General features: G+C 46.4%; 1 protein-coding gene across 2 annotated transcripts; it reads right to left on the bottom strand.

The window, feature by feature from the left end:
• Nucleotides 1-20,211: 20,211 nt before the first annotated feature.
• Kcnk1 (potassium channel, subfamily K, member 1) lies at nt 20,212-57,242 on the bottom strand. 2 transcript variants are annotated; one of them, XM_006530716.3, is made up of 4 exons: nt 55,083-57,242; nt 25,490-25,885; nt 21,205-21,405; nt 20,212-20,546 (listed from the first exon to the last, which is right to left on the bottom strand). In XM_006530716.3, exons 1-4 carry the CDS (start codon nt 55,435-55,437, stop codon nt 20,512-20,514), a joined length of 987 nt encoding a protein of 328 aa, XP_006530779.1. In that variant the 5' UTR covers nt 55,438-57,242; the 3' UTR covers nt 20,212-20,511. The 2 variants fall into 2 exon arrangements, with proteins under 2 accessions (XP_006530779.1, NP_032456.2); NM_008430.2 differs by having other exon boundaries at nt 20,212-21,405; nt 55,083-55,795.
• Nucleotides 57,243-72,089: the final 14,847 nt, after the last annotated feature.

Below are 72,089 nucleotides of genomic sequence, written 5' to 3'. Positions count from 1 at the left end.
GCAGAATTTGGTGCCAGTAATGGGTTATTCCTGTGACAGGTTTGACCATGCTGGTTTTTGGAGGAATGTGGGAGACTTTGGGACTTAAAACTAGGAAACTGGTTGAATGTTGTGAGTTGGGCTTAATGGGCCATCCTAGAAGGAACATGCTAGACAATGCGCTGAGAGAACCGTGGGCTATGGAGGCCTGGCTCCAGAGGTTTCAAAGAGGAGCAATACTAGCAACTGGGCTAGAGACCATTTTGGTAATTTTGGTAAAGAATGTGGCAGCCTTTTGCACTTGAGGCTAAATAGAAGAGTTTCAGACTAATTTCATTGACAGAAGAAAACTCAAAACAGCCTAATATTGACTCGTAGGTGTAGTTTAATTCTCCAAGTCTACAACGAAAAAGAGAAAGCAGGGGAAAAGAAATACAAAATGTACAGTTTGAGGAGAATAAGACCACCAGAGAAATTAATGTTGGAGCCAAGGCTTGTGTTGAAGGACATGAGAGGCCTGGTTCATAATGAAATAAAAAAGTTGGTGCTCTCAAAGCAAGGCTCCACCCAGAGAAGCTTATAACTTGTAAAAAGAAAAGGCCTTGGGAATTATCTGTTCCTATAGAGCAACAAGAAATCATTACATGGCTTATGCAAATGTAATTCAAGGATGGGACCGGACTCCATCCCAAGCAGGCAGCTGAACATGGCAGCACTGGCCATATGTTGTGCCTTAGACTCGTAAAGAAGTATCTGCCTCCATGATTAAGGAGAACGGTTGAGGTCAGTCATGTGGCAGGGAAGTGACTTCACAGAGGCCTGGAAGTCATTGCATGGAGTCGTGAAAGTGAAGCCTGGAATGCCCTGGAGACCCCAGGATACTGAAGCTTGAAGATGCCAGAGCCATGGGATACCTTCCAAGAAGAGATGGAGACAGGCAGTGTGGCCAGCCCAATAGAGAGATGTGTGTGGCAGTCAGCAAAGCTGAAGGGGAAAAGCCATCTAAGACTACAGAATTTGGAGTTGGCCTGTGGGGTTTCTCCTTACTGCTTCTTTTCTCACTATCCCCTCTCTGTTCCTCCTGGGAAAAGTAATGTGTATTGTGTGTCATTGAGTGTTGGAAGTATATAATTTGCCTTGTGATTTTCATAGGAGGCTATAATTAAGTGATAGCAGGGACTTTCAATGCTTAAATAGTGTTGAGATTGAAGGACTACGGGGACTTCTGAAGTTTAGCTTAAATGCATTTTGATTATAAAATGGCCAGGAGCCTTTTGGGGGTCAAGGAGTGGAATATGGTAGTTTTAATGAGAATACCACAGGCTCATATATTTGACTGCTTGGTCTTAGTCTAATGGAGTTATATGGGAAGGATTAGAAGGTATTGTCAGAGGAGGTGTGTCACAGGAGGTATGCTTTGAGGTTTCAAAACCCTCACCATTTCTAGTTAGCTCTGTGTCTATGACTCTATCTCCCTGTCTCTCTCTGACTTTCTCTCTGTGTCTCGGTCTCTTTGTCTCCCTTTCTCTCTTTATCTTTCTCTTGGTGTCTGTCTATGTCTCTCTCTCTCTCTATTACTCACTCTCTCTCTCTCTGACTGTCTGTCTGTCTGTCTGTCTTTTACTCTCTGCCCCCTACTTTCAGATGAAGATGTAAGTTCTGAGCTACCACTCATGCCTGCCTGCTTGCTAGTGTGCTTCCTGCTAGTATAGCTATGGACTCCTGCTAGTATAGCCTTATGGAGTTGTAAGCTGCAGATAAACTCTTTCATCTATAAGTTGCCTTGGTCGTGATGTCTTATCACAGTAATAGAAAGAGTAACGAAGACACTAGTGTTCTCAATTCCGACCTTCTGATCCCTGAAGGTGATGTCTCATTTTCTGTTTTTCTAAATAATATCCAGCTATGAAGCCAACCCCGAGTCTTACAAATGTCACACTACTTCTAGGGGCTCCCCAGTATGAGAATTGTTCTATATCTCAGCTAATGAAAGCTATATTTAATTTACCTAAAGTGTGTGTGTGTGCATGTGCATGCGCATGTATGTGTTACATGTGTATGAATACATATATCTATGTATGCATGTAAGGGCTAGAAGTTGGCATGGGTGTCTTCCTCAATTTGTTTCCACCATATTTTTTGAGATGGGTCTCTCACTGAGCCTGACCAGAGAACACAGGTTCCGCTCACTCACTAGGAAGCCTCTGGGATCAGTCTGCCTCTCTGTCCACAACAATGGGTTTGCAGACGTGCGATGGCATGCCTGGCTTTTATGTGGGTTCTGGGGATGGCTCTCCGGTCTTCATCCTTGAGCATCAAGCACCTCACTCCCTGAGATGTCTCAACCCTCCAAAGTTTCTCTTTTAATAAAAAGGAGAATAATAGAAAAATAAGGAAGAGAGATTGGGAAGGTCAAAACACCAGGTGAGGAGGGCACAGGAGGCAGCAGAGGTCACAACAGCTTGTATCGCTTGACACAAACACGTCACTGGTGCTTCAGAAAGGGCAAGTATGGGTCATCCACCATCCCTTGGCACTTAAAAATAACAATGGCATGGTTTTGCAATTGCTGTTCCTTCAGTGAGGTCAGCACCATTTATTCTGTAGTCAGGAAAACCAAGACCTTGTTAATAACTTCATAATACACTCTTTTTCTTTGTTCTTTGTAAAAAGCCTCTAAACCCATTCCTGCAAGCACATGGGTTTAATTACACTATAATAGAGGCACCTGAGGCTGTGAAATGAAGCATTGCCTTCCAAGCAGGTAATTCTTTGTGGTGCACACACCTGTGACCCCAGCACTTGGGAAGACTGGATATTGAGTCCAACAGTAGCCTGAGTTGAGAAGTGGCTTGGAAGCCAGTCTCGACTCTATGAGACCCAGCGGCTCCTGCTGAAACATGTCAGATCCATCAGTAGTGTTGGGTTCAGCTACAAGGAACTGATACTTCCTTCTATTTCTTCTGAGACTGGATCTCACTCTGAAACCCAGGCTAGCTTGAACTCTCCATCCTTCTGCCTCAGTCCCCCAAGTGCTGGGATGGTAGACATGACCCGCCATGCCTGGATACTTCATTCTACTTTATAAACAAACAAACAAACAAACAAACAAACAACAGCAAAAACAGAGCCCGAGACTGGGTAGATAGCTCAGTGTGCAAATTGTCTGGCATGAGGACCTGAGTTCACTCCTCAGAATCCACACTAAAAAGGCCGCACAGGTTGGCTCTTAGCTTCCCTGTGTTAATGTATATGGTAAGACTGTATTGTTGGAAGACATCACACACTGTGGCTGCAGGACCTCCTCTCTGCTGGGCAGCTGTCATAGCACTAGCAGTGCTCTGAATGTTACTGGGAAAGAAAATACATCCAGAGTCTTACCAAGCCCTGGACTCTGCACTCTACAATACTGACCTGCCAGGCAAGCTGTGCCCACTGGTGCTGCAGTGAGCGTAGGTGTTAAAGGGTAACTAACTACTTTCGGATTGGATTTAAGACCCCCAGAGAAGGGAATTCCATGCCTAGTACTATAGCCCTGGTCATAGCTAGGCTAATGGTAGAGCATGCCCACTGTTATTTTGCTGAGTGGCTATTGTGTCAAACAGCCTTGTGAATATTTATATTTATATCCACATTCTGGACCGCGGTCAGCCTGGCCACAGAGACTTCTTTCCACAGTGGGCAGCAAAAAAGGCTGAGATGCAGATGTGGTCCAAGCACAAAGAATAAGAGACTGCGGGCTAAGCTCTAAGTGGGGTGTATTAGTCAGGGCTCTAGAGTCACAGAACTTATGGATAGTGTCTCTATAGTAACGGAAGTTGTTATGATGACTTACAGGCTGTAATCCAACTCCCCAACAATGATCAGCTGGGAATGGGAAGTCCGAGGATCTAGTAGTTGCTCGGTCCCACGAGGCTAGTTGTTTCAGCTGGTCTTCTGTAGAAGTCGATTCCAACAGAGGTGCTGGCAAGTAAGTGCAAGCAGGCAAGGAAGAGCGAGTCTTCCTTCTTCAAAGTCCTTGTGTAGGTCTCCAGCAGAAGCTGTGGCCCAGATTAAAGTTATGTTCTACCATCCCTGGAACCAGGACTTGTTTTGTCCCAAGCTGACCTTGAACTCAGAGATCTCCTTACCTTCAAATTCATAGCACTATGCCTCAAGGTCTCCATGCCAAGATCCAGGTCAGAAACTTGTGTGTTCCAGCTTCAAGATCTGGATCGCAGGTGAGCCTTCCAATTCTGGATTGTAGTTCATTCCAGATATAGTCAAGTTGACAACCAGGAATAGCCATTACATGGAGTATCTTCATCAATGTCCCCCATGACCACCTAAGCTCCTGGGAAGCCACAGAAAGAAAATCAGAAAATAGCAGGAGGGAAGAAAGGAATGTGTGAAATAGTGTTGTCTGTACACCACACACTGTTGTCTTCATGAACTTATGGTAGCTGGGGTTAGCAAAACAAGATCAGCCCTGCCAAAATTCTGGCATAGATGGGGAAGGCTCTCTCTGGGCTCCCCACTCCTTACAGAGGAGCTGGTGACGGTTGGTAGGTATTGGGGAAGAAGAATTATCTATTTTTGAATGTTTAGCAACTAGAAGATTTCCCCTGCTCCAGTGGGTGACCCCAAACCCATACATATACAGATAGCACTGATTGCATGTAGTGAGTTATAAAAATAAAAAGTATGAGGATTTTGGAGGGGATCTTTTGGGGGGAATGGAGATAGATATAATCATGTTTCATTGCATACATGTGATTCCAAAAAAAGTGTATATTTAAAGATAGGTGTGGTCCAGTCAGATGACTTAGTGGGTGAAGGCAATTGTGCCCAAAACTGGTGGCCCAAGTTTGATTCTCAGAACCCACAGGTTGTTCTCTGATCTGTACACACACACACACACACACACACACAGAGCAGAATCTGCTAAACAGAGCCTGTCGCAGCTGTCACATCTTTGCCAATCCTTGAGCGATGCTTTCGATCACTGTGACTGCCTTCATTTTCCACCCTGGCTTGACAGCAGGTTTAAATGTCAGAGGCAAGCAACAGATTGCAAGGCTGAATCACAACAGCGAGGGAATGAGAAAAAATATTAGCAGCTACAACCCCAAATCCCTACACCTCTGTCATGCCTCCTCTAACTGAACAGAGCAAAGCAGGTGTGGAGTTTTGCTAGGAAGACATCCTGAGAGCTGGAAACCCTGAGGCGGGAGACCAGGGAGGAGACCAGGGAGTGATGGAGATGAGCCCCACCTGTGTCCTGCAGCCATTGCACTTTCTCCAGGTTGCTCACACAGGCTAAGGACCACCGTGTATCGAAGATTCCCAAGTTGTGTGCATTTCTAGTGTGATGCGTTCACATTTTACATGATTTAAGAAGGATTCAGAACAGGTTGTCTTCATAAGGTGGGAATCCAGGGTGTACACTTGGCTTGGTACAGCTACGACTGGAATGTCTGCGTGTGCTGTTCGTTGCAAACAGTCCTCTGCTGTAGGGAGAAGGCTTGACAAAGGGATCAAGGAGTAATAAGTATGGCCTGTCTCCACAGGGCATTGCCAACCATTGTTTAATGAATTTAGAAACAGACATTTGTGGTGAGCTGGTTGGGTTCTCATGTGTCCTGAAGGAGGGTGACTCATGTCAACTCACACACATGCTACTACCACACTAACAGGTATGGGAATGGTAGTCGATGTCTGGCTTATAAAGCAGGCTGGGTTCTACTCTCTTTGCCTCTGCAGGCATAGCAAAAGCTGAGTGACCCCCATCACCCCATACCCAGAGCCTCACCCACATCACACCCATACCCACAGCCCCACCCCCATCACACCCATAACCACAGCCTCACACCCATACCCACAGCCTCACCTCCATCACACCCATACTCACAGCCTCACCCCAGCTCCCCTAGCATCAGCTCAGATACAGTCCTTTAGCAGGAGACTCCGTGACATCTGTGGTCCCCTCTGCCCCGACTGACACCTTTCCACCCCATGGAAAGCACTGTGGGGCTCTAGCTAACAGGCTTCTCACCTGAGGAAGATGGGGAGATTTATGTGGATGCTGGTGGCCTTGCATGTCCTCCCCCCACTCCCTTTCCTCCATTCTGTTGAGGAATCTGTCTGGGTACAGGCTCCTATGAAACCTCCCTCCTCAGACTCCTATAAAAAGGGACACACACATACCCCAACTCTGCCATGTGGTCCTAATTCCTCTTCAGAACCCTGTCTATACTGTTTGTCTGTGACTCTGGACATGAACTCTCCTCAGAGCCCCATTCATGTCTGTCTGTCTATCTGTCTGTCTGTCTGCACATCCATGGCTTCAATTGCCCTTTTTTTTTTTTAACATTTATTTATTTTATTTATGTCAGTTCACTGTAACTATCTTCAAACACACCAGAAACCCAAATCAGGGTTTCTGATTCCATTACAAATGGTTGTGAGCCAGCATGTGGTTGCTGGGAATTGAACTCAGGACCCCTAGAAGAGTTGTCATTGTTCTAACTGCTGAGCCATCTCTCCAGCCCCCTCAATCGCCCTTCTAGTAGACCCCTTTCAATAATCCATCCCAGTGTCTCTCTTGAGCCCACATCTAAGATCTTTCAACCTGCACAATGAATGGTCCCATTTCATAGAGTCTGGAAACATGGCCCTGCAACTCACCCCTCATGCACGCTCTGTGAGACCAATAAATTTGCACAGAACTACTGCCCCTGTCTGTCCTTGGTGTCCTATCTTTGGTAAACACACATCTGGGTGCATCTTCCAGGGAAAGTTAATGTACCAGTGATGGAGGCTGGACTGAGAGGCCAGGAGGAGGTAATGGGAGGGCAAGAGGACTGTCATTTTGCTTTTTTTTTTTCCTGGATTTAGGACAGCACCGTGGTCCCTCTAGCACCACACAGCAATTACTTTCGTAAATTGCCATTCATTATAAAGCACCTTTGGATGAGAGTGCTGTTAAAACGTGTTAAAATGCTGAATTTAACATCACGTAATTAATAGTTCAAACGCCTGGATGTCTAACAAAAGAGGAGAGAGAAAGCTAAGTTTCTCTGGGCTATGGAAATGAAGCTAATCTTTGTAGCCAGTGAATGAAAGAGGAAAGGGCGTGAGGTCCCAGGAGGTTAGAGAATAAGTCTTGTGTTTGGAATTTAACAAGTGGGATGACAGTACAGTGCACTGACATGTTAGATAGCTTCAGAGTGGGCAAGGTGTCGACTGCAGACTGACTTACATAATTATGTGGCAATTAAGAGAAGGCAAAATCCAGACAAGGTGGTATACACATAACTGAGCACCCCAGAGGCCGAGACAGGTAAATTCAAGGCCAGCCTGGGCTACACAGTGAGATCCTGCCTCAAATTCAGCCTCCCTCCTCCCTCTCTCTCTCTCTCTCTCTCTCTCTCTCTCTCTCACACACACACACACACACACACACAGGCAGAGAGAGAGAGAGAGAGAGAGAACACAAGACTAAATGTTAAAAAAAACTTACCGAAAATGGAGGGTTTGTTGCTTGTTGCAATAGTTAGTTGTAATTGTGTCAACTTGACACAGTAAACTGAGAAGGGGTCGTCAGTGAAGAGTTGTCTAGATCAGGTTGACCTATAAGTACATCCGTGGTGCTGGGGTGTTGCCTTGATTATATTGAGGTGAGAAGCCCCGCCCATTATGGGAGGCACCATTCCCTAGGCAGGGGGACATGAGAGTGGAGAAAATGAGCTGAGTTGAAATCTGCATGCATCCATTGCTCCTGTCTGACCCTGAATGTCACGTGACCAGTTCTCTCCTGCACCTCCCCAGTGTCTTCCTCACTGTGATGACTATCACCTGGACCCGTGAACTGAAATTCACTTTCTTTCTTAAATTGCTTTTGTCAGGATATTTTATCACAGTGATATGAGAAGAAACTCAAGACATTTATCTGTCTAGAAGACAGGCTCCTCATACATGTCTGTGTTACAAACAGCAAGGCTGGCGTTGCCAGTTGATGCACACTTCCATTATATACACGTATTAAGTCACCTTAAATCTGTAAACCGAGAAAATGGCAGGAGACGCATTTCCATTATTTTTCCTCTGATAATAAATGAAGTCAGCGCCCTGTCTCTAAAGCCTGATCCTCCAAGACTTAGAACCCAGCTGAAGCACTGAGGATGGTAAGTTTCTCCTTGAGGTTGTTGGCTGATACAGTTCCTGTGCCCTGTAAGGTGTATTTACATATGTCACTATTGCCTAAACGTTACCATCTTAAAGCAGTAGCCTTCCCAGAAAGGAAGTCTAGATTGGAACTGTTGCCCACAGTGGGGTTCATCAAATATTTGCACAGATGGCCAAGGGTGCACACAGCCAGACCTCTGTCACTGTAGCCTAAGATTCCGCTCAGTTGAAACCTTTGGCTTTCCTTGCCTCACCTAGGCTTTATCTGTGAGTCAATGGTACACGTAGGATAGGACCATCTCACGTTCTGATCACATAAACAACAAAATGGTGGCACACTCAAGGTTCTCTCAAGGTCACGGATGCCCCTGCTACTGAAGTCTGTTTCTGTGTTTAGAAACACATCAGTTTCAGTCTTTAAATGTTTGTTTGGCTTGTTCTTTTGTTTGTTTTTAAGGGTTTTGTGTTTCGTGTGTGTGTGTGTGTGTGTGTGTGTGTGTGTGTATGTATGTGTTGGGGTGGGGGTATGTGCACATGAGCCCAGGAGGTGCCCACAGAGCCCAGAAGAGGGTGTCTGGTCTCCTGAAGCTGGAGTTGCCTGCAGCTGTGAGCTGCCCAGTTGTTCTTGGGAAACACACTTGGGTTCTCTGGAAGAGCAGGAAATGTTGTGAACTGCTGAGCCATCTCTCCAACCTCTTGAGTGTTTGTAGAAGGTGAATTGAGCCTACTCTACTGTCCCAGGTTTTCAAGCCAGAGAAATATTTCTTTCACTCCAAGGACACAACTAAGTATTTACCTTTCCTTTTCAGGAAACAGCCTGGAAGTGCTCTGTTTGCAACAGAGTCCACTGAGGACTTTTAAATATGGAAACCATCCATATTATCTTAAAATCTCCCTATTTGGGTGAGGGTGTAGGGGTTGTGGCTAAGATCTTCAAGGGCAGGAGAGGTTTCATCTTCCTAAGCTTCCTGGTGATTCTAATGAGCACTCATTTGGGAGTGTGGAGCTTTGAAGAGCCCCTTTCCAACCCTTCAAAAATGGCTGTCAGTCTGTGTGGTCAAAGTGTTTCATCTCCGTGGAGTCCTTCTTATGCATTTATCGTCTTCAAGTGTCTTCCATTTTCAACAGTCAAGATCTGGGGAAATGGCTTAGCCAGTAGTATGCCTGTCTCACAAGCATGAGGAGCCACAGAATGCATGTAAAAATGCTGAGCATGGTTGTGTGTGCTCATAATTCCTAAATTATGCAGGTAGAGACAGGTGGGATGCCTGGGACTTACCAATTAGCCAGCTCAGACTACTTAGCAAACTCTGAGTCAGGAGAGACTCAGTCTCAACAAACAAGGTGAGTGGCTTCTGAGAATAACATAGGCTATCCTCTGGCCTCCACAGGCATGCAATCGAATATATGTATGCACTTGCACACACACACACACACACACACACACACACACACACACACAAGACACACACAGAGACACAGACACACACAGACACACACACCCCTCTACCCCTGGAAAGTCTACCTTCTTCCAGCAACGCCTATCTGACCACAGGCAGATGGCTCTCCCATCTCCTTCTTTCCCAGCTCAGCCCCCACCTCCTAGCTGCACACTTCTTAATTACACTCTGTCCTGGCTTCATAGCGGCACTGCCAGTTCACTCCTGTTCAGTCCTTTTGAGACTTCTCCTCCTTGGTCTTTGGGACACTATGGCTTTTTATGAACACTGCCTCTCGAGAGAGGATGTGTCTAATTCTGTAGAGAATTGATGCACCTTCTCAGAGGCAAAGGGGAGGGGAGAGGGGGAGAGCTTTTTGAGGGAGGTCTGGGAAGGGGGGCAAAATTTGGGATATAAATTAATAAATTAATAAAAATAAATTATTTAAAAGAATTACACTTCTTTTCCCAGTTCACTCTTATGTGTGTGTGTATGTCTGTGTGTGCTTGTGTGCCCATGTGTACATGCATGTAAGATGCACGTGTGTGCATATGTATATATGTATGTGTGTGTGCTTTAAGTGTCTTTGCTTTTTATTTTTAAGATTTTCAAGTACATTTAAAAGCAGAGAGTAGAGTATAATTGAAACAGGAGTTAGTTGCCCTAGGCAGTAAGGGCTAAGCCCATGGTGGGTCATGAGCTGTTCAGCACACAAGACCCTCGTCCTGGATGGAGTAGTAACACTTCATCCCCCTAGCCACCTGCTGGGTCAAGGGAGCTTGTATAAGGTGTATTATTCTTCCCTGACTTGACCCATGATGTGATCAAAGACGACAGATCTCAATAAAGACTACCCCAATCTCTACTTGCTTCCCTCCATACAGTACACAAAACTCCCTGGGGCCGCTGATCAGATAACAGCGCCATCTGGGTTCCGCATGGGAGTGTGTCTGTTTGCTCTCCTCTTATTTTCAATGAAGAACTTTCTTTCAGAATAGATTTAGCCACGTGACCACCTATTACTACATAGAAAAAGTAGGACAGGGGCTGAAGGGATAGCATGGAGATTAAGAGAGCTTGCTGCTCTTGCAGAGGACCCGAGTTCAGTTCCCAGCACCCATGTTGGGAGGTTCACAATCACCTGTATTTCTAGCTGCAGATCTGACATCCTGCCTCTGACATTTGGGGCCACCTGCATTTGTGTTCACATGCCCACACATAGACACACACAGACATACACACAATTAAATATAAAATAAAACTTTTTATAAAAAATAAGGAAAAAAAGAAAATTTATTTTTACTTTTTTTTCCAGAATTCAAGCAGTAGAATTTTCTGAAGATTAAAGATGAGCATCAAAAATTGTCAATAATTTTAAGAGCACAGGACTAAGTATGGCTGACATTTATTGGTCCCCGTGGTTGTCTGGATTAATGGACTCACCAATCTGCTCTGGCTTGTGGCAATGTCTTCATGCCGGCAGAAGGGTCATTTTGACATGACTTGAGTCTTGGACAGTCTCCTTTACAAGAATCTGACAAAGTGTTCCAGGATCATAATTTCCTGCTCCATACTGAGGACCAGGCTGTTCCCCCAAACTGCTGTGGAAACAGAGAGGGCAAATGAGCTTAGATCCAACGCTCCCAGTGCTGAGGATGTTCGTTAACCACACCTACCTTCTAGCACTTGCAGAAATCTCATTCTGGCAGCATCATAACGACCCCTTGGTGAGTCTCATGAAGACAGCGCCATGGCATCAACACATTCATGTCAGTGCATACATGCCAGTGCTCTCCTATTTTAAATATCCCTCTTTCCCACCGAGTGTATCCCACTGACAACATAGGTTTCGTGTGTTAAAGTCACTTGGGCCCATGAGGACCTGTTACTACTCGACTGCAGCTGGAGGAGTTGCAATGATTCACAGATACAATTTTGGTTATTAGGGACCCTTAAATTTTCAGATGCATGTGTGTGTGAGAGTTTGCTTGTGCACGTAGAAGCCACCAGACGGCCAGATAGCCATGATTGTCATTCCTTATGGGGCTTCTGTCTTGTTCTTTACAGACAGGGCCTCTCACTAGCCTGGAACTCACAAACAGGCTGGGCTGTCTGGCCATTGAGCCCTAAGGATCCTTCTATCTTTTCCCCTCAGAGAGCTGGGGTTATTACAAGGACACACTGCCATGCCCACCTACCTTCCTCCCTCCCTCCCTCCCTCCCTCCCTCCCTCCCTCCCTCCCTCCCTTCTCTTCTTCTTCTTCTTCTTCTTCTTCTTCTTCTTCTTCTTCTTCTTCTTCTTCTTCTTCTTCTTCTTCTTCTTTTCTCTCTCTCTCTCTCTCTCTCTCTCTCTCTCTCTCTCTCTTTTTCTCTCTTTTAAACTTGGGTCCTGGGGAATTGAACTGAAGTCCTCAGGCTTGCAAGGCCAGCACTTTATGGCCTGGCCATCCACTCAGCCTGGAGTTACTTTTCTTAATTTTAATTCTGGTTTTTCTTCCTTTTCATTATTTTTTTTTAATTTTTATTATTCTTATGTGTGTTGGTGTTTTGTTTTGCTTTGCTTTGCTTTGCTTTGCTTTGCTTTGCTTTGCTTTGCTTTGCTTTGCTTTGCTATGTTAGTTTTTTGGGGGTTTTTGCCTGCATGTATTTGTCTGAGTGTGTCAGATCTCTTGGAACTGGAGTTACAGACAGTTGTGAGCTGCCACATGTGTGCTGGGAATTGAAGAGGAGCCAGTACTCTTAACTGCTGAGCTATCTCTCCAACCCATTTTCAGCTTTCCTAGTTGAATTTCTTAGTGGGAGGCTCTTGGCTTTCCTATTTGGGGATCATGTTAGCATACCACACAACTGGCTTTCTGGGTCTGCTAAACAGGAATCTTTAGGGAGGTGGGTTCTGGATCCTAACATCCAGTTTAGATCAGAGTGTCCCAATGAGTTGATCATGAAAGGGTTACATGAGATACACATGCCCTTGGACTTCTAGTGGCTGGTGACAAAGTGAGTCATGGATCCTGCTGCCTTTCTCCATGAATGATCCCAGCCTTATTTCAGGCATCTCACTGACAGGGTCTTTTTCATATAGTCACAAGCTGAAAAGATTGGGAGGGATTGTCCTCTTTGACTGTGATGGTTAATCTTGATTAACAGATTGATAGAGATTAACAGATTAATAGACTTTCCATGGAGCAGACCTCTAGGCATGCCTGTAAGGCAGTTTCTACAGTGAGTAGGTTGACGAGGGAAAACCCACCCTATATGGGGATGACACTGTTCTATGGGCCAGCGACTAATCGCCAATATCTTTGCTTCTTGACTTCAGAGGTCATGTGACCAAGCCACCTCATGCTCCCACCACCATGCCTTCCTCCCATAATGGATTGTAACCTTTCAAAAATGTGAGCCTAAATCAACCCTTCCTTCTCACATGACATTAATTATGTATTTTTCACAACAATGAGAAGAGCAACGGATGATGCAAGATGTTCCAGTGGAACTTGGGGACCGAAGCCTGCATTGTCAACATCTCTGGCTGTCCTTGTCTGATAACTCTACACATTCAGGATAGCTGCATCCATTCCAGGGCCCCAATACAGGTGACTATAGAGTCATTGGCTCTCATGACTGACATCCACAACCACTTCCAGAGGTTCTGTCTACAGTCATGTTTTGGCGATAAGCTTTGAATTACACTAGATGCTCTGCAAACCCAGCATGTCCAGAGCAGAAAACAGGGTTCTCTTGTCTGCACCAACATATCGTTTACTGCTGCCTCTCTAGACCGTGTGGAATCTACTAGATCTCTAGATTTGATAGACAGGCGGCGAGGACTTCATTTCCTTTGACTTAAACATTTCTCAGGGCCATCTAATAGAATTTTACATCCCAAATGCACAGCAAGCACTAATTTCCATTTGAAACCATTTTTGAGCTTGTTGCTGTTCTCAAGAGACACCCGTGCTTTGCCTTTGGGAACCAGACTATCTAAAGAAGCCTTGGGAAATGGGAATTTCTCAGGAACCATATATAAGCTGGGAGAGGGAAAAGCCTGAAGCCTGGTGCCAGCCAGAAGAGGAACTTGTCTCCCGGAAGAAATGTCACACAGCTCTGACAACTTGTGAGACAGACAGGAGCTGACAGTGGTAGGCTGGTGATGGGCAGGACTATGCCTTGACCTGGACTGCTTATCAATAAACACCTCTGGCCCTTTATTTAATCATAAACCTCAGGGTTGACTGTGGTAGCTCACACCTTTAATTCCAGCACATGAAAGGCAGAAAGAGAAGAGGAGCTTTGAGTTTGAGGCCAACCTGGTCTATAGAGCAAGTTCCAGGACAGCCAGGGCTACACAAAGAAACCTTGTCTGAAAGAGAGAAAGAGAGAGAGAGAGAGAGAGAGAGAGAGAGAGAGAGAGAGAGAGAGAGAGGAATGGACCCTCAAGGGGACTTGGGAGTCACCGGATCACTTTATTTCCCTATTCAGTGTAGCCACAATGCATGATCCACTTCCTCTACTTTCCAGTCACTTTTTCTTTAATTGCTGTCGGAGGAAAGATAGAGAGCCTAGTTTGCTGGGACTGCCAGTTCCCAGGCTAAGAGCCTAACAACTCCAGGAACAAGCTCTGCCATTTGGTGGCCATGTGACTTTAGCCATTCCACTGTGTTACTTAAAGGCATTTGACTTGCACCGACTTGCTCTGCTATTCTGATAATTTGGTTTTCATCTGAAAAATTGAGGCCGAGCAATTTGTTTCACAGGTCTGTCTGTGAAGATACGATTAGAAATCACCTAGTAAAAATGCCAGGCAGAGGGAAAGCGCTTGCCAATTCTCAATGCTCTCCCTTGACGATGACCTCAGGAAGCAGACACCTGTCACAGATGAGAGAATGAAGACTCAAACAGGGGAAATAGCACCCCCAACCCCACAAGGGAATGCCCCTGCCTCATGCAGAATGTAAAAGGGTGAAGTAAGATTCATAAAATAGCTAAATTGGTTCAGACATGCATTATAATAGCTCCTTTAAAGGAAAGATTCATTTATCTCTATGCATATGAATATTTTTCTGCATGTATGTCTTAGCCACAAGCATGCCTGATGCCCATGGGCCCCAGAAGTAGGTGTCAGACCCTCTAGAACCAGAGTTGCAGATAGTTATGGGTGTGGGGAAATGAACCTGGCTTGTCTGGAAGAGTGGTCGGTTCTCTTAACGGTGGTCAATCTCTATAGCCCCAGTTAAAACCTTTGAAATCAAGCTATTTGGCCTGGACTGCCACTCAGTAGGGTACTTTCAGAGCATACACAAAGCCCTAGGTATGATCCCAGGACCAGATAACCCAGACTTGATGCTACATGCTTGTAACCCCAACACCTGGACAGTGGAAGAAGGAGAATAAACTGCCAAGACCATCCTCTGTTACATAGCAAGTAGAAGGCCAGTCTAGGGCTACATAAGACCCTAGTATAGTAAAATAACCTATGATAACCAAATAATAAAGCTGGTAATGGAGTACAATGACTTCTGTCTCTGTGTTTGCTGGTATATCTCACTTATCTGGAATAACATCTGCTGTCTTGTGGGAACACATATTTGTTGGTAAAATAATAATTTACTTCCTCTCCTCACCGCCAGTATTTTATTCACCATGGACCTAATATTGAGAAAGTTTTGCTTTCCAGACACCTTCCTGTCTTTAGTGTATGCGGAGCTTAGTCTCATCGGATACAAGAACTATTTCGGGCACGTTTAGACATGGTTCTTTCCCAGTGTAGTTACAGGATCACATAATAGCAAATGCAGAAATCCATCTGGATTAAAACAGGAAATCTCATGAGAGATGCTGTAAGGCCTGTATGGGAAGGAACAGGCAGGGGGAAGCTGGGTTTGGATAGTATTTCTTCAAATAGCATCTCTGAATTGACAAGAGAAGGACCTAGAATTGAATGTCAGGTTGCTTCATAGCAGGTGGGAACACAGAAAGGAGGGAGGGCAAGAAAATTAGAAATAGCAGGGACGGAGCTGCAGCTGACAGAGAACAGATATGTTGGCGCAGGCTGGCACATGACAGAACTAGGCCATCAGGACACCAGCTAAAGGCAGGCAGGACAGATGGCATCAACCTGGTGCCAATGGAGGTGAATGAAAGCTGACGGGGCAGTAAAAGGGGAAGAGACAGAGACAGACAGACAGAGACTGTATATGCGTGTGTGTGACAGAGTCACAGAGAGAATGTGTATCTGTGTGTGTATGTGTGTGTGTGTATGTGTTTATATGTGTGTGTATCTATATGTGTAAGTACACATGGAGACCAAAAATCAATATCTTTTCTTATCATTCTCCACTTGTTTTTTTTTGTTTTTGTTTTTTTGAGACAGGGTTTCTCACTGAACATGGATTTCATTGTTTTGCTAGATAAGTGGAACAGAAAGCCTCTGAGATCTTCTAGTCTCCACTTCCCTAACTTTCAGAATATGGGTTCTGCAACTCCATCTTTAGTATGCTTTGGGAATTCAAACTCAGATCCATAGGCTTGCACGGAAAGTAGGCATGGCCCAGAGGCAGGAATTTAACATTTGATAGGCGACTGCACTGTCAGACCTGTTCACACAACGATGACAAGATAAAAGAAAATGTAAACAGGTGCATAATTCTCTAAACTAAGGCCTGCCTGGTGGAAGAGCAGCTCTGTGAAGTTTCATTGGTTACATTTGTTACATTAGTTACATTCATTAGTTACATTTATGTATTCATTCAGGAGGGAAACTCACAGTGTCTGGATCAAAGAGAATCACTGCCCAGGGCACTTGATTCAGCTGCCCAAGTCCCCAGGTCATGTGCATGTAAGAAAGTAGGATGGCTCCTATTGGTTGTCATCTAGACCTGGTCAAGTCTCATCTGTAGACAGGCCTCTGAGCATGCCTGGGAAGGGGTTTCTAGATTATGTTTATTAAGGTAGGCAGCCCCACCCTAACTTCGGGTAGCTTTATGCCATGGGCTGGGGGTGCTGGGCTGAATAAAAAGAAGAGAGAGAGAGAGAGAGAGAGAGAGAGAGAGAGAGAGAGAGAGAGAGAGAGATCACTAAGTACCAGCATTTGTCTCTGCTTCCTGACTGAAGGTGCCATGTGCCTCCCTGTCCTGTGAACACGCTCTTCCTGCCATCACGGGGCCATGCCCTGGAAACGTGAGCCTGAGCAGACCCTTCCTTAAATTGCACATGTTGGGTGTTTTATCACAGCACTGAGATAAGTAACTAACAGAGGCTCACCCAGGGGAGGAGCCTACATGGGAGACCCTGAGCTTATTCAGGAACTGGTTCCTTCCACACTCTTTCCTGTTGGTATTGAGGGAGGCAAAGGTGGCAGAGGTGTCTATTTTGGAAAGTAAAGAGAAAGTCTACCTTCTGGGATCCTGGCCATTCTGTCTTGCTTTAGTCCAGGATGTCAGGATCCTTCTAAGACATGATTACGCAGAAATATTAAGATATGGAACTGTGGAGGGGATTCTAGGCAAGAAAGGGCTGGCATGTTTTAATCATTGACGCTGTACTGATTCTCTCTGCTCACACCTGTCTTGAAATACCTCAGTCCCTGTTGTATTTGCACCATCTGGACTCCCCACACATTTTTGCTTGCTACCCTCCAGGTTATCTGCTCGTTCCCATCAGGGGCCTGTGTACCTGCAAAGACCCCTCCTGGAACCCCGAGGACCTAAGGTGCACCAGTGAACTCCTTTTCTTCTTCTCTCTTCCGAATCCTTAAGACTATCTAAGGGATGCTCTGATGATTTTGCCCTTCCAGAGAGCGGAGGTGGGTGGTGCCTGTTCCATTCCGTGGAAATGAACCAAAACCCTGAAGCGGTAGATGGACCCTCTGATACCACCCAGAACCAGGTCTAGAACTGTTGGAAGGAATGTGTGCAGACTGGAGACTGGATTTGGCTCTGCATAGAAGCAAGGATCTCCCCCTCAGGAGTGCCCTCCCAGAGGCAAGCAGGACAATGAAGAAAATCAGAGACACCAGGGTGCTTCAGCTGCAGCAATATTAAGTAATTATGAATACTATTCTCCAAGGTTCCTCTTCAAACTATCATTTTAGGGACACGGGACTGAGGAACAGTGTGAAAATTTAATGAAGCCAGTGAGACGGTCATCAAAGAATCAGTGGGCTGTGTGATTATGCACAGTTCCAGCTCTCCCGCATGTGACTCCATCTCTTCTTGATGGGTCAAAAGGCACTCGAGTGCTGGGGAGATGTCTCAGTGGTGAGGTGCCTGCTGTGCGAGCATGAGAACCTGAGTTTGGCTCTGTAAAGGCTGGGTGGGGGAAGCACACTTCTAGAATGTCAGCACTAGGGGATGGAGACTGCCAGAGCCATGAGATTTACTGGCAACAAGCCTGGGTGAATTAATGTGGTCCAGATCCGGTGAAAGATTCTGACTCCAAAAACACAGTGGAAAGCAACTGAAGATGATGCCCAAAGCTAACTGGTCTCCACTTGCACGTGTGTAAGTGTGTGCCTGCACTCATACATGCATATGCCACATGCACACATTCACACACAACACTACACATACATTCACACATACACACGCCACACACATAGAGACCACACACAAATACATACACACATACACATTCCACATATATACATATACACACAACAGAGACCACACACACATATACACACCACATACATACATACACACATACATATCATATAACCACAGAGACCACACACACACATATACCACATACATACATACATACATACCACATACATACATACATACATACATACATACATACATACCACACAGGCACATACACATATATACACGTACACCCCCCACACAGACACATATGTGTATCTGTGTCCTCTTCTCCCTCCCCCTCCTCCTCTTCCTCCTTGTCCCAGCAGAACTGATGCAAATGTTATTTTCATTGCACAGCAAGAGCTATGAAAAATAAATTCCCATTTTAGGCTAGTTTGTTATTTCCTGGACAGATGAGGTCATAAAACGCAGCATTTAAATACTGACAACACACAAGAAAACATTGTTTTATCTCTGTGGGGAAAAGTACTATCTCTCATAGTAGCTAATTTAACAATAATCTTCACTCTGGTCAGGCTTTCCCCTACAAACATGAAGCTCGGGTTCTCCTGTAGACCACAGAGGCAACTACTATCATTTGTGTTCCCAACAATACCATCAGTATGGGACATGGCCTCGAGGGTGCCTGAGGTACGCAGATAACTTTGGAAATGGTGCATCTGTGTACACTTATCAGAGGGCATGTGCATGGGTGTGGTGTGCTTGTGTTGGTGCATGAATGCGTGTTTGTGTGTGCACATGTGCGCACATGCACCTGGAGTCCAGGGGACAGCTTCAGATGTCAGTCCTTAGGCAACAACACCCCTGTTATTTTGAAACAGGGTCTCTCACTGGCCAGGACTTTGCCTAGCAAGCTAAGCCACTGACCAGCAGGCCCGAGACCCGTTGCTTTTAAGCTTCGATAGCCCTGGGGTTACAAATGTGCAGGGATACCTGGATATTTCTTTTAATACAGGTTCTGGGGCTTGATCTTAGGTCCTAATGCTTGGTGGCAAACACTTGACCGACTGTGCTATCTCTCCAGCCCAGAAATGGATATATGTGACAAATAACCTTGGCCAGTTAAATGCTGTAGAATAAAACAAACAAACAAACAGACAGACAGACAGACAGACAATGCCCTACAGGATGTTATAAGAAAATATCCATAGTTGTGGTTAGGTCTGTAATTAGCCATCCTTCTACAAAATTAGCCTCTGGAACCAATACTAACCACCTGGGAATACATTAGAATAACATGGGTGTAAGGTTTGGAAGACTGTAATGTGAGAATCCAGGCCATAGTTCCTCATAGTAGCCTTTCTCACAGATATGCTGTCTGTGAGTCCTTAACTAACAGACTCCGGGGTTCCATTGTCTCTCGCCTGCAGAGGAAGTTAAACCTAAGGGACTATTAGTGGATAGACAACCCACTCTCTACCCATTCCTGCCTGAGAATCAGGCAGCCTGGCTGCAGGCTTATGTCATGGGCCCTCCCCAGATCCCAGAAAAGCTATAAGACAGGAGCCCACTTCTCCCACTGGAGCCTTGGTTTCCTCTCTTCAGGGGCCCAGCCACGCTGTCTCTGGCTGGGGCCTAAATTTTCTTCAGAACCCCCATTTTGCTGTTGTCTGTCTGTCTGTGTCATAAATAACTCTTGGTAATAAACTCCACACCCTCAAAAACCATCCCTGTGACTCTCTTCTATGAAGGGTCAGGCATATAATGTGACAGCCATTGTGTTAAATAATTCTTCCACCCACAAGGTACCTAGATCCTGGGGATACAAAGGGACTTTCCTGAGCCCCACACTCAGAATGTAGCGTGGGTGACAGAGCCACAGGTGTCCCCTCTGCTGGGTATTAGATGGTCTTTACCTGGTCTCATTAAATGTCCTGACATGCCAGAAACACCAGTGATTTGTTACTGTGTAGTATCTATCCTGACATCCCAGATGCACTGTTATTGTATAGTATCTCTCAAGTGGGGCATACACGGACAATGTACATAGAGAAAAACATCAGTTGTAATAAACCACAAAATTGCCATCTGCCATGATTTTATTGATTTCAGATTCTAAATGTAGAATTCTCAGATTAACCTGACATAATCTGTTCAGGGGAGAGGGGGACTGCCATTGTGCTTTAGTGTGAGGTGGGTAGAAATGGTGGTATGCCCTCCAGACCTGTGAAGTGGGTAGAAGTGGTGGTATGCCTTCCAGTCCAAATAGATTCACCTTCTCACCAACTCTCTTCCTCACTTGTTGTCTGGTCCTACACCGTTGCAAGAGGGTAGAAATGTATACAGGAACAGAATATCGTACCGATTTTCTCTTGAGTTTGTTAGGCCTCCCAGCTTGTGGTAGCAATTCTGGGTTCTTTAGTATAAAGAGAAATCAAGAAGAAAAAAAAAATATCTCTTATCTTGGCTTAAGAAGTACAGGGATATCTGTTAGCCTACACATATGTACAGAATATAAACATATTTATATGTTTTATGTACACAGTGGATGGTGGCCTATTCATTATAAATAGAGTTAATTTAGACTCTACAAAAATAATCATTTTGGATAGGCACATGCAAGCCAGGACACTTAAACCTACTTATAAAATACATCTCTATAGATTTTTGTTTTGTTTCGTTTATAAATATAAATGTTGCTGCTTAGCTGTCGGCAAAATGATTGGAATGCAAACCCAGAGTCCCCAGTTACATATAAAATCTGCCTCCGCCTACTGCAGTACACTGTTTCAAGTATTCGTCCCCAGTGTATGGCACCAGGTGATCACATCTCCTATGAGTTACAGGTGCATACCTCATTTGCCCAGGGATTAAAACCCACCCCAAGAATCCAAAGTTCCATTTTTTTTTTAAAATGTTGTTAACAGTAGATATTTCTTAAAATAACATCATCTTAGCTTTGACTTTCTTTTAAAAATGGATGCAGTCAAGGCTCTGCCTCTTGTCCGCCCACACTCAGTGGTCTGCAGAGCCATCCTCATAGGGTGGGGACTGGGAGGCCACAAAAGGCTCACTTTGCTTCTGCTCCTCCTTCAGGCCAGCCACCTGCTCAGTGACGGAGGAGAAGGACAGCTGGTCGTGCTCCATGATGTGAACCAGGTCTTCGTCCTTGTCTTTCTTCACGTAGAACATCTTCCTGAACTTCTTCAGCTCGTGGAGTTCACAGAAGGTCTCCAGGACAACCAGCATGGCGATGAGTCCGAGGAGCAGGTAACCTGTGAAGCAGAAGACAGGCAGCATCTTAGTCTGACCTAGTTACCATGAAATCAAGACGGAACAACTTCTCCCCGTCCCACGCCACACACAAGGCTTCTCCGGCAGGTAGCTGATTTCTAGGGAGGTTTGAAGTCCACACAGCTCACGGAGGAATGCAGAGAGAAAGAACGAGAAAAGGCTTAGCCGCCGATGACTTTGGATTAGTCACAATCACAGGCTTCAGACGTGGTGTGAGTGAGCTTCACACAAGGGGGAGGGTGCACCCATGCAAATGAGTGCAGAGGCCAAAGGACACTGGATGTCCTGTCTGTTGCTCTTCACTTTATTTCCCTGAGACAATGTCTCTCACTGAACCTGGCATTAGGCTGGCAGCCAGCAAGCCCTAGGATCATCCTGCCCGCACCCCAGCCCTGCTTTTTATGTGGGTGCTTGAAATTCAAGCTCAGGTCCTCATGCCTGCTGTGCTCACACCTACCCGCCAAGCAGTCTCTCCAAGCCTGGCTTTAGTTGTCTTTAGGTGTTAAACACTCTTTATTTGATATCATGCATAAACCGCATCAAAACGCCATTCGGTACTAAAAGGCAGCAACCTTTGACACAGGGAATTCTAATCAAATCTTAAATCGGCATCGTCAAGAGCAGACAGCTATTTCCTGGTGTTTAACCACCGCCTGTACAGGTCTGTGACACAGACGGAAACACAGCTCCGTCTTCTGCTTGATTCCGAGTCCATGAAAGACTGACTGTTCCTGTGTTTAAACACACTCATGTGCCCAGCTACATACATCTAAGTATAAAAACGTTCTATTGCTTTTTGCAGTGACTCCTCAAATTCGTAGAAAGTTGAATGTCACTAAGGGAGAGAGAAGAGTGAAAATTTTACACAACTGGAGTAGTTATTTTCAAAAGGATGATACCCACAGAACTACCAGGCGCTTGTATCTAAATCTGGACTGTCCAACAGAAACACCGTTACCATTCATGATCTGAATTCTGATATATGAATTGAATTATGGTTCACCTTAAAAACCATGAGACATTGTTTTGTAATAAATAAGGCAGGTGTTTTTACTCATCAGGATGAGCTATAAGATTTGCTCTTTCTCCCTTTTTCTTAATTCCAGTGAATATTATTCTGTTCCAGGGTTGTACTTCTTGGTGTTCTCTAAATACTCAGCATAGCCTCTCCCCAGGCCATGCCTTTGCTCTTGTTAGTGCCTGTGTAAGACAATCCAGAGGCCTGATCTGTCTTCTACCCAAACAGACCTGGAGATCTGGTCCATTCTATGCTTACCTGCCCTTTCTGCACTGGGCACACATCTGAACAAGAATCTTCTTGCCTTTTCCAACATCAGCCATTTTTAATTTGCTCCCCGCTGCTCAACACTGCTAATGCCTCAGCCTGAAACCGGGCATCCTGTTCTCTCCTGGCTTCACTCTTAGAGGAAGAAAGCAGTCGATTGTTGCTAATGTGACTTTCCTTAGATCAAATGGCTTGTGATAGTCACCCAGTGTGACCCTTTCCTCGCCGACTTCTAGAATCAGAGTCACAAAACGTCTTTCCTGTTTTGTGAGCACCTTTCCAAGCACTCAATAGTATTGTCATAACTTCTGCTTCCTGAGCCTACTCGTTTCATGTTCAGGAGTAAGTCGTAAAAGATCTCCAGAAAATGCAGACAAGGAAAGTTAAAGTTTGCCTTGTTGGGGCTTGGGGGGTCCTGGATATGTCAGGCACAGTTTACGCATTGCCAGCTTTGACTGTTGGCTTTGGCAGTAAGCTGGTGCCATGGGGACTTTTTTGTGCTTGGCAGTAGCACTGGTAGCAGTCGCACTAGACGAATCTACTCCCTCCATGGTTATTATTTAAGCAGACTCTGGAACTCTGACAGAAGAGCCCATGGGGTTTCAGGTAAGCTGTGGGATTTGATCCCACCTACATCTTCGGAACATTCATTCCTTAGATAATCAAGTCCTGAACACTCCAAGCATAAAATCTCTCCTGGTGGGCTGCCTGAAAAACAAGGTCCACACTGTAACAAGGAGTGCAGGTTAAGGAAGAATTTGGTGTTCTGTGGAGAGCTGAGAGAGCTCCCGTGCCAGGAGGAAGAGGGTAATTTACCCAGAGAGAAGTGTAAGCAGAAGGCACAACCACAGGGATACTCTACTTCCCTAGCTCACGGAGAAATTAGAAAGCAAAATGGAAGTTAAACAATTGACCTGCTAGCTTTTAGAAAGTTAAGATGATGTCTATATTGTCATCAAAGCCACACACAATTTTTTTTGTCAATGCCACCCAAGGAGGATGGGAACTCAGATACCAGTGATTGTGTGGATGTGTGTTCCATCTGGGGACCTCGGAGTTGTGATCTGTGAGTCACACACACACACAAAAATATATTCACTTAGGGCACATATTTTTATTTCTTAGAAAGATCTCAAATATAAGAAGTATAATACAGAAAGATCTCCACACCGAGGTGATTTGCCATGCTACCAAATTATAGGCAACATAGACAGTCAACAGGTAAGGAGGGTGGGCTGTGGGGTGGTCCCAGAGTCACACACAGACTAAAATATAGAGTATGAAGCCCTCGTTGCAGGACTCTGGCAAATATTTACTGGGCTTGGACTGGAGCCAGAAGCCATCGAAAGCACTGGGGTTCTGTGAGTGGTGGCTTTGTTCCTGGGGAGCCTACCGTTTCATGGAAATATTCAAAGACACACACAGTTCAACCAACCACTTTGTGGGTTTAAAACCACAAGACCAAGACGGGATAAGGGCGTGCCCGCTGCTCAAGAATCCATGACTTCCTAGAAGCTATGACTGAGCCAGGTCACAGAAAGAAAGAATCGAGAGAAGGCAGAAATGGAAACTGTGTCGCAACCGCTTTGCTACATGTCCTGAACACATAGGAGGGCCCACTCAGAAAATAAGCCATTTCTTCCAAATGGATGAGTGACATTTTTTCCCAGCTTGTATGTTGTCTGTTGTGTGTGTGTGTTCACAGGCATGTCTCCATGGAGGCGTGTTTGCTTGTGAATGTGCATGTAGATGCCAGAGGTTGACATTCTACGTTTTCCCTGGCTCTCCAGTTTATTTTTGAGTGTCTCGCTGACCCCAGAGCTTGCATTTTCAGCTAGCTTGACCCATCAGCGACCCTGGGATCCTCCTGAATCTGTCCCATTCTGGCATGGCGCCACACCTGGCTTGTTATGTGGATGCTAAAGGTCTGGACTTGGGATTTCATACTCGTATCTGCAGGCACTTTAATCTAAAAGACATTGTCTACATCATTTTCCATACTAAATCCTAAAAACAATGGATGTCCGGTAACTTCGAAACAAAATAACATAAAAATGAGGTCAGCGACCACTTTGAGAAATCTGGAAAACTAAAGAACATGTTGTTAGTGACCAGGGTGGGGGAGGGGGAGTATGGTGGGGTGGGTCTTATTTTCTTCTGTGTGAAATATTTAACAGTGTAAACTAAGTTAGTTTAGTAGAAGTTGGCTACCACACCTGTGACACAGTTAGAGACACTGACCAGGGAGGGAGACGGCAGGCAGTAAGGAACCTCACAAGTGTGAGGCCCTGAGTTGGATTCTCCAACTCCTTGGGGAATCTGTTGTCCTGGCCTGTGCTGTAATCCCAGAGATGGTGAGATGGCCGTTGGGGACAGGTCAGCCAGTCATCCTCCAGCACGGCCATCAAGCTCAGTCAGCTTGATGAAATACCAAGCCAAAGAGAGACCCTGAAGAAGGCACCAGAGAAAGGACCAGGGAGGTTGTCCTCCAACAAACAAGGACAACTACACACCCCCATGAAAATACACACAAGAAACTCAGTGGGGACATGTGTGCACCCCTTATGAAAACACACAGGAGTCACAGAGCATTGGAAACATAACTAAGCAAAAAGAGTTGTGGAGGGAATGGTGAAGAGAGACAGCTATGGGAAGTCAGGGACGAAAAGAAAATACTCCAAAGAGAACGCAAGCAGTTGGCTTGACTGTCAATCCCAGACAAAGTGGAACGTGGGGGAACAGAAGAGACGCGCAACCTGCCGCCCGCCATGGGTACTCACACGTGATTCCGATCTTGTACAGCTCTCGGAACTTCTGGTTGTAGCCTTCCCCTGGAACATAGTCCCCCAGGCCGATGGTGCTCAGGGAGATGAAACAGAAGTAAAAAGACTCGAGGAAGTTCCAGTCATCCTCCAGCACAGAGAACACGGCGGCTGGGATGAAGAAGAAGCAGGAAACGGTGACAAATCCCAGCAGAACGGCATGGACAATGGCCACCACCTGCTTGGAGAAGCCCCAGCGTATGTGGAAGTAGAGGACTGGTCTGCGGGTGACATGCACGGTGACACGCTGGACCACGGCCGTCAGGAAGAGGAGGGTGAACGGGATGCCGATGACAGAGTAGATGATGCAGAAGGCTTTGCCCCCATCTGACAGGGGCACCGTGTGGCCATAGCCTGTAAGGAGGAAAAGGCCCGTGAGTGCACCAGAAGCAGAACACAAGTTAGGAAACAGCATGCATGTGGGCTGCAAGGAAGAGAGAGCAGGAAATGTTCGGTGTGAGCCTTCGCAGGCTCTGGCCTCTGATGGGCTGCAACATTCAGCACAGGTGACAGTCATTTGTGAGGCAAGATATGTGAATCATAAGAAAGTTAAGGGGAGGGACCCAGCAAACGAGAAAGGCTTCGTTCAGACTGTTCCCGACCACCCCAAGGATTGGACAAGTGTGCTCCAGCAAATAGAAAACCAGTTATGTACAACAGCCGAAGAAAGATCCACCCTTTCAAATAACTCTTCTCTCGCTGTCGGTAGGAAGGAGCCCTGAACCCTAAGCTCTTAAAACACACATGGCCTGCTCCTATCCTGTGGAGGGTATTTTATGGTTTTTATTTTCACCTCACATGTGCCTATGTGTCTGTGTGAACCTCTGTGTACATGAGTGCAGGTCCCCGCAGAGATGAGGGCCACCTGAGGTGAGTGTTGAGAATCAAACTCCAGTACTCAATGCTCTGTGCCATCTCTTGGGCCCCCATTCCTATTTTTTAATGAATTTACAGTTTCATGACTGCTAGGAGACACCCCCAAGATCCCCTCTGGTGACATTTGAAGTGTCCCCCCCTTCCCTTCTTCATGTCAGACCAGCAGCTCCTCTCATACACAGGTCTCTAGTTTAAGACACATTACAGGGCTGAGAAGGAAGAGCTGAGTGCCAAAGGACAGCAGCCTCATCACCTCAGACCACCCAGGATCACTCATCAAGGTTGATCCCTCTATCCATGCTCCTCCCAGGATCCTCGCCAACCTCTATGTATAAGATACACTACACTCCCATTTGAACCAGATGACTCATGGACTGTCCCAGTAGGACTGACAATAAAGGTGTGTGAGGGGAAGCCGATTGATAAGAGTAAGGGGGTGGGGTGGGGTGGAGCAGACACCGTAAAGGCACAGAAAGCAAAATCCCAGGGAGTCAAGGGCTGGGTAATTCTTTCAGAGTCTCTTAGCCCAGGCTCTAGCTTCAGAACACAGCCAGAACTCCACACATTTCCCTCTTGCCATTTCCAGACACAGAAAACCTGGCACTCTGCCCTACCAGTAAACCACAGCAATTACTTTAGGACTAGTGATTGTTACTTTAGGACTAGTGATTGTTACTTTAGGACTAGTGATTGTTACTTTAGGACTAGTTACTGTTATTTAGGACCAGTGATTGTTACTTTAGGGACTAGTGATTGTTACTTTAGGATTAGAGATTGTTACTTTAGGACTAGTGATTGTTAGTTACTTTAGGACTAGTGATTGTTACTTTAGGACTAGTGATTGTTACTTTAGGATTAGAGATTGTTACTTTAGGATTAGTGACTGTTATTTAGGACTAGTCTCTGTTATTTAGGATTAGTGATTGTTACTTTAGGACTAGTGATTGTTACTTTAGGACTAGTCTCTGTTATTTAGGACTAGTGATTGTTACTTTAGGACTAGTCTCTGTTATTTAGGACTAGTGATTGTTACTTTAGGACTAGTGACTGTTACTTTAGGACTAGTGATTGTTACTTTAGGACTAGTCTCTGTTATTTAGGACTAGTGATTGTTACTTTAGGACTAGTGACTTACTTTAGGACTAGTGATTGTTACTTTAGGACTAGTGATTGTTACTTTAGGATTAGAGATTGTTACTTTAGGACTAGTGACTGTTATTTAGGACTAGTCTCTGTTATTTAGGACTAGTGATTGATTGTTACTTTAGGACTAGTGACTGTTACTTTAGGACTAGTGATTGTTACTTTAGGACTAGTGATTGTTACTTTAGGACTAGTGATTGTTACTTTAGGACTAGTGACTGTTATTTAGGACTAGTCTCTGTTATTTAGGATTAGTGATTGTTACTTTAGGACTAGGGATTGTTGCTCATAACCTGTGTCTGTTTTTCTTTCCTCAAAATCATTATTAAAAAAAAAACATATTGGGGGGTGGTAGCAAATGCCAGCAAGAGAGAACTCAGCCAGGTAGGAGGCTCTCTGGACCATGTCTGAAATCCCATGAGGGCTTCCTTCGGAAATGGCAAGTGTGTGTGATCAAGTCCATTCAAGAGAACTAGTTAGGTGCATTTAAAAAATAAAATAAAATTAGGTTCTGAAAAAAAATGACATGTTAGTGTAATTGAAAAAGGTTTCAAAATGTAGTCTTAGGAATGTATCTTGCTTTAAAAGAACAGTTCCAAATTCCTTGGTTGTAGATTCAAATTCTGTTTCATTCTCAAGTATCTGATATTTAAACAAAAAACAAAACAAAACACCTCTCTTGGGACTCAAGATGACATAATTGTCCTCAGCCCCTGAAGAGCTGAATTCAAATCCCTAATGCCTACGTAAAAGGCCAAGAATGACCTTACATGCACCCAAAACCCCTTCTCAGTAAGGGGGCAGGGAACAAGAGAGCCACCGAGGCTTCCTGGTAGCCAGCCCAACTCCACTTTCTTTGAGAGATCTGGTCTCATGGGAATAAAACCAAGAGTGATAGACCAGGATACCCCATGTCCTCCTCTGACCTCTGTACCCTGTGAGCACAGAGAGGGAGAGAGAGAGAGAGAGAGAGAGAGAGAGATCCCTTGATTGTCCTGATTGCCTGCCCCAGAAGGTACGCGGCTCTTGAGTGAACCACAGATCATCTTCTGAAGCCACATGCAAACATACACATCTATCCACATATGCCACACGCTTTTATGGAGTTCTCAGAAGTGACACATGTCCCTTCATGGTTAAGAACCATCACTCTCCGTATCAATTCCTGAATCCATCTGGTCCCCACGCAGCCAACAGCTCCTGGGAGGCTGAGGCTAATTTTTGAGCTTGACATTTAGAGAGCTGAGGCTTCCACACAGCATTAAAGATGCCAATAGTGTGCCACATTCAGGCAGCATACGGAACAGGGGAAAGTTGGATGTTTCTTTTGATGGCAAAGAATGAGACCAGTTGCCCGTCAAGCAGCCCAGCACACAGGTTCCCGGTCCCCAGAAGCTAGAGCTTTCACTAGGGGACAGGTTCCAGTGATCGGGGATAACTGGAAACTCTGGACATAGCTTTTTATTGAACCACAGCAAAGCTGAGATTCAGGAGTGTTGTTGCGAGCTTGTGGCTAAGAGCATGAGGCAGTGAGAGAGAGCCTCCACAGGCCAGGACAGTTAAGCAGAGATTTCAAGGGATGGAAATGACTTAGCAGGGAGTTTGTAAAGGAAAGGAAGAAATCTGAGGCAAGAGATAAGAAATGTGTATATTTGTGATTTATTCCCTTTTAGGGGGTATTTTTGTAAATTTGCTGTTTTGAAAGGGTTAAATGGGGCTGGAGAGATGGCTCGAGGGTTGAGTGCTTGCTGCTCTTGCAGAGGAAATGAGTTTTATTCTTAGTACCCACAACTGCCTGTGACTTCAGTTCCCTCTTCAGTTCCATCCAATGCCCTCTTCCAGTATCCACAGACACTGCATGTGTGTGATACACACACATACACTCTCACACCCACTAAAAATCAATATATAAACAAATGCTTTTTAAAAAGTATGACACATCTATGCCACACAGCCTAGGTCTTCCGTCTCTCACCTGTCCCAATAAATTATGTGATTTAGGTTTTCATGACGGAGGAGTAGAAAAGTAGACTCGTTTCTGGGGTTAGGGGGCTGGAGAGATGGCTCAGGTGGTAGTGTGGCTCTATGAGCAGGAGGACCTGTGATTCATCCTGAGACCCCATGGGAAAAAGTCAGGCATGAAGTATATACCTGTCTTCCCAGGACTTAGGCTTGAATTGGCAGGCCATGGGCCAATGAGAAACTCTGTGTCCAAAACAAGGTGACAGGATCTAAGGAACAACACTCAAGCCTGTCCTCCGCTCCATGTGCATGCGTAGGTGGCATGCACTCGTGCACACATGTATCCATGCACACACACATCCACACATGAACAATCCTCAAGCCTGTCATCTGCTACATGTGCATGCGTAGGTGGCATGCACACACACACACATGTATCCATGCACACACACACACACACACACACACACATCCACACATGAACAATCCTCAAGCCTGTCCTCCACTCCATGTGCATGCGTAGGTGGCATGCACTCATGCACACATGTATCCATGCACACACACATCCACACATGAACAATCCTCAAGCCTGTCCTCCACTCCATGTGCATGCGTAGGTGGCATGCACTCATGCACACATGTATCCATGCACACACACATCCACACATGAACAATCCTCAAGCCTGTCGTCTGCTCCATGTGCATGCGTAGGTGGCATGCACACACGCACACATGTATTCATGCACGAACATATTCACACACACAAATCCACACATGAACACAGCTTCAGGACATAACATAATTTTTACTCTGTCTCTTTGTATTACACATTGACTAAATGTCATTAACTATGATGTTCTTTTTAGGCTTAAACATGATCACCACACAGTATCTGGCTGCTGAAGGTCATTTTTATGCTTGTAATAGAATCCAGCTAAGAGGTTAAAAATTATGCACACGGGATCCTGACCCAGAGCCATTTCTTCCTACCTCCTTGATGTTTATATAAATCAGTTTGTATAGTGAAAAGTGTGAAAATTAATTTTAATTACCAACTCGACATGGTCTAGAGTCACTTGGGAAGTGAGTCTCAGCTAAGGATTGTCTAGATCAGGTTGTCCTGCTTGGGAGTCATTAACTTGATTACATCGTTTGATATGGGAGGACGCAGACTGAAAGTGGGCGGCACCATTCCCTAGGCTGGAGATCCCGAACTTAGGAGAGTAGAGAAGTCAAGCTGAGCACAGGCAGTGAGTGTTCATTGTTTCTGCTCTTGACTGTGGATGTAGTGTGACCAGGGGCTTCAGGTTCCTGCCCCAGTCACAAACTGTCACGGAATCATGGGCCTCCAAAACCCTTTCTCTTCTAATTTTCTTTTCCTTTGTTTGTTTAGTCACAACAGGAAATGGAACTGAGGCACAGACTGACTCCAAAGACAGCAAAAGAGTTAGGTTCCTAGGAAGACAGATCTACACTTGATTCTTCAGTTCCAGTCTCCTGTTCCTCAGCTGCTATGCTCAGTCACAGCTTTGCACCTGTGAGTCTCAGGAGGGTACACACCACGGGTGGCCATATGAACATCACCCTTCTAGGGTATCAGTCTTCCCATTTGGGCCCTGTGGCTGCAACGGCTCCAGCACTGCTCTGGCTAATCTCGAATCTGGGGCTGTGAATGGCTGCCTTCTCATTACTGTGATGGAATCTCTGAAGGAAGCAATCTATGAGCAAATGTGCGCTCCCAGTTTGACAGGGCACAGTCCGCCATGGTGGGGACTGCGTGGTGGCAGACAGGACCAGCTCTTGTGTGTACTGGTGGTGATGGAAGTGTTACATATTTGGGAATAGGGAAGCTGTGAACCTGGGACAGAAAACAGGGAGCCTGGAAGAAGAAGTGGGGAACCAGGGTAGGAAGCAAGGAGTCTAGAGTGGAAAGCAGAGACCTTGGGGCAGAAAACGGGATGAAAGCAGAAAACCTGGAGGAGGAAGAGAGGACCTAGGGCAAGAAGCAGGGCTGAGCTTTCCCCTCTGGTGACTCAATTTCTCTACGTGGGTCAGATCCACCCAGTATAGCATTGCCATCTAAGGAGTAATCATGCAAACACATGAGACCATAGGGGACACTTCACACCTAAACCCTAAGGCCATGCTGACATGTAAATAACCCTGTTATTTAAATCAACTTCGAGGTATCTCAGAGAACCTTTGTGAACTCTCACATGACTTCACACCCAGAGCAAACAACTTTCTCACCTGTCCCAGATGTTTCAGAGAGTCTGTAGTTCAGCCAGTGTAGTAATTATCTTTGCTTCTTTTCATTAACTAGCAAGATAGGGAACAATTTGGAACAATGTATCTTCTGTATGGTTAGCTTGGTGCACGCTCACTGGGGAAGGAGGCCCAGGAGCGGACTCCAGGAACTGAAATCTGGCCTCATAGAAACACAAACCAGTGGCTTCCTGACTGACTTGCAAACCTGGGCTCTGCTTGTTTGCTTTTTCTTAGAACTGTGTGTGCCTACAAGGGGTTAGAGGGAACACATCCTTCTCTGAAGCCTCCAGGCTTCCAACCTACAGAGAACAGAGCACTGTCCTGAGAAGCAAAGCCTCTGATATCCAAGAGCAGAAGCCCCAGCACAGGGAGGCAGAGAGAATTAATCCTTTGTTCAGTGTTGGCCCTCAACAGATGAGACACAACCAGACAGACACACTGGTGGGTAGATCTCCTTAGCCTAACCCTATGCTGGCCTCCTTCAGAAACACCCTCCCAGACAAACCAAAAAGCATGTTTATAATGTTCAACCAGTGACCTGTGCATCCTCCTGTCTGCCGCAAACAGTACTGGGATTATAGGTACACACCTAGCTTTTTATGTGGGCTCCAGGGGATCTGACCCCAGGTCTTCGTGCTTGCACTGCAAGTCCTCTTAGGTACTAAGCCATCCCTCAGGCCCCACCTTGATAATGTTAGTAACAGGGCTATGCTGGCGGTGATTCAGTGCAGACGATAGGAACAACAGACAAAGCTCTCTGGAAGCACAAGAGCATGAATTACTGCTGATCTACTGAGTAAAAGTCTTACATTCTCTACCTGCCACTTCCCCGAGGTCCCCTCTGGGTTTAACATAACCACCCTGAAGCCATCGCTACCCCGAGGTTTCAAAATTAGTATACTGTAGAGATCTCCTAGATGTGCACTTTCATAACAGGATACACAATCCCTGCTGCAGGCTTTCCCCCAGGCATGGAGGCTGCTCAGACAACTCCGGATTTAATCTTTCTCCTCCTGGGAACTGCTAGGCGCCATTGTGCTGGGAAGGCAGACTGCAGAGGTAACTCAAAACACTGACAAGGAGGTGCGATTTTATTTATGTGTATGAGTGTGTGGGTATGTGCACATGTGTGCAGTGTGCATAGATGCCCAAAGTGTGTGTCAGACCCCATTGGAGGTGAAAGTTACAGATGGTTGTGAGCCACCCAATGTGGGTGCTGGAAACCAAACTGAGTCCTCTGGGAGAGCAGCCAGTGCCCTTAATGATGATGCCATATCTCCAACCCAGACACAGTTTTCTTGATGTCGTGTTTGCAACATGTTCCTAGTCACAGAAAAGCCACAAGTCATCAAGAGAGCTCCCACTTGGCCCCAAATCCCAGTTCTAGAATAGAAGGTGAATTGGTCCTCAACTCTCATAATGAGTGAAGGGATGAGGGTCATGAGGCACTCTCTGGAGCCAATGGAATCTGCCCACCTCCATTCCCGAGACTCACAATCGTCCTTTGTCAACATCCCTAGTGGCTACAGGAAGAAGGCACGATGTCCACTGAAGCTGAATGGAAACTTTACACCTGTCAGAGGCAGCAGTTTCTCAATTAGCATACACTTCTGCCTCGTCAGTCATCCAAGGCGTTCCCTGTGGACTTCTATGATGCTTCACACAGGTATCCTGAGGATAAAGTGAATGATCCATGTGCTTGCTGTCTGTCTGGAGCTCATGTGTGCACCTGAAACTATAGACAACTGTTTCACTGCTGCCGGAAGAAATGGTGCGTGAGCTGTCCCCACGCAGCTCCTAGCAGACCACAAGGAAGCCACCTGCCTGCTCCACTCTACCCTCTGCACACAGTTTCATTCGCACCACATCTTTAAGATAACATCCTCCACAGTGATCCTGACAGCAATTGATCAAGAAAAAAATCTGAGCTGTCTTAAAATAAATTGCACAGGCTGGCGGGTGAGGGGGAAAAAAAAAAAGGAGACATTAATCAGCCACAGGTGAAGTCAACAGAGAGGACTGTGTGGTGTGGAAACCCTGGCTTAATTTCACTGCAGCTGACCTTGAGGGTCCCGCACCCTGTTTTGCTATTTAGGGTAAGAACTTTCAGGACTGTTGCCCTAAATTAAACAGCTGATGACTCTCCTCTATCAACCAATGTACTGTTATGGGTTATCCCACCCCTTGAGCCAGATTAGCTTACCATCCCTTCCCTTTCCAAAGGTGTGAACATGTTCTAAGGCTGGGGAGAATTCTCAGCCACTAAGATGTCTGTCATGGAAACATTAGGACCCAGACTCCATCCCAGGCACCCATGTGAAGAATGGGCACAGTGCCGTGCATTGTAACCCGCAGAGGCTGACAGGTGGATCCCTGGGACCTGCTGTCTTTTCAGGACAGCTGAGCAGTTTTGCCCTCCACTTTCTCCTTACCATGATGTTCTCCGTCACAGCAGAGGTCTAAAACAAAGACGGTGGGTTCATGAGCCAAAATAGATCTTTCCTCCTTATAAGTTGATGGTCTTAAGATTTTGTTACAGTAATGGGAGATAAGAGGATATATACATGCACACACACACACACATACATATGTGTATATATAGTGATGGTTTGTATATGCTCAGTTCAGGGAGTGGCACTATTAGAAGGTGTAGCCCTGCTGCAGTAGGTGTGGCTTTCTTGGAATAGGTGTGTCGCTGTGGCCATGGGCTTTAAGACCCTCATCCTAGCTGTCTGGAAGCCAATCTTCTTCTGTCTGCCTTTGGATGGAGATGTAGAACTCTCAGCTTGTCCTGTACCATGCCTGCCTGGATGCTGCCATGTTCCCGCCTTGATGATAATGGACTGAACCTCTGAACTTGTAAGCCAGCCCCAATTAAATGTTGTTCTTCTAAGGGTTGCCTTGGTCATGGAATCTGGTCACAGCAGTAAAACACTAAGTTATATTTCCCCTACAAATTACAAAGGACTCTATAGCTGAGGGTGATCTAATGCAAAGGCTTTATGCCTTCCATTTACCTAAAAGCAAAATAGAAGTTCACAAGAACAAACGTCTTTTTTGACTTCCTGCTGCCTTTCTTCCTAAAGGCTGGAAGTAAATTTCAAGGCTTCTTTATTGACTCAGACTCAAGACCAGTGAGTCTTCAGCTCTTCCCATGAAATGTCTCTCACCTTGGATACCTGGGACAATGTTACCTGTGTCCCATCACCCCCCTAAAATGTGTTGTTCTTTGGGAAAATACTTTTCTCCCATGTGATACACCTGCATGCTTAGCTAACTGGACTTTCCCCCTCAATCCACCCGTCGCTATGGGGCTGTGTCTCAGCCACAAACTCATGCCAACTGAGGAAAAGTATATTTTTCTGTCTCTCGTTTTGGTGACTCAGGTGGGGTTTCCAAGACATCCCACTTGCCACAGAGGAGCCAGAAGAAGATGACTCCATGCTAGACATCTTGACATGGGACCTTTGTATATGATAACACCACTATCTGGAGTGGACCTTGCTTGTTGGTACGCATGGTTGGCTTGCTCACTAATTTTCAGGCTTGCCCAAAATGAACATGGAGAACCTTATGTAAAATCCCTATGCTACAGAGAACCTTATATAAAATCACCACGCCACGAAGAGCCTTACGTAAAATCCCTATGCCACAAAGAGCCTTACGTAAAATCCCTATGCCTCGGAGCACCTTACGTAAAATCCCTATGCCATGCAGAGCCTTACATAAAATCCGTTTGCCACGGAGCACCTTACGTAAAATCCCTATGCCATGCAGAACCTTACGTAAAATCCCTATGCCATGCAGAGCCTTACGTAAAATCTCTATGCCACGGAGCACCTTATATAAAATCCCTAGGCCATGCAGAACCTTACGTAAAATCTCTCTGCCACGGAGAGTCTTATACAAAATCCCTATGCCACGTAGAACCTTACGTAAAATCCCTCTGCCATGAAGAACCTTACGTAAAATCCCTATGCCATGCAGAGCCTTACGTAAAATCTCTATGCCACGGAGAGTCTTATACAAAATCCCTATGCCACGGAGAACCTTACGTAAAATCCCTCTGCCATGAAGAACCTTACGTAAAATCCCTATGCCATGCAGAACCTTACGTAAAATCCCTCAGCCACGGAGCACCTTACGTAAAATCCCTTTGCCACCCACGGTGTGATCCTTGAATCACCGCTATTACCTTATTCCTCCTTCCTTCAAGCGCTTACTTTATGTGACAAAATTTCACTAGCTTATACTCATAGGTATTATTCTTGTCTTTTAAAATATATGTTCCATGGCCAGGATGTCTGCCTGTTTGTTTTAGAGTGCCTCCCAATACCCAGAAGTCCTTGTGGTACCAATCAGTACTTTATTCTAGTATGAACCAAACTGAGTTTCATTTATGGAGAGCTTCATATTGTCAACTTGGCAGGATCTAGGATAGCAGCTACTGAAACAGCTCCTGGAAAGGAAACACGGTGTATATTCTTACGAACCTTAGCTACCACGAGAATCTCGTTTTTTAAGTCTGAGCCAAATAATGACCGATGGTACCAGAGAACTGCAGGTATTTGAACACTCTTTGGTCTTTCCAAGTTGAGCTCAAGCCTTGTGTACCAACCAAGGTCATAATGCATCCATTGAATATTGGAATAAAATCACTTCTTTGATAGCTGTTCTTTTACAGGTCATATTTATGAATTTGTTTCTTTGTTGTGTTGCTCTATATGTATATGTCAGTGTGTGTGTGTGTGTGTGTGTGTGTGTGTGTGTGTGTGTGTATGGTATGGTATGTCAGTGCGTGTATGTGTGTGTGAATGTGTGAGTGTGTATAAGTGTGTGTGTATGTGTGTGTATGTGAACATGTGTGTATGTGTGTGTGTTTTTATGTGTATATATGTGTGTATAAGTGTGTGTACTGTGTGTGTGTATGGTGTGTGAGTGTGTGTAAGTATGTAAGTATGTGTGTGAGTATGTGTGAGTTTGTGTATGGTGTGTGAGTGTGTATATGTACTTGTGACTATATGTATGGCATGTTTGTATTTGCACGTGTGTGTGCATATGTGTGTATTTGTATATTGTGTGTGTGTTCCCACATGTGCATGCATGTATAGGTCAGAGGACAGCTTTCAGGAGTCAGGTTTCCTTGTCCATCAGATGGGCCTTGAGGATAAGTTCAGGTCACCAGACTTGGCAGCAAGTGCCTTTACCTGCTGAGCCATCGCACTGGTCCTTTGACAATTGTTCCTTCTGGACAAACTGTACACTCTGTGCTTGGGGAGGCGTGGGTTGCTTTGGCTTACAGGTTACAGTCCATCATCTATGGGAACCAAGGCAGGAACCTGAAGCAGGAACTCCTTCGAAGTAAGCCATGGAGAAAAAGGCGTACTGCCTGTTCTCCAGGGCTCACTCAGCCTGCTTCCTTATAGTATTGGGTTTACCTCCCTGAGGAGCGGAGGGCACATCACCCACAGTGGGCTGGGCCCCCTCAGACCAATCATTAATCAGACCCTACAGACTTTCCAATCCTATGGAGGCAAATCTTCAGCTGATGTCCATTTCCTCTTCCTGGGTAACTCTAGCTTGTGTCAAGTTGATAAAAAAAAACTACCCGGCACAGTAAGACATTGGAAAACTGGCAAACTCAACCAGGCATCCATTTAGGTTGACCCAGCTTTTCAGGATGTAGTCCAGAAGATGGCAGATGGCTCCCTAGAGGACACCTCTGAGGCCAGAGGCTCTGCTGTGCCACACTTCCTGGGTGCAGCGACCCCAGGAGCCCAGGTTCTACTTCATACCATCATTCTGCTGATCATCTGTTGTCCACTGCAGCAAACAGTGACAGAAGCAACTTAGAAGGTGGTAAAGTTCCTGTGGGTTAGTTTGGGAAAGTGTGATCCAATAGCCAGTTGTCTTGGCTGCTTTGGGCCTGTGCATCACAGCAGCATCCCGCGGCAGAGCAGGCTGCTAACCCCACACTCAGGAAGAAAGGGGGTTTGCCCTATCTGCCTGCCCCCCTTTCATATCAGAGTTTGTTTCTAGAATGTTCCTGCAGATTCTTATGTTGAAGGCTTGTTTCCCTAGAGTGGCACTTTTGAGAGGTGGCGGGAGCTGATGAGGTGGAGCCCAGGAAGCCATTTCCAGGTCATGGGGAATGGGTCCATGCCCTTAGAAGAGGATAGTGGGTCACTGGGTCACTAGCCAGGTTTTCCATTGTTCAATTCCCAGGGCACACACTGTGGAAGGAGAGTGCCAATCCCCAAAAGTTGCCTTTTGATCTCCACATGCATGCTATGGCATGTGCCACCCATAAACAAATAAACAAACAAACAAATTAAGTGCAATTTTTAAGAAAGAACAATTGTCAAATAAAATTATTATTACCAAAACTCAACAGATACATGTTAACCCTGACTGATACCAAGGCTTGTCTGTGCCCTCGGAATGTTCTAGAATCAAAGCATAGCTCCCATCAAGCCTTGCTGACTCAGAGCCCACAGCCTATTGGGGCAGGTGCATTTGAGTCCCCGCCACCTTCTAACGTCTCACGGAAGACATTTCCCATCACAGACTGCAGTCACAAAGGGCTGGCCATCTGTCTGTCCACAGAGATGCCAGAGAACACGGAAGTCCTGCAGCAAGAGCCACCTGTCACTGCACGGCCCTGGGAAGGTAGATAATGCACTCTGTTTGCTGTCCCTTTCTTACCTTGGCCCCTCTGCCAATCACCTGTATTTATAACTTCTCACCCCCAGCTAATAAATAAGTGAACAAGAGGGCTGCTGTTTCCTGAGCACACAGACCTGAATAGGCCTTCCACATAAGATTCTGCAGAACATTCTAGGAATGTGTGTACATGCAACTGTGTGTGTGTGTGTGTGTGTGTGTGTATACTCAAATAATGTATGTGAGTGAGCATGTATGTCAAGGTGCACATGGAGAAGCTAGAAAATAACTTTGTAGAGAATTTCTGCCTTGATGTGGGTTCCAGGAAGAATGCTCAGGTGTCAGGCTTAGAGGACCAGTGCCTTAACCCCAGCTGAGCTATCTTGCTGGCCCAGGAATAAGTTTCTAAGGTTCACAAAAGAAACTGCTATTGCCTGAATGCCACCTTCCCCAAACCAATGGTTTTCAGGACCCAGTGCTACTGTCTTACATTGATCTAACAACTCAGAGAACTACAAAGATAAGCTGAGCCTCTGAGAAGGCTAAGGGGCAACAGAGACAGAGAGATATAGTCAGACTGAAGACAAAGGAAGACAGATTCCAAAGTGCTTTTAAGGATGGAGACATTTTCCTGGCTAATATCTTCAGTGACATGATGATGAAGAGATAGGTCGTGTGACTGGCGGGATGGCTGCACAGTTGAGAACACTGGCTGCTTTTACAGAGGACTGGGGTCCATCCTGTGATGGCCTGGTGCTTGGGGAGGTACAGAAGAGAGAGTCAGATTACCTGGGACTTGAAATACAGGTGTTGGTGAGTCCCCTCCACCTTACGTTTTGAGACAGGGAGCTCTTAATGAAATGGGAGCTCACAGATTGACTACACTGGCTTGTCAGCAAACCCCAAGGATCCTCCTGACTCCTCCTCCCCCCAGTCTGGAATTGCACACTATGCCACCACATACAAATTAAGTGGGTGTTGGGGAGCCAAGCTAATGTCCTTGTGCTTGCACAGTAGGCGCTTTGCGCACCGAGCGCTCTCCTGACCTCTCCCAGTCACCTTTAGAGACCAGCAAAGGAGAAGGCTGAGCTCAGCAGATTCTAGAACCCTCCCATGCCAGACAGGAAGCCTGCAGCTCTCCACAGTCATGCTTCTGTGAGAACCTCAGCCAGACAAAGGATGGGCTCACATTTTGCATCACCACTTTGATACAGAGCGCAGGCCATGATCAATTCCTGTTGCCTTTGAGTCTTTACGGCTGGCTGGCCTTGGTACCTGTCACTCAGGAGGAGTATCATGGCTGGGACCCAACCAAGCCCTGACCCTTGGAGCCTTGGTTCTCAACTGTATTAGCTAAGCAAATGTGAGACGTCCAGTGAGTAGCTCCCCTGTGAGTCATACCCTGTCCTTTTCAGGACTTTGCTTATGACATCTGCTAACCACAGCCTCTGTCAGAGTTAACACTTAGGACACAGGATAAGAGAGACAGGCTAAAGATGGAGCATGTTTCTCAGGCAGTACAGAAGCAATGCATGGCCATCTTCTTTTTAAGAATGCCTGCTAGAATGATGTAATATCAGAGTAGGGGTGCAACACTCAGCAGTCTGATTGATGAGCGAGTCTTCCGGCAATTCCAATGCTCACCCCTGATTAACAGCATGAGTTCAGCATCAAGTTTGTAGGGTCCTCTAGCAGCTTAGAGGTCATCTGTCCAAACACATCTCAGTGTCCCACACTGGGGGTCAGAATGTCTGACCTGGACAGAGGGCTATTCTAGAGAGTCAGAAGTGTTAGCCAGGTGGCAGCTCACACTTGTAATATTAGCACTCAGGAAGCTGAGGCAGGAGAATGATTACCAGTTCAAGGCCAGCTTGGGATACACGGCCAAACCTTGTTGTGCACTCCCAATCCCCCAAACCCAAACAAGTCTGGTGGATCTCACTTTGCAATTCAAACACTTCTGCCTGGTCATGAAGTGTGGACGTATGTGCCTGTTGCACATGTCAGATCAGTAAGACACTCAGTTCTTGGGTTCACACCTTTCAAAGAAAGTAACAAGAAGGAAAAGGAGACTTTGCAGGTCTGATCCTGTGTGTGGGCTGGAGAGATGGCTCAGCAGTTAGGAGCACTGAATGCTCTTCCAGAGGTCCTGAGTTCGATTCCCAGAAACCACATGGTGGCTCACAACCACCTGTAATGGGATCTGATGCCCTCTTCTGGTGTGCCTGAAGACAGTTACAGTGTACTCATACAAAATAAATAAATAAATAAATAAATAAATCTTTTTTTTTTTTTTAAAAAAAATCACATCCTTTGAAGATGCTGGCTGATCATTAATGTGAAAGTTACTGATGGGAACTTGGCACAAAGTCTGCATGGATTCCACACCACTTCTGTGAAACTGGGACTTGAACCCATGACATCCTGTGTCCTGAGAAACAGTGAGACTAGCCAGACGTTAGAGAAAAGCTAGTCGCTTTTCTGAGTCTAGAACCCTAAGAAATTACCTTGAACAGCTACATAATACCAAGAGCTGTATTTAGAATACCCAGTTTCAGGGTGGCTCAGTCGGTAAAGTGCCTGTCACCTAAGCATGGGAACCTGAGTTCAATCCCCAGCACCCACAAAAATCTACAGTAACAAAGCAGGAATGTTACATAGGTCTCTACTCCCAGCACAGGAGATTGAGACAGTGGGACCCCTGAAGCTCCTCTAAATAAAATGTTGAGTCCCATGTCAGTGAGAGATCCTGAATCAAAAAAACACAGAGTGGAATGATTGAGGAAGACAGCAAACATCGACCTCTGGCCTCCACTAGCACATGTAAATTAAATATATGTGCATGCACACTCACACAAACACACACACACACACACAAACATATATATAAACACAAACACACACACACATATAAACACAAACACATATAAACACACAACACACACAAACACACATACACAAACACACATATAAACACAAACACACATAAACACATACACACACATATGCACACAACACACACACACATACACACACAAACACACATACACAAACACACATATAAACACAAACACACATAAACACACACACACCAGATATCCTGACCACCCGGCAAGAACAAGTATATACACAGCCCAGATACACACAGAGTACCATGTCTTTATGGGACAGGAACATCAGGGCTCACCTAAGAGCTGAATTGTCACTGGTTTTTGTTGTGGTCTCAGTGTGTTGTCACAGTTTTACTGGGACAATTAGGAGCATAGCAATTGGATGACTACCCACTTGGACCCACACCAACTGTGTGGACATATACCATCTGTGACTCATCCCGGAACATATATTAGTCTACACCCTTGAGAGCTTGCCCATCACCCCAGAGCTGGATCCATGAGAATCTGGGATAGTGAGTCCACCATCCCCAAGGCCTGCACAGAATACCCAAAGTATGAGTCTTGCCTAGCCTTGGGGATGGTGGTAAGAACACAGAACAAGGTGCTCCTCCATTTTGTAACCCTGAATCGTGCACAGTCCCAAAGGAGGTGTACATCTGTCTCGTCATCAGCAAACAGGGAGGCTGCATTCCATCCTTTGTTCTATCAGTAATGACCTCAGAGGCATGGCTCTGAAGCAATTCCCATACCTGTGATTTCCTGGGGCTGGTGTGTGTGTGTGTGTGTGTGTGTGTGTGTGTGCATTGTATTGCATGCTGTATGTGGAGGTCTGAGAACAACTTTTTCAGGGTGGGATTTGTGAGACCCCCCATGTCTTTACATAGCCCTGGCTGTACTGGACCTCACAATAGAAACCAGGCTGGCCTTGAACTCAGAGGGACAGAGAACAACTTTGTAACCATCCTGGCAGGAGTGAAGATACTCTAAAGAGACACTGTGCCCTCCCTTTGCCTATCAGACCATTGAAACAATGAACTTCAAGAAATGGAGGTTCCCCAGGAATCTCAAGAGGAAAAGGCTACAGCATGGGGCCAGCTTGATCGAGGGCTAACCTCCCAAGAAGGCCTATCTCACAGTTCTGACCGCCTGTCAGACACCTAGAAGATCAGACTGGAGCCTGATAACAATGGTCAGTGATGGATGAGACCATACCTTGACCAGATCTTCACTGAATCCTCTTGTTCTCTATTTAAGTCTAAACCTCCTGTCAGGGCCCTGGAGAGGGACTTGGAGGTCACTGGTCCTAAGTGTCCTTTCTTGTGTGCTTTCACTACTTCCGGTCCTTTTAAGCGGCCCACTGATGTCAGGTGGCCAAGCCTGGCTCATTGGGGACCTGCCAAGGCCACGACTGTGACCCTAAAATAACCCACTGAGTGTAATGTTCTGTTTACATTCGCCAGGATTCTCCTAGGGAAGCTCTATGCACAGTTTGGCTCCTCCTATCCCACCTCTCTGACCTCTCACATGCAGGGCCTGTGATCAGTGTCTCTTCTGTCTCTTCAGTCTCCTCAGAGCAAGGCCCTTAGTTCAGTGTGGCAGAAGCCAGCTTTGCCTGATTTAGCTTCCCCTGTCCTCGATAGCGTGTAGGCCAGGCCATGCATCAGATAACAACAATGACTCCTGCTGCTCGTTTGTCAAGGCCCAGCCCTGCACCTGCACCTGGCTGCTATTGCCGTTGGCGTGAGTAATTCTGTACTCTGGACTCCTGAAGGCTGCATTTTCATTCTCTATGGACAGCCTCATGCCTGCCTCTGGACATGCGCATTGCGCAGAACAGTCTCCTTCCGCATCGCCAGCCCAAGCTCACCCGAGTCAGCGAATCAAATGCCATTGCCTCCCCGTAGACTGTTGCTCAGGTCACTGCCACCCACATCAAGTCCTACAGAGTCCCACACGGTGCCAGGGGCCTCATTCAACCTGCCTCTGCATCTCTTCCCGTCTGCAGAGTGCCGTGGGGGCTCTCGGAGATTACGTGATTGTCTCTGTACTGTGAACTCAATAGGAAAAAAACCCAACTCAGAAAATAGGCCCCTGTGGCCCAAGTGGAACAGTGAGCCCCGGCGAAAACACTGATTGGAGATGACCCTTTAGAGAACCCAGCCCTTACCCTTACCTCGGTCCCCAGCTGGATACCTTCATACCTACTGCCCTGCATTTGATCTTTCTAGACTTCTTCATCACATCTGAACACAGCGATGCCTTAAAACGAGGCATGAAGGGGTAGGGATGTAGATTAGTCGGCAGAGTGTTTGCCTCGCACACAGGAATCCCTAGGCTCAGTCCCACTGCATAAACGGGGCATGGTGGCTCCTGACTGTGATCCCCACACTCAGGAGTCAGAAGCAAAAGGATCAGGTGTTCAAAGTCATTCATGGCTGCAAGATCAAGGCCAGCCGAGGACACCTGAAACCATATCTCAAAAAGTTACATTAAACTAAGTAAGTGACATTAACAAAATAAAATTAGCCGTTAGTCTTAGCTAACTAAAATTAGTCTCACTCTTTGTGAAATCACGATGGACCTTTATCAACCAGACTGACTCTTGGTGATGTAACTTCACTGTGTCCTTCCCATGGTCTTTGCCAGGGACACTCAGAAGGGACTGCGGACAGACCCCACCATCGCCGAGAGGAGCTGACAGCCTGTGTGCTGCGGGAGACTGGTCCCAGGAAACAGTGGGACAAGAGGAGGCATCCTCAGGCTGTCCTCCTTCAGCTCCCTCTACTGCCAGGAGAAAGAAGGTGGACTCGTGTCATCTTCCATTCTGACCAGCTCTTTCTGCTTTTTTGTTTTCAGTCTCTCTTTGTCTTCATGGTTTGGACTGCTAAGCTTCAACTGCTCTGACATGGCAGGAGATGAGCTAGAATGGTGTGGGTGACAGATGGCTCATCCACACAGCACACCCTTCCCTTCTGCAGGGGACTCTGCCATTCCATGCCCAGTAGGAGGCCGGCCCATTTGGAGCTGTGCAGTAAGTCCACAGGCTGCCTCTGTGGTACTTGCCAGGGCCTGGGTGGAGGGTGGCGGGTAGAGGGCGAAGGGGCCCTTCTCTTAGCTCAGAGCCTCTGGGAGCCACTCGGCAGTGACACATAGGCAGGCAGCTTGGGAACAGCTTTCTCCTGTGTCTTTAATTAACTTAATCCACCTAACCATGTTCTTTAAATAATTGAGTACCTTGGTAACCGGTACTCAAGCGCTTGAAGAATTTTGGTCACAGGAATGCTGGAACCTTTTAATTTTGGTTTAAGACATTTCGCTTTCCCTGTTCCTATTCCAAACCAAGGCTGTGCCGGGAATAGTGGGTGGGAAAATAGAAAGCATGCCCTAAGGGATGGAAGGCAGCTGTTGAGGAGCAAAGATTCCTTCAAATTGTGAAGTGGCCCATGCAAAGGCCTCTGAAGGGGAAGTGAGGCGGCTCAGCGGCAGAGGGCTTGCCTAGAATGTGTGATGTGAGGTCCTGGGTTCAAGTCCCAGTACTGGAAGAGAAGAGAAGAGAAGAGAAGAGAAGAGAAGAGAAGAGAAGAGAAGAGAAGAGAAGAGAGGAGAGGAGAGGAGAGGAGAGGAGAGGAGAGGAGAGGAGAAGAGAAGAGAAGAGAAGAGAAGAGAAGAGAAGAGAAGAGAAGAGAAGAGAAGAGAAGAGAAGAGAAGAGAAGAGAAGAGAAGAGGGGGAAGGAAGGGGGATGGAGGGGAAGAGAGAGAAACAGGAAGAGAGACAGAGACAAAGAGACAGAGGGAGTCAGAGAAACAGAGGCAGAGAGAGGGAGGGGGGAATGGGAGTGGGGGAGAGGAAAGAGGAGGAGAAAGGGGAGAAAGGGGGTAAACAAGAGAGAGAGGAGGTAAAGGAGAGAGGGAGAGAGAGAGAAAGAGAGAAAACAACAAAATGAGACAGACAGGGAGAAGGGAGTGAGAACACCATCTTCAGGCACTCACAGATAATCACAATTAAATCTTTTTTTTTTAATTTCCAAAAGTTTAGAAATAATTTGTGTGAATCCTCTAATTTTCTCTGCTACTAATAGACATCCATTTATATGGCAGAATTTTCTAACCACGCCACATTAGAAACGCATCCAAATCAAGGTAGCATGTAGCTTAATGACCAGAGGCTTGTCTCGCAGATTTAAGGGCCTGAATTGTACACTGCCTGCCCAACATGGGGAGAAGTTTTACAGAATTGTAACTGAGTAAAGTCTGAACAGCGGCCCCGAAAGCCGCAGCTGTGTGGTGGAAGCCCCCCGACCTTGTCACTGTAACCTTAGTCAGTTTTGCAAACCTAAGTGTGTAAACACAGTATGTAGCAGTAGAAAAGAGCAGACAAGCTTACCAGCCCAATTCCCCACCCCGGACCTTCTTATAGATCTCTGGCCAGCGTCACATCCCAGCAGCAGGCCACTGGCAAACTGACACCAACAGCAAGGACACAGTCTCCCTAAAATGAACAGGGAGGATAAAAGCCTAGCTGAGTCCAGGGCAGAGGACAGGCTCAGGAGAACAGGATCCTCAAACACCACGTGCTTCACCACCTGGGCACAGATGGGGGTGACCCTACTCCACACTGCAAGAGTCTGGGTGACCCTACTCCACACTGCAAGAGCCTGGGTGACCCTACTCCACACTGCAAGAGTCTGAATGACCCTACTCCACACTGCAAGAGTCTGAATGACCCTACTCCACACTGCAAGGGTCTGAATGACCCTGCTCCACACTGCAAGAGTCTGAATGACCCTACTCCACACTGCAAGAGTCTGAATGACCCTACTCCACACTGCAAGAGTCTGAATGACCCTACTCCACACTGCAAGAGCCTGGGTGACCCTACTCCACACTGCAAGGGTCTGAATGACCCTGCTCCACACTGCAAGGGTCTGGGTGACTCTGCTCCTTACTGCAAGAGTCTGGGTGACCCTACTTGCCACACCACCTCCAGTAAGGATCTGTGTGACAAGTTCCACAGACTGAGGCATTTGACCTCAAAAGGGAGAGGCCTCCTGGAACCGGTTGTGGAACTCTTCCCAGGAGAAAAATCACTGAGCTGTAGATCTCTTGGCTACTTATCTGTTTTATGTTTTCTATTCCTTTTCCTATATACAAGATGTTCCTGATAGCCTAGGCCAAGATCTTAAGCGAGTATCATGGCTACAAAACCATCCCTTGAAATGGAGTCACGAAACATGACCTTATTTCCAGGAAAACCAGCGCTTCACTTTATAAATCATGTATAAGATAGTATTGATAAATATAAACTTTCCCAACAATAATATCTTATATGGCTGCACGTGTGTCATCAGAAGTAGGTTTTGGTATCTTGTTTAAGAAAGCCTTAATTAGAAAGAATTGAAACAGTTTAAATTTATGTTTTGAAGAGTTACAGAAGAACAGGAACTAGAGGTTAAATCGTAAAGGATCACACACATTCATTAGCTTCTTCTTGGGAATTTGCCACTAGCCTTAGATGATTTTTGTATTTTGATGTACTAAATGATCATAACAATATCCGTTCTACCTGGATGTTTTTACTGAAAACACCTTTTTTTGAAGTTCTAAGACTTGAATGATTTTGTGTTTTGATGTACCAAATGATATTCTCATGTCTGTTCTATTTCTCTGCTTCACTGAACACAGCTTTTCAGAGCTGTAACACCTGTTTCTCTGTGTATAAAACCCTTGGCTGAGAGCTGCAAAATACACTCCAATTCAAACTGCCCTTGTGTTTGTTTCTGTTTGTCACCGCCGAATCCTTACCCACCTGACCTTGAGAACCCACATCCCAGGGACCCCCGTACCCGGCTGGGGTGGTCCATGGCACCTAGTCCTTACCGAAAGGGTCTGACTGTAATGATTGTGATGACTGGCCCTGATTGTCAGTTTGGCAGGATCTAAAATGCCCTAGAAGAAGAACCTCTGAGCCTGCCTGTGAGAGAGATCGGCTAATTGAGCCTTTAAAAAAAAAAAATCTACCCTAAATGTCGGGAGCGCCATCCCATGAGCTGGAGTCCTGGAGTGTGTAACAATGAAAAAGTTCAGCACCAGTATCCATCTCTCTCCTTTGAGTTGCCATTGTGTGACCATCATCTATCTCTCTCCAAGTCATCACTGTGTGACCAGCTACTTCACTTCCTGCCATCAGACTTTCCCCAATGACCGTGCCCTCAAACCCTGACCTGAAATTGACCATTCTTTCCTTAAGTGACTTCTGTTGGTTATTCCCTTACAGTGATGGGAAAAGCCACTAATGCAGTTGCCATTTATGGATGCCACTTGAAAATAGAATCCAGCAGATCGACACTCTAACCATGCCAAAAGAGCATCTAGTGTCAACTGTGGGTCTGTCCCTGAAGCCAGCCTTGTGCTGGGGGGCAACTTTGGGGTTGGGGTGGGTGAAAATAGGTCCAAAGAACTGACTGAGGGTAACTCTACCTGCTTTGGTCTGGGTAATGTCAATCAATCGTGTCCTGCAGGTCACAGACCCTCCCCCTAACACCAGTCAATGTTGTAGATACTCTCCCTTCCGCAGTGTCCTGAGGGCTTCACTGCTCCCACTGGGCTAATGGCTCAAGGGAAGATTTTATTCCTAACAGGACTCACAGTTCTGTTATTAAAAGCAAAGATGGAGTTGCCTTGAAATCCACGGCCACTTGGTTGTAGCAGTATGTTCCAAGTTCTATAAATAGGTACAGAAACAGCAAGTTTGGGGCTGAAGGGCAAAAGAACCCTTTGAGATAGCGAGACACTAAAGATTTCATGTAGAACAGACGGGTTTATACATTTAAGCCTAAGTCTTTGTTCTCTCTCCTTGACCAATGCTGGCTAGAAGCTCTCATAGAATTTATCATATACAGTGTGTGTGCATGTTTGTGTGCACACCTATGTGCAAGTGCATGCCGTTGTGGGCACAGAAACCAGAGGAAGATGTCAGCTGTCCTCTTTATCTGTCTCCTCTTGACCCCCCCCCCCAGCACCCCCCTCCCCCAGAGACAGGATCTCTTGCTGCATCTGAGGCTGGACTGACTAACAAGCAAATACCAGAGCTCTCCCTGCCTCTGCCTCCTGAGGAGCTGGTGTGGACTATGTGGGCTTTTGATCTGCGTGCTAGGGGATTGAGTTCAGGTCCTTATGATGGCACAGCAAGAACCCTACACACACAGACACACACACACAAGCCCGTTACACAGTGTTCTTAAGTAGGAGCATGCTGAAGTGTGGTTTTGGCTCAAGGTCGTCTGTATCTATATTTGGCTCTGTAGGAGTAATGTCCTGTTTGAGGTCCGTGCATAAGGCTTACAAGAGCAAAGACTTAGAAATTCTTTTCTTAGCTTTGTGTGCTGGCTGGTTTTGTGTGTCAACTTGACCCAAGCTGGAGTTATCACAGAGAAAGGAGCCTCCCTTGAGAAATGCCTCCATGAGATCCAGCTGTAAGGCATTTTCTCAGTGATCAAGAGGGGAAGACCCATTGTGGGTGGAGCCATCCCTGGGCTGGTGGTCCTGGGTTCTGTAAGAAAGCAAGCTGAGCAAGCCAGGAGAGGCAAGCCAGTAAAGAACATTTCTCCATGGCCTCTGCATCAGCTCCTGCTTCCTGACCTGCTTGAGTTCCAGTCCTGACTTCCTTTAGTGATGAGCAGCAATGTGGAAGTGTAAGCTGAATAAACCCTTTCCTCCCCAACTTGCTTCTTGGTCATGATGTTTGTGCAGGAATAGAAACCCTGACCAATACACTTTGCTTCCCTTCCATACTGCCAGGATTACAGAGTCCCACACCCTGGAAACTTCTGTTTCTTCTGCTCCTTTGTTTGACCTTCCCCGCTACCCTCTATCTAAAGGACAAAACAAAAAAACAACAACCAGCCAAACAAACAAATAAACACAAACCAGACAAAAGACCCCACCCCCTGCTTCTTTACTATGGCTATTACAGCACAAGATCACAGACCAGTGTTCTAAACCGGAAATTGACATTCTACTTCTGGAATCCCAGCCCTAGAGGCCGGAAGTCCAACATCAAGGAGTTGGGGAGTTTCTTCTCAGGCTTCCCTGGCTGCCAGGACGCTGGTTTCCAGCTGGGTCCTCATTTTCCACTTACCGATCTTTCTAGGCCTCCTATATCTAAACCCAGACCATGCTCCAGGTTTCTGGTTAGGACTTGAACATGGGAGTTTGTGGGAGACTCAGTCAGACCCGAAACCACCTTCTGCAGCTGGAGGCTAAGAGAGATTGTAGCCTGGTCACTCACTGCTGTAAGGCAAGCAGAGCATTCAGCCTGCGGGTTTCAGCTCCCGCCTCTGCACTATGAGAAAGTGATGTGGTCCACAGCCCACAGTCTTTAGAACTTTAGTTTTGTAGGTCGTGGTCTGTCTGCCTTTCCGCTACCTGTGTTCTTGCCTTTCCACTTCAGCCTACATGGGCTCACAAAACCACACAGCTCAGTGGATGGAAACCAAGACCAGGGCTGGAGAGATGACTCCATGAGATGAGATAAGAGCCCTGTTCTGTTCTCCCAGACGACCCAAGTTCAGTTCCCAGCCCCTGTGTTAAGCAGAGGGCTCACAGCTACCTATATAACTCCTGCTCTTGCTTCAGAGACTCTAACCCCCTCTTCTGGCCTCTGATAACACCTGCGCTCATCTGTACATAATTATACATAGACACAATCATATACAGACACGTAATTTAAGGCAAATCTAAAAAGAGAAAGTGAGACCGACATGGGACATGGTTCTGCAGAGAAGCTGTTTCCCCTCTGCCTCCAGGATTACAGCTCCACCCTGGCTGATGGAGACTGTCTTGTTCATTGTTTGCTTTCATTCCCGTTCTAGATAGAAGGCATATTTACTACTCTTTTATTTGGTCCGGTTTTGTTGAGACAGGATCTCACATAGCCAAGGCTATCTCTGCGTTCCCAGACCTCCACTTCTGAAGTGCTGGGTTGACCAGCATGCAGCACAATGTTCTGCACTCACTTTTGATAAATAATCCTAGTGTGACGCATAGCTTTGTTGCCCTTCAGAAAGTATGGGGATGTGTCACAGACTTGTCTGAGTAACTTGGGACACCCACCTATAGCCATAGATTTCCCAGAAGTCTTGCTGGGAATCAATATCTCAGAGGTGACATCCAGCTTAGCAGCTCCCAGGGAACTGTGAGGAACACCACTGCAGCTGTCTTATGGCAAGAGGACAAAAGTGTACGGCACTCAGCGGGTCCCAGAGCTCCTTCCAGAACATTCCTAACAGGTGTCTGAAAGTTGCTTTGTAAAGACACAGAGAACAGGTGTTTTAGGGTGTGTGGCCCTGTGGTTTCCATGACAACCTTTCAATTGTTCCAGAGAGCAGCCATAAGGAACACGGAAACAACAGGTGTGGCTGGGGCAGTAGACCTCTTACACACCAGGAAAGTGGATTGTTGCCAGCTTGTATTGTGTTCAGAATATTTTTTTCTTTTGCTGCTTTTTCCAGTTATTTGAAAATATGGGGAGCATGGTTCAGGCTTCTTAAAGCTGTGGGCGTAGCTGCACAGCAGGCGCTAATGTTCCCTGTCTGTCCTAGACAGCTCGGAGACACTGCCTGAGGGTAATGACACATCCCCCTACTGACAACAGGTTTAAAAGGGATCAGGCAGCACCCGTTATTACCTGTCCCCACCCCATATTTAAAACCACTAGTGATCAGGTAGTTGTTGCCCTGACTAACCCAAAGCCTGGTGTCAAAATACCCCAAACAATTCTTTCTTGAACACTTTTTTTTCTTTTGATTGTGTGTGTGTGTGACAGAGTTCTACTCTATAGCTGGTGCTGGCTATGAACTCTCAGCAATCCTTCTGCCTCAGCTTCTCTAGGACAGGGAATACAAGTGTGAACCTGGTTTTCCTGGCCTTAGATGAGGCTTACAGTGGGAAAAGTCACTTATCTGCAGTTGGCAGAACAGACTCTGTCATGTGACCCACACATTGAGAAGAAGCAAAGGGTAGAGACAGCTTGTGAGCTGCCTGACTCCTAACGGTACATTTACAGGATACCCATCATCATGCTGTGGCCCCGCCTGCAGGGGTGCAGGAGACAGCAAACCCATAGTTCACCCACCGCTCATGTTGGTCCTAAGAATGGATGGCAGCTGAGCCTGGTGGTGACCCAGGCCTTCCACCCCAGCTATGCAAGAGGTTGAGACAAGTTGATCTGGAGTTCAAGGCTACAGAAAAGGCTTTGGTAGCCTAGTGAGAGTCTATCTAAAAAACAAGCAAACAAACAAGGTCTTGGGCTTAATTAGTGCTTTCCTAACACGTACCATAGTGTGGGGCCTGGAGTTTGAGACCCAGCAGTGAACAAAGCATAACATTAGAAGGAGGGAGAGAGGGAGGAAGGGAGGGAGGGAGAGAAAGAGGAAAGGAGAGAGGGAGAGAAGGGAGAGAGAAGGGAAGAGAGGGAGGGAGGGAGGGGAGGGAGAGAGGGAGGGAAGGAAGAGAGAAGGGAAGAGAGGGAGGGAGAGGAAAGGGAGGAAGGGAGAGGAGGAGAGAGAGGGTGAGAGAGGGAGGGAGGAAGGGGGAGAGGAAAGAGAGAGGGAGAGGGAGAGAGGGAGTGAATTGAGAGAGGGAGGAAGGGAAAGAGGGAGCTAAGAATGAATAACAGGGCTCAAAGTTTTACCCAGCTATTGATGATACTAGCATGATGATCTCTCGTTCCCCAAGAAGCCAGCTGTGATTTCCTTGTGTAGAAGGTGCACAGGTGCCATGCTCTCCTCTTTCCCTTACATGCCCCATTCCCTCGGAAAAGCCTGGCTCGGGAACCCTTTCCTCAGTTCTAACATGATTTTGAGATGCTGTCCTTAAGTTTCACTCGAATCAAGGTCGATGACATTCAGGGCTGCTCCTCCACATTCGTGGGAAGGGCAGATGTGGGAAGGCTGTGGCTCTGTTCTCCTCCCTCTTGTCTCAGAATAGACCTCCTCTAAGGGACCCTCACTGAAAGTAGGCAAGAGAGCCCACTTTATACACAGAAGGTAGAAATGTCCATGCGTATTGCCGGAGGCTGCTGTGCCACTTCTGTGAACAGCAAATACGTGGAGATGCCTCTCCTTGTGTGGTGTCTCAGCCAAGAAACTTGCAGTGGGGAGAGGCAACCATCTTGTCTCCTCTACCCAGGAAGATTAAAAACAGATCCTCCCATCTAAGTACTAACTAAGTTTCACCCTGCTTAGCTTCAGAGAATAGATACATCCAGAGCATGGCTGTAGACCAGTGAAGAATTTTGTTATCCTTAGGCCTCTTCTAAAAGGGCTGGGGACATTCCACCCATTTCCTTCCATCGATGGAAGCTGGTGGCATGGGGGCCAGCAGACACTGACAAAAGCCCTTGTTAGCCTATGCTAAAATGGCAGCCAGCAAGGGTGTCTTTATGGGGTTTGCTGTGGTTTGAGTTTAGTAGGGAGTGGGAAACAAGGTCTTACTACCTCAAAATCACAGCAATCCACCTGCCTCAGCTTCCCCAGTACCCAAGGCCAGCAGAAATGTACCCTTGTGAAGCCTGCCCTACTGTTCCAGCCAAACAGGAAAGGGCCAAACTAGCTGACAGTCACAGTCAACTGACGGAAAGTTTACTGTGAGGGGAGGAGGGATGCAGGCCATCTGAGGTCTTCTCTTGCAGTGAACAGTTTCTTAAGTGGTGAAACCCACCAGCTCCAATCTTAGCACCATCTGCATCTCTGCCACAAAACCATTTTGGAAACCAGAGGTGCTATCAAATGTGTCCGATGATGGCATCAGCTCAAAACTGAGAGAGGAGGGGCTTTGACTCACAGCACTCTGTTCACTACACCCACCGTCTCACCGATCAGCTGGTTTTATACACGGAGAGTCTCCTCCTTTGTCTGGCTTATCCCTAAGTGCCCCTTGCTCTCCTTTCTTAAATAAACCCTTGTTCCAATACCACAGTACAGACTTTCTTCCTCAGAAGGACAATGCAATAGGAATACCAACACGACACCCCACTCCTCCCCTCATACATCAGACACCCCACTCCCCTCTCGAGGATATTTCAGGAGTTGTGGTGATTCCTAACATTAGGGGCTGAGCTCACATTAAACAAAGATTCCCCAGAAGAAATGGGATCTGAACTAGCTTTTGATGCATAGGATACCAGGATTATACAAGAACTTCAGCACTGCCCACAAACGCCACCTAGGAAAAGCATGCTTTCTCTCCTGGCTCTTCCTATCCCTGCCCTGTCTGCCAGGCCCGCAGGGTAAGGGCAGTCTTCATTCTCAAACTGCTCAGCCAACGTTGTGAGCCAGTTGTGAACTTTATGTAAACATTCATGTCTATGGTGGAGGAGGGATTTACACTCTGACACAAATAGGATCCAAAAAGACCTGACTGGCCTGGGTGATGTTGAGATAAAGCCGGGACTGTGAGCAGCAGGGGGGGGAGGAGACTTTTCTTTGGAAAGTGAGCCAACAGGTTTGTCTTGTTTCGGCATCCATTTAACACAGTTTTTTTTTTTTTAAAAAATACCGCAACACAGCCTAGAACTCTTTCTGTGTCGATTACAAGTTCAGGAACTCACCCCAGATTTCCAAACAATAAATTTACCTGATCTGGCTGGAGGTTGGGTGTTTACAATAGTGGGTAATTAATAAAATAATTTACCCGGCCGCAGCCCAAAGGAAGTTGAGAAGGGTCAGCCTGAGAGGCAGAGAGGAGGGAGAAGGAACGGCTGGAGTAACCCAGGTGCAGTTGAGTCACTTGCAAAGGTGGGGCAGGGGCATAACACACTGTTCCTGGCAAGAACTCACAAGGCTCGGATTCCAGAGTGTCCCTGGGCACTGTGTGACCTTGTGCCTGCCAAAAGGGGCCATTTCAAAAATTGGATCTCATGCATAAGAAGAAGGCACGGTACTGAGGCCCTTTGAGAGTCCCTCTGGCTGTCCGTGCACCGTTTATGTCCTTCCTAGCCTGCACGCATGGCTAGCCACCACTGACGAAACCTGGCCTCTCTCCATCTAGTCTAACTGCTATGCCCCTGGGCATGTATGTTCAGCTGGATTTCTAAGCCTCTTGAAGACGTTGAAGCCTCAAAGTAGAAGAGAAGCTCAACGCACCTAAAGTTGAAGTAACCGCTGATTCAGGAAGCCCCACCATGTGGGGCCCAGGTCAAGTGACTCCCTTCCCTTCTCCCACCCTTCCTCCTACTCTGAAACCCCCATAGGCCTGCCTGCTTAGAGGTCACCTGCAGAGAGCAGAGTGATGTCACCACTGTCCCCAAAACAGATCCAAAGAAGCTGTAATAGGTCTACAGTAGGGAAGGGAGTCACAGTCATGAAGGTGACCCATCCAAGGGTCATTGCTAGGTTTCTCGGCCTGGGGTCTCTGGGATGGGGCCAGAAGGAGGCGAACGCTCTTAAGCACAGGATACTCTCCTCATCTCCTGGTCTTGCTGCTCAGTTGCCAGGACAGAAATGTCGGGGACCTACCCTCCCATCAGCTCCTACCTGCTCCTCACAAGGACGGAGAAGTGAATGAGACCCCTGCAGCCTCAAGGTCCAGAGTGTTTGAGACCATTCCCAAAGAGTAACAGCTGCAGTACCCATATCGTGCTCCGGGGTCACCTCACTGGCTGCCGCCACTGCGAGCCACCGCAGGATGCGCCCAGCGGAGGCCTGGGGACGCCGGGGTTTGGGGTAAGGTGGCAGCAGCGGCCCTACCTGTGGTGGAGAGCACGGTGCTGGCGAAGAAGAGCGCCGAGGTGAAGTCCCAATTCCAATTTCCCGAGGCGTTGCTGAGCACCGACACTCCATAATTGCTGGCCTCCAGCACGCGGCCCAGGAACTGCTCCAGCTGCGGCTCCGACAGGCACTCGTGCTCCTCCAGGAAGCGCCGCTTCAGCTTGCGCAGCTCCTGGCGCAGCAGGTCCTCATAAGGCAGCTCCACGGACGAGAAGACCACGGCGCCGAACACCAGGTAGAGCAGGTAGCCCAGCACCAGGAAGCCGAAGCACCAGGCCGAACGGTGCCGCTCCACCAGGCGCACGCACGAGCTGCCGGCCAGGGACTGCAGCATCTTCCCGGCGCCCGCGCTCCGCGCCTCCCGCCGCCGCTCCCTTTCCTGGTTTCGTGCAAATACAAGAGGCCAGATGATGTGGCGGTGACGTGGTGGCCGGCTCAGGTAGCGGGAGTTGGTCGGGCGGAGCGCTCTCACCCACTTGGCGGGAGCTGCTGGCTGCCCGCGCCCCCTACCTGGCTTCCGAAACCGGAAAGTGCAGGTTTGGTGGCGCCAGACCCTGGCCAGGCCACCCGGAGGCTGCCTGGCTCCCTCTTCCCTTCCCCAGTGCAGTCAGCAGGCCTGAGCTGAGAGAGAGAGAGAGAGAGAGAGAGAGAGAGAGAGTGTGCGCGCGCGCGCGCGCGCCACCGTAACCCCCGTCCTAGCTACTTTTGTCCCCCCAGGCATTCCTCCTGATTAAAGCTACTATAGCCAAATACCAAGGGTACAGATAGATCCTGTCTTCCTCTGTCTTGTTGACTGGACAGCTAAGCCATTTGCTGCCCAGACTATTGAAAATACAATGAACCTCTTTCTAAAAAGCTACTTGAATCCTCTCCTGACCCCATCCTCCACCTGGAACAGGAAAACACAGCTTCTGGATTTTAGCCTAAACAATACCCCAAACTTTAAGGACTTCGTGGTCAGGAGACAGAAATGGAAATGTGCGCTAGGGCACGGAGGAACTGATGGTGGATGAGGTTGGGTTCTACATTTCTGCATAGACATGTGCAGCCGTGTGCTTCTAGAGTCTAGCTGTGTGCTTCTAGGGGTGGGGGTGGAGGACCTGACTCTGTGACACTTCCTAGAGAAGGATGACAGTCACATACATAAGACTCAGCATAGCTGTATCCTGTCTTATATATCGTGCCATACATCATACCTATTGTCTTAGGTTTTTATTGCTGTGAAGAGACGCCATGACCACAGCCGTTCTCATAAAGGAAAATATTTACCTGGGTCTGGTTTACGGTTTTAGAGGTTTAGTCTATAATTATCATGACTGGGAACATGGTGGCACACAGGCAGACATGATACTGGAGAAAGAGCGGAGTGTTCTACATCTGGATTGGCAAACAGGAGAGAGAGAGAGAGAGAGAGAGAGAGAGAGAGAAAGAATAAAACTGGGTCAGCGTGAGCATTTAAAACCTCAAAGCTCAATCCCCTGCGACACACTTCCTCCAACAAGGCTACACCTCCTAATAGCGCCACTCCCTATGAGCCTGTGGGGGCCATTTTCATTCAAACCACCACTCCACACACAGAGGTGTATTTTTGTCATTACATGCACATGGAGTCAAGAGTCAGGGACATTCTAAAGGCTCCTAACTAGGGGAATGGGAGCAGGAAAGATGACGTAGTGGTAAAGTACTTGGGTACCCAGACTTGTGGTCAGACACTCAGGACTCGAATTAAAAAAAAAAATGTTGAAGCATCATCATCATCATCATAGCATTATCATTATTATCAATGTCTCCAATGAACTCCGGGAATGGACTCCGGTTGCCGGGACCGTGGTTAGCACCTGGACTGCTGAACCGTTCCCCAGCCAAGATGACATCTGATCTTTAAAGATGAATTTGAAGACTATGCAGACGTAAGCACAGCTGTCTGGAATCTCAAATATGCGAACCGTTTATGCTGTACCCTGTAACAGAACTGTGTCTGCAAAGCAGGCTAACATGTAGAAGTAGAACTGCCTCCAGCAGCTGTTTGTGGGGAAGTAGAGGAGAGAGGTAGCTTCAATTTCTTATATTAAAAAAAAATACTCCTCATCTATGGTAGATGATATCAGTAAGAGAAAGCATTAAAGTAAATCCGAATTAATCTAAATACTTGGAAAATTCCATCATCTGCCTACTGAACAGACGTTCTTAGAAGTCATATATTCATAGAGAGTGTGCAGCAGATTTACTCTTTTTTTTTTTTTTTAATTTTAGTGAATAATCTCACCTCCTGCCTTCCTCAGAGATCCCTCCACATCACTCTCTGTATTTCAAAGTCCCCCCATTGGTCATCCATTTCTTCCTTCTTCCCCTCTCCCAAGGACAAACACATCTTGTTTTCTAGGGGAAACAGTAACCCACCACATTGGGTGTTTGCTTTCTGAGACACAGAGCTGCGCTCCAGCTCTCTGAGAACCCGAGTCACGCTCAGCCGTCCTTTCCTCCTCACACACTGTCCTGTGAGATGCTAAGCTATGCTCACCTGCCCTGTTTGTCCTTGGGGTTGTCATTCCCTGGAGGATATACCATCAGAGGCCTCCTGCCCTCACAGTGTTACCCTCCTCTCTGTTGTTCCCTGCTGCTGCCGCTTCAAGATGCCTCCTCCACCTGAGGGGCCCGGGTTACCGGTTCCTGCTAGTGTCTCTGGTGTGTGGGGGTCGGGTGCTTCTTCCTTCTCCGAAGCCCACAACTCTCCCAGTGTCCTGGATGCTGCGATGATAGTGATACTGCGTGTCCAGGTATGGTGGCTTCCTCATGCACACAAACACACATGCAGCAGGTAGGGACCTTAACACAGGTGTTGGCAAATTCTCAGACTCCTCTTATAAAAAGGCAGAGCTGGGTCTTCTGTGCTTGAGACTGGGTTGCCCGAGACTGTCCCAACCAGCGGACTTCATTAAAGAAAACACTGTGTGACTTCTAAGGGAAGGACATAAAAACCGAAGCTGCTGACCTTGACCCCTGGAACACTCGTCCAGTCAGGGAACCTTGAACCTCGGTGGGAAGGCCACATGTATGTGTCAGGTGGGTAGTTCATTTGAGTCCAACCTCCTGATCGATCATTCAGTGACACAGCAAAATAGGGCTGTAGTTTTCCCCCAAACTTCAAACCCAGAATCCACTGGACTAGTATCTGCGTGTGTCCTCTGGACTACACAAATCTCTCATCTGAGCCCTGCCTGAGTCATGAGAGGTTCTTGTCTTAAGTCACCCAGTCTTGTATTAACTTGTTACACTCTAATAAACACCTGGAACAAGGAGCATCTTGGCTTTCAAAGGTCATCATTAGACATTTTTCTTTTAGATGAGTGGTCCATGCTTGTACCCTAATGCTTCGGAGGAGGAGACTAGCAGAGCCATGGTACTGGCTGGGCAGCCAGTTTAGCCTACTTGGCATGAGTTCCAGCCCTGTGAGAGACCCTGCCTCAAAAGACAAGGTGATGAGCACCTAAGGAAAGACAGCTGAGGTTGTCCTGTTTGTCCTCCAGAATATGTATGTGCATGTGAGCATGCACACACACATGTACATGCACACACGTGTGTACATGCGTGTGCACACACAGCAGTTCTCATAGATGATCTCTCTTCTCCCTTCTATTCCTTTTTGGTTGCTCATTATCATTGTTGTGACAAATGCTCAAAACAACAAAAACAAACAAACAAACAAAAAAAAAAACCCTGCAACTTAGGTGTTTCTTCAGCTCCTGATTTCCATTTTCAAGACCCATTTCTTTCTATTCCTTTGAAGTCTCTCTCAGGCAGGGGCCATCAGCAGTCCAGGATTGTGACCCTTGAGGACAGGAGGCAATAGTGCTTACAGCTCCACTGAGCAGAGGGGCCAGAGATTTGGGCTCGTTCTATGACATGCACATGTGGGGGAGAGAGAGGAGTTTGGGGGAGCTGCTTCTATCCTTCCAGCCCATGGGTTCTAGAGATTCAACTCAGGCCATTAGGCTTGGCAGCAAGAGCCTTTACCCATTGGATCTTCTCACCTGTCCCAAAGCACATGTTTAAAAATATGTTTTGGATCAATGAAGTTGAGAGATTTGGTTATTCTAGGAAAGATGAATGACACCCTTCAGACTAAAGAACATCCTTACCCACTGCTGGGATCAACAGAGTGAAACCGACCACACACACACACACACACACACACACACACACACACACGTCGTGTAAGTCAGTCAATGCAAGAGGATGCATTTTCTTCCCCCTTGTAACTTAAAGAGATAACCAAAAGTGTAAGATGAAGCTAATCACACTGCGAGGAGCTTGTGGTGTGTCTGGAAACAGCTCGGATCATTACACTGGGAAGCAAGAGATGCAAATTAGAAGGTAGGAGATGTGTTAGCTGGGAATAAGAAGGGGAGAGATGGAGAGGGGGAGGTACAGAACGTCTGGTGTTAAGTATATGTGCTTGGTGCAACAAATTGAATGTTTGCTATATTGCCCAGACTGGTCTTGAATTCAGGATTCTTTTAGTTACACCTCTCTGGTGCTAAAACCCTAGGCATAGATCATCAGCCTGGGGGGTGGGGCGGAGGTGGGGGGACAAAATGATTTAATGTAGAATCCAGAGCAGATAAAACAATTGCTACGACTCAATATCAGAAGTCAAATCATCCAGTGAAAACTGGGCAAGTGACTTAAATAAGTACTTCAAACACCCACTGGGGACAGTGGGTGATGGTTAATATAAACCAGGCAAAGACACCACCCACACTGCTGGGGTAATTAAAATAAATATCAGCAAGAAAGTAAGGACTCGCTTTTGAGACGCTTGAAAAGACATAGAAATCAATTTGGAAATGTCCCAGATGCCACAAAACAAAAAACAATGTCATTACGTTATAACTGATAAGGTCTGGGTAACTTCCTGGTTATGTCTCAGTGAGAGTGGTGGGTGCACACCTGCAAATGTTTACAAAGTTGCCACTTGTACCCTTCTCCTACACAAATGCCACTACACACAAAGTATCTCTTAAAAGTGGGGAAGGGATTCTGTTCCAGAATAAAAGGTGATAAATCACTGCTTTTAAAAAGTAAAGATGCTCACCGGTGCTCATTGCTGCTCTGCTCTCAGGAGCCTGAAGTGGAAGCAGCGGCAATGTCTGTCACCTGACTAGTGGATAATGAAAATGCAATCCGTACACTACAACAGCAGGGGTTTTATACAGCTATGAACTGATATAAAATGATAGCATTTGAAGGTAAATGGATGGAACTGGAAGCACACTGTACTCAATGAGGCGAAGACCTGAGAAGACAAACAAATGCTGTCTGCTCTCTTCTCCAGGCGTGTCCCGCTGTCAAAATGCATGCCTTTCATTCCCCCTTGTGTTGTCTTGCAGCTTCCTTGATCTTGATATCTAGGGAGAACGTTGCCCGCTCCCATTGTAAAGGAGTCCTCTGCTTTAGTCCTGTTCAGCAGGGGAGCAACGTGTCCCCACGTCAGCTCTCTGCTGCTCCATTGTCCTGACAACATCCATCCCTCTACCTGCAGGCCTGAGGTCAGAGCTTAGGGTTACACAGACCCCAGATGCTCCAATGCTCCATGCACTGAGCTATTGCACTGAGATTTCTGCTGTCAAAGAAAGAGATCATCGGTTAGTGGTGCCCAGTCTTTAAATGTAGAACATTTATGTTTACTGAGTAAAATCTGTGTGCTTCTGGAAAATAAAGACATGTTTCAAATTTTTAAAAAGTTAAAAATGTGTGTGTTTAACTCGGGGTGTATTTAACTTTGGGTTCCTATCTATAGAGAGTAGCAAACTGAAAAGGGACCATTGGCATTTTCTGAAAGAAAGACCTAAGGGAGAGGAGCCATAGAGCACAGTGCTCTGAAGGTGGCAAGGAGAACAGGGAGTTAACTGGAGACCATAATGGGAGGATAGGACAGAGAGAGGTAGCTAACACTACAAGCACTCAGAAAATCCATATGGAAACCTAGTCTGCTGTCCTCTTTGGCTGTGGAATCTTCTGTTCACTGGCAAAGCCTTTCTCTATCTTCAGAAGGGTCGGGCAGGCTCATTGTCTCCTTTCTTTCAGGGACAAATCTCTTCCTGGAATGGACACTTTTCCCATCTCTGCCATCTTTAGTCCTGTGCCTGCCTCCTCCAGGGAAAGCCACTTCTGACCCTGGACTTGCAGAGTGTCCATGGAAGGCTGTTTGTTTGTGTGGCACTGTGCATCTTGCCTTGTAAGACGAGATTTGTCTCTTGGCCTCTTCTTCTTGACTAAAGAGGTCTTATGAGGATCTCACAAAAAAGACTGTGGACTTAGTTCAGTGGAAGAGTATTTCCCCAGAACATCCAAGATCCCAGGGCTCAATCCTCAGCACCGAAAACAAAGAGGAGGAGAACGTAGGCAGACAGCTTCAAAAACACAAGAGAACACAATATCTACCCCCACAGAAACAGAAATCTGGAAAAGCTGATGGATCAAAAGAAAACAGAAGATTTGACTAACAGTGATTCTTTGGAAAGTAGAGAGTGGCTTACCTGGAAACACTAGAGTGAGGACAAGGGGGAGGGAGTTGTACTCACAGGACAGTTATTTTCTGTTTCTGTGACCAAATACGTGACATGATCAGCTTAAAGGAAGAAATGGTCACTAGGTTCAGTATTTGAGAACTAACTTTCTTTCTCTCTTTCTTTCTTTCTTTCTTTCTTTCTTTCTTTCTTTCTTCCTTCCTTCCTTCCTTCCTTTCTTTCTTTCTTTCTTTCTCTTTCTTCCTTTCTTTCTTTTCCTTCCTTCCTTCCTTCCTTCCCTTCCCTTCCCTTCCTTCCTTCCTTCCTTCCTTCCTTCCTTCCTTCCTCCCTCCCTCCCTCCCTCTCTCTCTCTTTCTTTCTTTCTTTTCTTTCTTTTCCTTCCTTTCTCTCTCTCTCTCTCTCTCTCTCTCTCTCTCTCTCTCTCTCTCTCTCTCTCTTTTGGGTTTGTTTGGCTTTTTGGTTTTTTGAGACAGGGTCTCTCTGTGTAGCCCTGGCTGTCCTAGATCACACTCTGTAGACCAGGCTGGCCTTGAACTCAGAAAACCGCCTGCCTCTGCCTCCCAAGTGCTGGGATTAAAGGTGTGCACCATTTCAATTCAGAGCCCTTGCCCTCCACTGATGCAGGACCCATGATGCTGTGGGGGGACGGAAACATATGACAGAGACAGCTTACATCACAGCAGATGGGAAAGAGAGAGGAAGGGACAGGAATCCAGGTGGATCCCTGATAGGTGCACCCCCGGTGAGTACTCTCTCCATTTAAGCCCTACTTCCTAAAGTTTCCAGAACTTTCCAAATAAAGCAGCTCTTTGCTAGCCATGACCATGCCTGTTTGTTCTTTGTTCTTTCTTCTCCGTCTTAGTTAAACAATGATAATTCCCTAAATAGTTCCAGTTCTTAAACTCAGATGTGTAGATTCTTCTTCCTCCTCTTCCTCCTCCTCCTCATCCACCCTCAGAACAGTAGCCCCTAGAGATGTTTTTAATCTCCTGATATTCTTTAACTCACTGGTTACCCCGAGCAACAACTAACCTCAGGTCAAAAGAGGAAGCATCTCGGCTACCTTCCTGCACTCTCTTTCCTTCCCCATAGCCACAGCAGGCTGTAAGCAGATGGCTGACTCTGACCCTCACACCAGAGACCCCTCTGCAGGTCTCTCAGTGCAAGATAAAGGCCTGTACTGTTCCCCAAGTCACTGGCTTTCTTTTTCCTCTCCTTCTCAACAACCTGACACTGCAGACAAAGTATTCATTACACAAGCTGGTGGGGGATGTCTCTGAGTGATGGGGAGGTAGAAGATAGTGTAGAAGATGGGGAGCACAGTAGAGAACGAAGCAGTGTGTGCCAAGAGCAGAAATCCTCAGGGTTTGGAAAGCACCGGAGAAGATGAGTTCCTTGAGGAGGACGATGCCTGTTTCTATATTCTAGTCACAGATCACCCAACACTTCTTGGTCTGAGCCTAGTCTTTACATATTCCTGGCACGCACACACACACACACACACACACACACACACACACACACCACTACCAGCAGCAGCAGCAGCAGTACCACCATCACTACCACCCACCACAACAGTACACCAGATACAGGTGCTGGTCAGACTGTCAGTATTGCCAGGTGCGGTGGGGGTGGGGGTAATCTTGCTTTTAGATAAGCCAACAAACTTCAATTCAGAGACTCCTTTTCTTTTGTAGACATTTTCTTTGCAAGTTTCCTTTACTAAGTTCATTTGTATTTGGTGCTTTGAAGTCTGTAGATCATTTCCAAAGGGGGGGAAAAATTCATTAGGCAAATTCCTCCGACTAATACCATGACAATAACTGCGTAAGTAGGCCAGACATTGTTATCCAATTTCCACAGCTGAATGAACCTGAAGACCTTGGGAAATGCCCTGTCCAGGGCACCCTGGGTGAATGTTTCCAGCCTGTGCCTATCCTCCTGAATTTCAGTGACACAGGGCACGCTGACAGGCCTGCAGGAAGCACGCTTCCCAAACAATAACCCTGCTCTTGGCATCAGCTTAAGAAAGGAATTTTAAGGACTGGCTCTCTTGCTATGGCTTTGTCGTCTTTCAAGGACCCTTGCATCACTAGAGAAACACATTTGACCTTCTCTGAGAACCATGTGAGCACAGAGAGACATTTAGGAAGAGAGAGAAGAGGAACACTTCAGAGTGGCGACTGCATTGAAGCAATAAGCTGGGGGTTGCTGTCTCCTGGGAGCAGCAGAAGCTGAAAGAAAACACTTGTTGATGGGACTTGGCCAAAGCTTGTGTTAACCATTTAAGTTGTTAGATGGCACACATCTTCCTGAGAGAGCAGCCTGATTGTGAGCTTGGCACTTTCACATGAGGGGCCAAGGAAAAGAGAGGTTTCTGAACCTGCTAAGAGCTGAAGTGCAAACCTTTCAATGATCCTAAGCAAAATAGACACAAGAGACAGAGACAACGCATCGAGGACCCATCTTCAGTTTGTGGACTGTGATGGTTTGTATATGCTCAGCCCTGGGAGTGGCACTATTAGAAGATGTGGCCCTGTTGGAGTAGGTGTGGCCTTGTTGGAATGGGTGTGGCCTTGTTGGAGTAGGTGTGTCACTGAGGGCGTGTGCTTTAAGACCCACATCTTAGTTGCTTAGAAGTCAGTCTTCTCTTAGCAGCCTTCAGATGAAGATGTGGAACTCTCAGCTCCTCCTGCACCATGCCTGCCTAGATGCTGCTATGCTCCTGCCTTGATGCTAATGGATTTATCAATTAAAAGTTGCCCTTATAGAGTTGCCTTGGTCATGGTGTCTGTTCACAGCAGTAAAACCCAAAGACATGGACCTTTATGTACTTTAGCATTTTGCAATACTTAGTTGAATCATGTAAAATTCTATTTGCAGAAGAACAATAGCCATCCCTTTACCCTCTCTCATCTTGAAAATCCCCCCTCACCCACTTCTCCTCCTCTCTGATTATAAAATGTGTGCTATGTTGTTTCCAAGGTAGAGCTGAAACTGAGGACCCACTAAGACATTGATTCCCAAATCACATCTCCTGTGTAATCAGGAGATGGAGGGCTTCTCTGTCCTGAAGCCACTCCTCTTTCCTTTCAAGTCTAGAGAGAAAATGGGTCTGCCCTGGACATCGCACATTTGCCTGCAGAGGAGATGGCCTTGCTTCTCTGGGGCTGCAAACCATGAAGCAGCTGTTGGCTTCCTGCAGCTCACCACTGAATCGGTCACCAAGTCTGTTGGTTCTCTTTTATGACAAAAATCTCTTTTCCCCGTGCTACATTCCCAGCTTCCCAGCTTCTGAATTTTTAAAGCAACAAGGAACAGACATGAGATGGAAAAGCATTGTGGTTTTTGTTTGTTTGGTTTTTCTTGTTTGAATTTAAAAAAAAAAAAAGGAATTATTTCCTGGATTTGATATGTTTCTGTGTCCTTAAACCTACAATTGGAAAAAGCATCTGTGGGGATGGAAGGACAGACATAAGGCAGGGTATCACACACTGAAGCGTTGTTATTTCTTAGGATGTGGGTCATGCCACATACTCTTCTCAGCTCTCATCCTAGCCTTAAAACTAAACAGAAGTAACTTATACTACAACTAGAAAAGCAAAATCTCAGGAAGGCAGGGATACAGTACAGTAACCATGGTAACCCAGCACTGAGCATATGGGAAATCTTGGACCATCATGCCCCACCTCAACCCCACATCCATGTGAATGAAGATGGTACTTAGCCCCATCTGGGAAGAAGTGCAGAAAACCCACTGTGAGGTGAAGCCAGCCCTTTGATTAAAAAAAAATTGTGGGTTCCAGGCTTGCCTAGTGGTTCACTTAATGAGGGTTCCAAGCCAAATCTCTTCAGTGCGCTCTCTCAATTAATCATGACAGCTTTACTCTGCAGTAAAGCTAAAAGCTAATTTTAAAAAGGAAGTACATTTTTTAAAAAAGAAGCTAGACTCTTGATAGACAATTAAAATATAGTCCATGATGCTGTGGCATTCATTGACAAGGATTTCTGTCTTTTGATTTCCTTTCTCCTCTGTACTTAACTCCATCCATCTCAAGGGGAAAGATGGGGTAAATTCTGAATATGTAGTGCAGGGTGCCCGGTGAAGACCCTGTAAGTGTGTGTGAAGAACAGACACCTCTCCCCAAAAGCCAGAACCATCTCTGAAGCCATGAAGACTTCCTTTTGTTGTTGGCATTCTCTCTCTCTCTCTCTCTCTCTCTCTCTCTCTCTCTCTCTCTCTCTCTGTGTGTGTGTGTGTGTGTGTCACGTGTGCATGTTTGTGTATGTGTGCATGCATGTGCACATCCACCTGTGTGCCTGAGTGCCTATGTGTATATGCATTCACTCGTGCATGCCTGTGGGTGAGGGTGAACTCACACATGCAAGGGCATGTGTATATGTGTTTATGTATACATGTACAAGTGGAAGACAGATGTCAACATAGGATAACATTCCTCAGGAGCCATCTACATTATTGTTTTTGTTGTTGTTATTTGTTTGTTTTTAAAGATTTATTAATTATTATATATAAGTACACTGTAGCTGTCTTCAGACACACCAGAAGAGGGCATCAGATCTCATTACGGGTGGTTGTGAGCCACCATGTGGTTGCTGGGATTTGAACTCAGGACCCTCAGAAGAGCAGTCAGTGCTCTTACCCACTGAGCCATCTCGCCAGGGCCTCTCATCAGACCTGGGGCTCTCAGGCTAGGGAATCTGCCTATCACTATGTGACTTCCTCAGCACTGAGATTACAAGCACACAGTTGACTTGTTCCACCCATGAGCCCTGAGAAACAAATTCAGATTCTTGTGTTTGCTTCACTGGGCTCTCTTCCCAGCACCCTGGATTTGAAATCACTGCTCTAAATAATAAATTAAGATAACTATTACCAAACATTAGGAAATCTCAGGCTGACATGAATAGCCATTATTGATTAGCTGAGAAGGCGCTTAGGGACACTACTGAAGCCTGGAACGGGTGAACTCAGGTGACCGCATTGCATGTCTGAATTAGTCTCATAGTGGTTCTTCTCTGGTGGCTTAATAGGATATGAATAGGTATGGTTCTTCTTTGGTCATTTATCTTCTGTCAGGTTCAGAAAAAAATATGTAACGAGCCCTTAAACACATCTAAAACCATGAAAAGCAGCTGTGTTTCTAGGATCGCCACAGAGTCTACTGATTTCTGAAGGTGGAATATGTTGTCTCGATGATTTATGGAATTTGTGGAGCCCTGACTGATGGCATGCAAAGCTTCAAGTCATCGCTAGCCCAGGGAGCGTGGGAAGGGCCCTTCTTATTCTCTGTCTTGCATGGACAGTAACTGTGCCAGGAGACAAGCATGGCTTCTTAGGACTTGCAACCCCTCAAGTCCACCTGTAACTTTCTGGGTGTGCACTGCCAGAAGCCGAGGGCAGGCACTATGCTTTGGACAAGTGTTCCCTGCAAGTCCCTGAACTGAAGGTTTGTGCTCCTTCCCTCACACCCCTGGGGCTTTGATGGTGCTGCAGGGAGGTTGCTCAACCTTTAGGAGGTAGGAGGAAGTTGGGTTCTTTGGGCTGTAACCCCAGTCTTTTTTCCCTTCTGTCTACTTCCTGATTACCACGAGGTGAGCAGCCTTCTCTGCTTCTTAGGACCACCAGGGTGCAAAGGCAAACATAGACTCAAGGTTACCCAGCCAGCCCATGATGAACTCAACACCCCGAAACTGAGTCTCAAGAAACCATTCTCAGGCTGGAGAGATGGCTCAGCAGTTAAGAGCGCCAACTGCTCTTTTGAAGGTTGTGAGTTCAAATACCAGCAACCACATGATGGCTCACAACCATCCATAATGAGATCTGATGCCCTCTTCTGGGGTGTCTGAAGACAGCTACAGTGTACTTACATATAATAAATAAATCTTTTTTTAAAAAAGAAAATAAACCACTCTCTTCCTTCCTTCCCTCCCTCCCTCCCTCCCTCCCTCCCTTCCTTTCCTTCTTTCTTTTTTTAAAAGCAGATTTACCTCAGGTGTTTGCTATAGCAATAGAGAGCTGCCTAACACCGCAGGGAATGGATCCTTAGAAGAGCTGAATTTATTGAAGCTGGTCACTGGTCCCTGGGGACAAGACATCCAGGATTTTAGGTAATAGACTTCCTTTATAAACACACATATATCATCCAGAGTGCCCAATCAACTCACTCTGAGAGGAGAAGACGAACAATTAAGGCAGGGAACACTGACGGCAGATTACTTATGCAGAGGCCACTTTGGTCGTAGCTCCCATTCCACATCTTCATGGTGTGGCTCCTTCCCTGTGACTTCCTTTAAAAGCTGTGTGACTACTTCCCTCAAGCATAGACTTGGAGTAGGTACAATATCTAGAATTAAGAAATGAATCCCCATTCACAGGTCTTGGCTAAAACTCTTAAGTTGTTCACTCTTTTTGATTTCCTTAACATGGTGTGGTTTGAATATGCTTGGCCCAGAGAGTAGCACTATTAGGAGATTAGATTAAGTGTGGCCTTATTATAGTAGGTGTGTTACTATGGGTATGGGTTTTAAGACCCTCATCCTAGCTGCCTGGAAGTTAGTCTTCTCCTAACAGCCTTCAGATGAAGATGTAGAACTCTCAGCTCTTCCTATACTGTGCCTGCATGGATAATACCTTGATTCTGCTTTGAAGATAATGGACTGAACCTCTGAACCTATAAGCCAGACAATTAAATGTCGTCCTTATAAGAGTTGCCTTGGTCATGGTGTCTGTTCACAGCACTAAAACCCTAACTAAGACACGACACATGGTCTGAGGTGATGCGTTGAAATCAAACACTTTAAGGTTGGGTTTTTTGTTTTGTTTTGTTTTGTTTGCTCACTGAGATAGGTGTGTAGCCACCCTAAGTTGATTGGGAATTTTAAGTGGTCTCAGCCCACCTCAGAAAAGATTTGTTGTCAGACAAGGTCGGGGAGATGGGATTCTGCTGCCAAATGCATTGTGGGAAATTCTTCTACTTTTCAGGTCTTCTGGACTTTGGACCTGCAGGTCCCTGGGTGCTTAGATTCCTCGGTTATCCCTTATGACCTCAGCAATACACCACCCCTTCCTGAGGGAAAATGATGGGTCATGCTCCAGAGAAGTCTTTGGTCTTCTGCTCACAGCACCTGAGGAATCTTTCAGGTCTTCACAGAGGCCACTTGAACCTTCAAGCTGTATCCAGGTAGTCCTAGTTCCTCAGGGCATGAGTTGAGAGGAGGCACCATCCTCTCCCATATGAACACATAGTGTTTTTTTTTATTGGATATTTTATTTATTTACATTTCAAATGTTAGCCTCTTTCCTGATTTCCCCCCAGAAGCCTCCTATCCCATCCCTGCTTCTTCTGCTTCTATGAGGGTGTGCCCCCACCCACCCACTCCCACCCCCTGCCCTCATATTCCTCTACACTGGGGCATTGAGCCTTAAGAGAACCAAGGGCCTCTTCTCCCATAGATGCTGGACAAGGCCATCCTCTGCTACATATACGGCTGGAGCCATGGGTCCCTCCATGTGAACTCCTTGGTTGGTGGTTTAGACCCTGGGAGCTCTGGTTGGTTGATATTGTTGTTCTTTCTATGGGGTTGCAAACTCCTTTATCTCCTTCAGTCCTTTCTCCAACTCCTTCCTCCATTGAGGACCCAGTGATCAGTTCAATGGTTGGCTGCAAGCATCTGTCTCTGTCTATGTCAGGCTCTGGCAACTGGCAAAGCCTCTCAGGAGACAGCTGTATCAGGATCCATCCCATATACAGTCACCAAATGCAGACACTATTGTGGATGCCAAGAAGTGTATCCTGACAGGATCCTGATATAGTGTTTGTTTGTTTGTTTGTTTGTTTGTTTTAAATATCCAATTGCTTCTCAGAAGTCAAGTGCAAAGCTGTCCTGTGTTGCAGGAGATTTGGCACTAAGGATTCTGGGAAAGAACAAGTCTGAGTTCACAGCTAGGGGAGAGAGGACTCTCTCGCCCCAGTGGACCCTGCAGTTACACGTCAGCGAGCTTCGGGAGGATGAGCTGGAAGAGGTGGTGATAATTCAAATGAACAGTTAAATTAGGGCAGTGTCCAGTTGCTAAAACGTCTTCCAGTGGCTGATAACTATGACTACGTTGCTCTCAAGTCAAGGACCTGAGTTACAGACTGATGAACTGTAAGTGCAGCGTCATCTTCAGGAAGGAAGCCGGTCTCCATCTCTTTCCCTGCCTGCTGGGAGGCAGATGGTGAGCTGTGAAGGAGGCACAGCTGGGGTCCCAGCCCTGGGAAGTCGGGCCACTATGGCTAGAATCTCTTTTTCTGACTTCATTTGTATAAAAAGAGAATATTTCTATCCTGGTTAAAACGGGAATATTTTGCACTGCCCTGGGCAGCCAACTCTGTTCCTAACCCATGTGGAGTTACTAACCCTGACAGGGAGCAGGGATAAAGAGAATATTTCATCTTTTACAAACACTATTAATTGGAAATCTTTCCAAAAAATAAAATTTTAATACTTAGTTGTTGTGTGTGTGTGTGTGTGTGTGTGTGTGTGTCCGTGTGTGATATGTACATGTCAGAGGACAACTTGTAGAATTTGGTTCTTTCCTCTGCCATGAAGGATAAGGGGCTGGAACTTAGGTCCTCGGGCATGGTAGTCGGTGTTTGTCCTCACTGAGCCATCTCTCTGGGCCAAACATAGCCTTTTAAATCACACAAGCATAAGTCCAATGTTCTTGGAAAGCCATGTTCACATATCTCTGGGTTACAGGAGGCATGGATGAGATTAACCTGGAACATAAAGTAAACTCAGTTTTTTAAATTCACTTCTGTTCTCTTGGTACTTAGGAGGAAATTCAGACAACTGATGCCACAAGACAAATGGCTACCTACTTGTTGTCTGCGGAAACCCTCATGTCATTGACCCTGGTTAACAGTGTTACATTTGTATCTGAATTAGCTTCTCAGTAGTGGTTTTCATCTAAATGCATCTTTTATGCATGTGTGAAATTAAAATCTACTGAAGAAGAAAAGCATTCCTTGAACCAATAGGGACATTTAAAAAAATGCCTTGTTCTTTGCTCTGAGGAAGTCTAACAAACTATTTTTAGCAGGTTAAGAGCATGAGGAAACTAAACCTTCATACATGAGAGACCACTAACCATGGTGCAAAGAAATCAAAGGGAAAACACTGCAGCATGTGGGTGAACTCCTCACATAAGGAAGGAGTGAAGAAGAGCCCTTCCTTTATAGATGAGCCAGAGCACATCACACTGCCTGTGCACTGGGCTACTCACCCTACTGCCCTTGGGGGATGGAGGTGAGGTGGTGCGGACTCAAGACACAGACTCTGGGAGCAGGTGAGATACGCCAAAGCAAGCTCATCTCAATGCTGCTAAAAGCTCCTTTAATACCCTCCACCCGAACCCCATTGGTCCCAAGAAAGTATCTCTTCTAAACAGCCGCTCCTGATTGGCTGGCATTGTCTGCATCAGCAATCCTTGGCCTCTCAGGCAATCTTCAATTAGGTTCTCCCACAGGAGATGCCTTTGGGGCTGCACAGGCCACAACATTAATGTAGAGGTGGCCACTGCCATTTCTCCTACAACATCAGAAATGGATTTGAGGTGGGCTGGAGAGATGCTCAGCATAGTCTCCCATACATCCAGTTCTGGGGGTAATTGAGCACCTTCTTCTCTACGAATGCACACACACACACACACACACACACACACACATCACACACATACACACACACATCACACACATGTATGCATACACTCATGCACATGCTAAAAATTAGTCTAACTACCAAAAAAAAAAAACGAGTGAGGATATGGTCTGTTGGTAGAACACTTGCCTAGCATTCAAAAAACCCTTGTTTCCATCCCCTGTACTCATAAAACCAGGATGTGCTGTCACACCCTGTAATCCCAGCAGAAGCAGGGATAGGAAGGTTGGGAGTTCAAGGTCATCCTTTATTGCACAGAGAATTTGAGGCCATCCTGGGAAATGTGAGTGTGAGCCCCTTATCAAAAATAAAACAAAACAAAACAAACAAAAAACAATCTGAATATAAGATTTAAATGATAAGATTCTGTGAAAACAAACCAAAAACTAAGGAGAAATCCTAGGGATCAGGTTTGGCAATGATTTCCTGGATATAACACCTGGAAGAGAGGCAGCAAAAATGAGAAGAAACAAAACAGATGTCAAAGCTCAACCCATCTGTGCTTCAAAGGACAATGAGCAAAGTCGCAGAGAGTCTGGAGCACTGGGAAGCTTTCACAGATGATCGAAGCGGTGGCTACCCAGCTGGATGGGTCTAGAAAGAGCTCCAGCTCAGCAGCAGCAGCAAAAGTACGAGTGACCTCCTTAAAAATGTGTACAGATTTGAATTACACTTCTCCAACAGCCATGTGCAAATGGCCAGGAAGCACGAAAAAGTGTTTGGCAACTTTTAT

Source organism: Mus musculus, chromosome 8 (genome assembly GCF_000001635.26).
Source record: "Mus musculus strain C57BL/6J chromosome 8, GRCm38.p6 C57BL/6J".
Lineage (NCBI taxonomy): Eukaryota > Metazoa > Chordata > Mammalia > Rodentia > Muridae > Mus > Mus musculus.
Note: the sequence above shows the minus strand (reverse complement) of the source record. Positions and strands in the feature narration are given on the sequence as shown.

What these genes read in the sequence shown, in the direction of transcription:
- Kcnk1 (NM_008430.2), bottom strand. Translation starts at nt 55,437, where the DNA reads ATGCTGCAGTCCCTGGCCGGCAGCTCGTGCGTGCGCCTGGTGGAGCGG. An exon ending in CACCGTGCTCTCCACCACAG is followed by an intron (nt 25,886 to 55,082) that starts GTAGGGCCGCTG and finishes TCCTCCTTACAG; the next exon opens with GCTATGGCCACACGGTGCCC. An exon ending in GTACAAGATCGGAATCACGT is followed by an intron (nt 21,406 to 25,489) that starts GTGAGTACCCAT and finishes TCTGCTTCACAG; the next exon opens with GTTACCTGCTCCTCGGACTC.